This window comes from Schistocerca serialis, chromosome 4 (genome assembly GCF_023864345.2).
Source record: "Schistocerca serialis cubense isolate TAMUIC-IGC-003099 chromosome 4, iqSchSeri2.2, whole genome shotgun sequence".
Taxonomy (NCBI): Eukaryota; Metazoa; Arthropoda; class Insecta; order Orthoptera; family Acrididae; genus Schistocerca; species Schistocerca serialis.
This window is the reverse complement of record NC_064641.1, coordinates 684,514,023-684,586,111: the sequence shown is the minus strand read 5'-3', so window position 1 is coordinate 684,586,111 and position 72,089 is coordinate 684,514,023. Positions and strand designations below refer to the sequence as shown.

Sequence of the window (72,089 nt, the reverse complement as noted above, 5' to 3'; positions counted from 1 at the left end):
GCACCATCATGGAGGACATCAAACAGAGTAACTGCCTCACAGAACCTCAAGTCCTCGCCATGAGTTTACCGGCTGGGGGTACGGCTTTGAACTTTTTCCTCGGAGGAGAGGTGGTGTGGCCATCCTTCGTGGACTGTGGTTTTTTCCGTTTTGAAGGGATGAAGCCACGTTACACCGCCTACAACGATATTCGAGAAAAAAGTGTCAATATCAGTCTCGTAATGAGCGAGCAGTTCCGGCCAGATGGGTCTTCATCACTATCAACAAAGACATCCATTTGAGCAACAAAGTGTCCGATTGTAATCCATCGATCACCTCGAATGAGAGTGTTCGCACATTCCAACATTGCAGGAGCCACAACTGTGTGCGGCGGCTGACACGCAGGAAATCGGACAGGTTTGCAGGACGTTGTTGCGATGATGACAGACACCTCGCCCAACGACTAACCGTGTTTTTGTTCACTGCCAGCTCCGTAAAAATTCTGCAATGGCCTATGAATAACTGCGACTCTCTGGTTTTCCGCCAAAAGCATCTCACAAGGGAACCTCCCCATCGCACCCCCCTCAGATTTCGTTATAAGTTGGCACAGTAGATAGGCCTTGAAAAACTGAACACAGATCAATCGAGAAAACAGGAAGAAGTTGTGCGGAACCGTGAAAAAAATTAGTAAAATATACAAACTAAGTAGTCCATATGCAAGATAAGCAACATCAAGGAGAATGCGAGCTCAGCAGTGCCGTGGTCTCGTCGTTAGCGTGTGTAGCTACATGAACGAGAGGTCCTTGGTTCAAGTCTTCCCTCGACTGAAAATTTCACTTTCTTTATTTTCGCAAATTTCGTTCATTGACGTTTCTGTTCACTGCAATAAGTTTAGTGTTTGTGTTTTGCGACCGCACCGCCAAACCGTGCGATTAGTAGACGAAAGGACGTGCCTCTCCAATGGGAACCGAAAACATTTGATCGCAAGGTCATAGGTCAACCGATTACTCCACGGGAAAACACGTCTGATATGCGATGCGCTGGCGACGGCATGTGCGTCACGTGACAGAAATATGTTGTCGACCCACCTAACTTGTACACTTAGCGAATGGGTAAAAAGATTCTTCTATCTTGCTCGATTTAGGTTTTCTTGTGGATATGATAATCACTCCCAAAATAGTGATGAAAACACAAGAGTTTGTCACATAAACTGAAAATAAAAAATTAAACTCTTCACTCGAGGGAAGACTTGAACCTACGACCTCTCGTTCCGTAGCTGCTCTCGCTAATCACGGGACCACGGCGCTCCTTGACTCCCAGTGTCCTTGATGTTGCCTATCTTCGCATGGACTACTCAGTTTGTATATTTTACTAATTTTTTCATAGTTCCATACAACTTCTTCCTGTTTTCTCGATTGATCTGTGTTCAGTTTTTCAAGGTCTATCCACTGTGCCAACTTATAACTAAATCGGGGGGGGGGGGAGGGGGGGGTGCGATGGGGAGGTTCCCTTGTCAGTGACAGCTCTCTGCTTGGAAACACCTCCATCACAGACTCCATTTTGAAGGCTACATTAGCGCCGCCGCCAAACGGAATTTCATGAAGCTATAGGAGCTGATGCGGGAATATTCAACGATGTCCCGCAACAAAATCCGCATTTTTCAACAGAAATTGGCAGAGAAAAGAAACATGTTGCATTACTTACTGAACAGCCCTCGTATTTGTAACTCGCCGCGTGCGAAGCTGGCTAGCGCCGTGACGTCACAGCATACGAACCTTCAGTGGCTCAGCGGTAGGCATGGCCGACTGGTCAACCCCTTAGAACACTGGGAACTGTGTATCGCAAGTATTTATATTCGCCACCTGACAATTATGGGTAAAGTACGTCATGGGATTCAGCAATCTGGGCAACTTCTTCTAAGGAGGGATCAGACAAGACCAATGTCCAGTTCGTAACTCGGTGATCAGGTGCTAACTGGAGACTTACATCCCTAATTAGCGAACCCGCATACGAGGAAGCACACAGGTGACTGCCAAACTGACACTTGCGTGAGAGACGTCGCAGGTCGGCGATCAAGGACGCGTACGACAGCCTGGTGCACTTGCGGTGCTGGTTAAACTGCAACCGTTCCGCCACCGTATGAGTTTTATGTCCGGCATACTGTGTGTTCAACTGACAGATTTCTTCAAAGCTACGTTTCTCGAGCTCGATGGAGAGGTTCAAATTGTCCGCGACTTCATACAACCCCGCACTCCTGGACAATAAGAAGATGGCTTTATTAACTGAAGCGTCTCTACGCCTTACCTGGCACTGCAGCAAGAATCGGCACACGTAATTTTCCCACCTTCACTCTGACTAGTCGAAGCCGGCAGCAGGATTCGGGGGCGGTGGGGGAGAAGACTACTACGTAGCGCCTGGCCCGCCATCACTGCGGCGTGAGAGCGGATCAATTCTGCATTCAGTTTGGCGAGTTCGTGTATCTGTTCCTGCTGAAGCTTTTGTTGCTGCTCCTGGGGGCGCAGCACAGGGCATGACAACGCCGCAAACCGCTACTGTTGGCACAAATACATAGCTATACTAGCCGACGGTAGTACTTCTGAAAGCCTGGGGAGCTGAACCCCGGAAGAGGGAACGAAACGCGGCTTACGAGTATATCTACGGTGGAAGGGGGTGGGGGGGGGGAGCAGTCCGAATCACCACATAGAGACGAGCGTGGAGATAAACACTAAACTCCCTACTGCTATCTACTGCTTGCGCCCCACGTTTTGTATTTTAAATTTCACAAGTATTGTCACAGCAATTAAAAATTCACGAGAACAAATTTTCTGAACTATTTTTGCGGAGTTAGGAATCTGCATGAGGCTAGGGCAGGTTATTTTTTAGTACGTTTTAAAAATAATTGTTTTCTGCTTTTTAGTCTTGTGTGTACGAAATATTTCAATCGATTTCAAAGAAACATTTTGATGAAATTGCGACAGAGACACATGGTAAACTTCATGTTTGTTTGTTTTTCTTCAGCTGAGTTAACCAATACATTGATTCCTCCTAAGTATTTCCCTCGAAAAGATTGTGAAGATAATCGAGCTCATACAAAGTCTTTATATTGTATTTGTATTGTACTGCACCGGGGATCTAAAAACGACGGAGAGGCTTCGTCCCCGCCGTACCCCTCACTGTTTCACAACCCCACAACAGGCCACAGCAGTCCACTCACCCCACCGCCGCCCCACACCGAACCCAGGGCGATTGCGCAGTTCGGGCCCTGGTGGACCCCCCGGGAACGTGTCACACCAGACGAGTGTAACCGCAATGTTTGCGTGGAAGTGTAACGGTGGTGTACACGTACGTGTAGAAAGTGTTTGCGCAACAATCGCCGACATAGTGTAACTGAGGCGGAATAAGGGGAACCAGCCCGCATTCGCTGAAGCAGATGGAAAACCGCCTTAAAAACCATCCACAGAATGGTCGGCACACCGGAGCGCGACACTAATCCGCCGGGTGGATTCGTGCCGGAGACCGGTATGCCTTCCCGCCCGGAAAGCAGTGCGTTAGACGACACGGCTAACCGGGCGGGCATAAAAAGCCTTACCAGCAATCACTCTCATCGCGAAAAATTCTCAAATGGAGTAGGACTGCGGTGGGATACCATCCTGACTGTCTTCCGCCATACGAACTGACAGCCAGGAGGAATGGTCTGGGGAACCATTTCATTTGTCATCCGCCTCATCGTTACAGCACAGCGGAAAGCCGACGATGTCTTACACTCCATTTTGTTGCCCTTCGTGGCAACCCATTCTGGGCTTACAGTTCAGCAAGATAATGGAGAGAGTCTCTACTGCTTGCCTTCACGCTTCCCAAAAACTACTTTGGCCAGAAAGATCACCAGATCTCTCCCAAATTGAAAATGTTGCGGGCGTTTTAAGCAGGACTCTCCAACTAACTCGGAATTTTGACGATCTAACTTGCAAGTTGGACAGAACTTGGAACGATATCCCTCAAGAGAACATCCAACAACTTTGTCAATCAATGCCAAGCCGAATAACTGTTTGCATAAGGGACAGAGGTGGACCAGCGCGTTATTGACTTGCTCAATTTGTGAAGTTCTTTCTCTTGAATCAATCATCCAATTTCTCTGAAATTCTAATTATCCGTCTGTCTGTACAATTACATCACATCTAGCGATATCTGCTCTATTAGAATAATTACTTAGTGGTGCATCCATTTTGTACAGTACCTCTATTACTCAGCTTGTCGATTCGTGCATTTTGTAATTCCTACAAAACGTCTAGGGAGTCTGTAAGTATCAATATGAACTTTAAATGACTGTTTTCTGTAATTAATGTCCTCCCTTATGGCCAGTATCTCTGTTACTCTGCTGTACAGTTGTATATTTCGGGTGGAATTGCAGCCATGTGACAAGTTCGAATACAAAGGTTTTTATGTGTAGATACAAGCGAACTGTGGTCAATATCGCCGGCCACTGTGGCCGAGCGGTTCTAGGCGCTTCAGTCCGGAACCGCGTTGCTGCTCCGGTCGCAGGTTCGTATCCTGCCTCGGGCATGCATGTGTGTGATGCCCTTAGGTTAGTTCGGTTTAAGTAGTTCTAAGTCTAGGGGACTGATGACCTCATATGTTAAGTCCCATAGTACTTAGAGCCATTTGAACCGTTTTTTGTCAATTTCGTGCAATAAATTGCTATAACAGACAACTGGTGACCTTTCCGTTTCTTAAGTCGTGTGGAAAGTACGGCACCTGGCCTGTATTAAAAAAGGTGATAAAAGGATATCGAAAGTAAGGCAATTTCGTGTCCTGTAGGATTTTAATAAGATATTTCACAGTTTCTCCTATGTTCTTAATACCACAAGAGTTCGGTTAGCTTTCTTTCCTGTGAGATGTTTGTGTTAGCCCCTAGAATTTGGAAGTTTCCTTTGAGGAGTTACGATTTGATATCGAGAAACGACTCAAGAGAAATGTAGCTGACAACTGTCTTCTTATTTTTAGTGTCATTTTGGAAGCTTCTGCTAACAGCTCATTGGTGGGATGTGATTTCATTACTACAAGGGTTATGAGGATCACCCTGAAATGCAGAATACCTAGTTTCTGCAAAGTAGATTTTGATCTGTTGCGTATATTATCCTCCATAGTCGAAGACGGAACGGATCAAGACCTTATTGTCGTGGAAGTCAAAACTAGTGTTGGGTGTGCTTTCCATCAGACACTAACACCTCTTCTAATTATATTAGTACATTTCTTCCACATTTTGTATTATGTACTTAGTACGATGATTCCATGTTAGTTTTCATTAAAAGTAGACTCCACATAGTTTAGGATGCGACAGCGTGAGAAATTTGTAAGGGCCAAGCAGTATTTCTGTTGAAGCTGATTGCGCCTATTCCTTTTTAATAAAACCACTAAGGACTTTCGGGCCAACAGACTGAGGCCATTTCCAAACTCCCAGTTGTCAAGCAGTTCACAGGCTTCGTTTGGTCATAATTTTGTCACCCAGAAACGTGGTGAATGGGCATATACACAAATGCCGTTGGATACTGAAGGACTTTGCTATTGGGACACAATATACTGTCTACATCTACGATGTACAGCGCATACAGTAAGCACTTAGTATCGCACCCTGTGAAAGGCCATTTGTCACTATGGGGGGCATATATGTATGACGATCACTTACGAATGACGACGGCGCTATACACAGCCGCATATACAGTATTTAACGTCTGGCCGTTCGCTAGTAAATTTCTAAAGATGCTTGCGTCTGTCGGGTGTAATATGGCAATAAATGAAAGTTGTATACAATTTTTGGTGCAAAAAATGTTCAAATGTGTGTGAAATCTTGTGGGACTTAACTGCTAAGGTCATCAGTCCCTAAGCTTACACTACTTAACGTAAAGTATCCTAAGGACACACACACACACACGCCCGAGGAAGGACTCGAACCTCCGCCGGGACCAGCCTCGTAGTCCACGACTGCTGCGGCTCAGACCACTCGGCTAATCCCGCGTGGCAATTTTTGGTTTCTGCACAATGTTAACCATAATATTATTCCATTAGCTGATAAACTACGATGATGACTTTGACGATAACTACGACATCTGTCAGGTCACTAGAGATCAGCTTGCAGTAGATGTCACCATACAGATGAGGGGTGGGGGGTGGGGGGGGGGGGGAATGATGTCGGTTTGGGTAGTGGAGTGTGTAAATAGAAGCTGGAAAGAGAAGGAGCAAAGATGGGTAGATGGTCAGGACAGATTCCTTGACTAGGAAGAGGGAGCGCGCTGAAGTCTTGGGATAGAATATGGATGTGTGAATTTCGAGGTTGGGAGCGCTGGATTGAAGAGGTGTGGGTAGACGAGTGTGTTAAGATCTTCGAGTTTCCGGCATGTGTAGGATTTGCGAAAATATCTTATAAATTTAAGGAGAGGGGAAATAACATCAATTGTTGGACGATACGTGCAGAAGAGGGAAGGCGGATACTGAAGGTGATGCGGAATATATGGTGTCCTAGCACTGGTAAGGAGTGGTAAAATGTGAGGAGGCGGGGAACAGATAACATATTAGTCTCTTACGACCTTTCTGCTGGATGGTAAGAACGTGGGAACACCATGCTAGCTGCCAGTCGAAGGTTAGTCAAATATATCTTAATGTGTTAGTAAGACGGATAGGATGGTTAGATCAGACTGTTTCCTCTTACGATTTTTTTAAGTTGTGGAGGAAAAGTGGAGAACGCGAGGCTTAAAAACATCTCGCGGAGGATGTCGGAATAAGACGCCACAGGTGATTACGAAAGCGGCCGCGTGTTGTAAACACTGGACAGTGCAGTTATCTGCGGGCGGCGAGCACGCGCCGGACACGAGCCGGGGTCAGAGGGGCTGAGGACCGCCGCCGGATCAAACCGGACACCGGCCGGCCGCCCGTTCACGGAAAGCTCCCAGCCGCTTGTTTTGGTTTGGACGACTACGACGGCCTCGATCTGTGACGCCGTAGACGTAGTCGGGGCTAATCACCTCTACAGGACGTCCCAGGAAGAATGGTCAATATTCAGGGATATGACACATACGCTTATTTGAAGCAAAAAGCTTCATACGGACATATGCTCTCCGAATGGTTTCCCATGTAGAACACATTTAATTTACCTTTTTTGTGCTAGTAGCACACACATCTGTATCTTACCCACCCAGCCTCTTTCAACTTCTTTGCTCGTAACGTATTTCTGCCATAGGAATAGGAGTGGATCTAAATCGAACGCTGTAGGACACCCTTTCCGATTTCTCCCCAGTCGTTAAAATTTTCTTCCTTTCCAGCACTGATTGAATCATTCAGCACAATTTTTTGCGTTCTGTTTGTTAAATGTGATTGACATGGATTGTGTGTAAAGCAGTACGTCCGATAAATAACAATGTACATTAAATGCATTCTACCTCGGAAACCATTCGGCTTATGGCATATCCATATGACGCTTTTTGTTTCAAATGAGGATTCCTGACGTATCTCTTCATTTCAGGATATATATGCAGTCCGTCAGTAAATGGCGAAACGTCAGAGTTTGAGGCCAATGAGCACTTAACAAATGGCGATGGCTAAAAAGGCAGTGCCCAGTATGCAACCGGGCTAAAAGCTCTCCTTGCGGTTAGAGGTCCGAGAGGAGGTCATCCAAGCCTATGGGAGAGGCTTATTTCTCGGAAGCTTGTTTCCATGCAGGGTGGACTAGTGATCTGACACCACCCGCCGACAGACGGTAACACAAATATCATCGGAGGGAGTGAAAGAAATAACGGGCCGAGATGTGAAGACTGCAGCCTTGGCAGCAGCTTCAGCGGCCTCGTTTCCCGTCAGACCGACGTGACCAGAAACCCACATAAACATCACAGTGCCCCATGAAGAGTGAGCAAGTGACAGCTTTCCTGGACCAGTTGCACTAAGGGACGGACGGTGTACAGCACAGTGGGGCTCTGAAGGGCACTGAGAGAGTCGGAGCAGATGGAGCAAATGAAAAGCTTGTGTCACTGGATATACTGCGTTGCCTGATACAGGACGAAGAGCTCTGCTGTAAATACTGAGCAGTGTTCCGAAAGACGACACCGAGAAACCTCGGTGCCAATGACGAAGGCACACCCGACACCACGGTCAGTCCGAGAGGCATCAGTGTACACAAAGGTAGTGCCGGACTGGGACTCGAACCCGGATTTCCTGCTCACCATTACGCTATCCGAGCGTGACTCACGGCCATACCTAAACTTCCATATGTCGTCAGCCATATGTCTACAACCTTCACTCGTACATTCATTATGTAAGTCTTTTACTTGAAAGTCTCTTGCCCCGTGTCGCCGGATAAATACGACAACGCAGTGTCTGTGTTGTTCAGAAGTAGGATGCAATGTTCCATCGGACATATCCACGCATCATGTTTTATGATGATGATCATGATGATAATTGGTTTGTGGGACGCTCAACTGCGCACTCACCAGCCCTAGCACAAAATCCCAATTTTTACAAAGTCCAATTTTTGTTCACAGTCCAATCTAGCGACTGTCTCGAATGATGAAGATGAGATGAAATGATGAGGACAACACAAACACCCAGTCCCCGGGCAACCCGGCAGGGAATCGAACCCAGGACCCCATGATTCAGAGGCAGCAATGCTAGTCACTAGACCACGAGCTGCGGACGAGCAAGCATGATGATATTTGGTAGCGTTCACACACTTGGAAAGTTTTAATTGAAGACACTAAATTAAATTTGTTTATGTGTAAACTTGAAGTGTTTTTTATGTGGCTTCCATCTATTTACCTGATTCCGAATCAAAAATGGTTCAAATGGCTCTGAGCACTATGGGACTTAACATCTAAGGTCATCAGTCCCCTAGAACTTAGAACTACTTAAACGCAACTAACCTAAGGGCATCACACACATCCATGCCCGAGGCAGGATTCGAACCTGCGACCGTAGCGGTCGCGCGGTTCCAGACTGAAGCGCCTAGAACCGCTCGGCCACACCGGCCGGCGATGCAGAATCATTTCCTGTTTTGCTGTAGTGGGGTATATTCTCAGAAGCCGCTAGGAAGCAGTTGGAGTTGGTCAATGAACTGCCAGCAGTGGCATTTTTCAGTCTATCGGATCTCGGAATCTTTCTGAAGGTGGTTAGATAGCCCCGGAGATTTAAACACTGAGAAGTCAACCCCGTATCGCAAATGGAAGCAAGGTTCAAATGGTTCAAATGGCTCTGAGCACTATGGGACTTAACATCTATGGTCATCAGTCCCCTAGAATTTAGAACTACTTAAACGCAACTAACCTAAGGACAGCACACACATCCATGCCCGAGGCAGGATTCGAACCTGCGACCGTAGCAGTCACGCGGCTCCGGATTGTGGAAGCAAGGACATCGACTCTTAACCATGGTGGTTTAGCAGATTTGATGCGATTTATCTTCACGGATGGAACCAAATGGACGTTCAGCTATATTTCATTAATATACTGTTGCTGGATATTCCATTAAGCTGTTTTATTAACGAAATTTAATTCCCACGATCGGTTTAGAAATATTACAGTTTCATCCAAGGAATTGCTTATGGCCATCCTAGTCAACCGAAACACTGAAGTACATGAAACGATAGGAAATGTAAACACATCGAAAATCGAAAGTGCTGCTGTAAGCATAAAGTATATCTTGTACGTACCCAAAATGAAGGTCACAAGTACAGTAAACGAAGTTTAATACCTGACTACACTAAGAGTGCATGTATTCTGGCCGCAAACACGACTGGGACTTCGCGCGATACCTCGAAAACTCCGAGGACGGACCAATGGAAAGTTTCAGTCCCCTTCCTCACCCTCCCCCCCCCCCCCCCCCCCCAATGCCCCCTTCAACGCCATTAGGATTTCAATCAGCAAATCAACAAACATTAATACATTGCGGTTTTTCTCAAGGTGACGAGTGTAGTAAGTATTCAGAGACGTTATGAGTAGAAGAATATAGCGACAGATTATGGATGACAGCGAATCAGTTCAAGAACTAAATGCCCGGAAGAAGAAAAGATGAGAATCACGTGTCCGTTTTGTTCGCAGGTCGCAGGCGGTATTTTTTGCATACAGGGTGTCCCAGGAGGAATCTCCACACAAACACACATATGGCTGATTCAAATGGCTCTGAGCACTATGGGACTTAACATATATGGTCATCAGTCCCCTAGAACTTAGAACTACTTAAACCTAACTAACCTAAGGACAGCACACAACACCCAGTCATCACGAGGCAGAGAAAATCCCTGACCCCGCCGGGAATCGAACCCGGGAACCCGGGCGTGGGAAGCGAGAACGCTACCGCACGGCCACGAGCAAACATATATAGGGTGTCCCATTGCCGGCCACGGTGGCCGAGCAGTTCTAGGCGCTTCAGTCCGGAACCGCGCTGCTGCTACGGTCGCAAGTTCGAATCCTGCCTTGGGCATGGATGTGTGTGATGTCCTTAGGTTAGTTAGGTTTAAGTAGTTCTAAGTTCTAGGGAACTGATGACCTCACATGCTGTCCCATAGTGCTCAGAGCCATTTTAGCCATTTTTTGGTGTCCTATTTATCTTGACCACCCTAAATAACTGTTTCTCCATATGCAAATTACAAAATGTTTCAAGCAAATGTTCTTTAGCCGTCAGGAGGACATCACTCAGCATGACTGCTTTCGTTGTAGCTTTGTTTTTTACAAAGATATGAACAGTGGTATGACTTTTTTAAATTGCATCCCGTATTTTTTTATTCGGTAATTCATTTACTCTCCTAAAGACCTATTCAAAAAGTATCACAGTGTACCATTCACTAAAACACAACGTTATTAATTATATAACACTACATTGACGTTGACACTCCCACTGCTTAGTGCAGGCACTCGGGGTAATGGAACACATCCACGTGCTGACGTTGACTGAGGAAAAACGTAAACATAAGTAGAATGCACACCCGTCATTCCGTCAACCATCGTCAGTTGAAGAGTTGTGTGAGTAGAATGTACACCAACGGAGAGGAGGTAGAAATGCTACTCCTCTATGGTGAATGTAAGTTAGTAGAATAGTAATTGCAATAATGTCTTCTTATGTACGTGTACATTTAACACAGTAGTTTAGTCCTTTTAATTACTGTTCTGTAGAGAAGGCATACAGTAAAGGCTGTCCATCCTACAAACTGCAGGCAGCGGAACTGTACAGAGAGCGAGACCCTGACAAGAACCCACCTTCCCGACGGATGTTTTCTCGTCCTGTTGCGACGCTTCAGGAAACGGGAAGTTTCAACCCACGACAACGTAACCGTCGTAGCACTCGCACAGACGAAGCTGCCGAAGTTACTGTTCTCGCTTCTGTTGCTATGAATCCACACGTGAGCACACGACAGCTTGAACACGAGATTGGCATTGCTAAAACCGGTATACATCGTATTCTTACACGTCACCGGTTCCATCCTTACCATGTACACCTACATCACGAATTGAATGCGAATGATTTCCAGAATCGTGTACAGTTCTGTCAGTGGGCACAGCAGCAAATCCTCGCCAACCCGAACATCTTCTCCAATGTTCCATTTACCGATGAATGTTCCTTCTCAAACAAAAAAAGACAGGTAAATACAAGCAACATGCATTATTGGTCCAGCGACAACCCACGATGGCTTAGACAGGTGGAACATCAGCGTCAATGGAGAGTTAACGTCTGGTGTGGGATGCTTGGTACTACATTTGCCGGCCGCGGTGCCGAGCAGTTCTAGGCGCTACAGTCTGGAACCGCGCGACCGCTACGGTCACAGGTTCGAATCCTGCCTCGGGCATGGATGTATGTGATGTCCTTAGGTTAGTTAGGTTTATGTAGTTCTAAGTTCTAGGGGACTGATGACCTCAGAAGTTAAGTCCCATAGTGCTCAGGAGGCATTTTTTACTACATTTATTGGCCCTTATTTCATCAATGGTAGTCTAAACGGCACAGCGTATGCCAACTTCCTCAGGCGAATTCTTGGCCCCTCTTCTGGATGAAGTGCCGCTAAGAACCAGAATGCTTATGTGGTATCAACATGATGGATGTCCAGCATATAATGCCTTGCGTACACCTCGTGTTCTGAACCGAAGGTATCCTACCAGATGGATTGGTCGAAGAGGAGCAGTTACTTGCTCTGCTAGGGTCTCCTGATTTAGATGCTCTGAACTTTTTTTCTTTGGTGATGCATTAAAGATATTGTCTACCGCAATATTCCAACAACTCCAGAGGACATGCAGGAAAGTATCATGCTTGCTTTTAATTCTCTTCAGCAGGTAACACAGAAGCAGTAAATAATTCTTTCATTCAACGAGTGCACCAGTGTATTGGCGTCCAGGTCACTACTTTGAGCACCTTTGAATGTTCTATCCCCGGGACATTGGTATAGGAGAGTCAAAGTCAATGTCTTTTCTGACTACTCCAGCAAGTGGACGAGTTTTTTGATCCCGGGTTCAAAGTCAATGTTGTGTTACGTAATTAATAACGATGTGTTTCAGTAATGGTACACTGTGATACATGTTTGAATAGGTCTTTAGGAGAGCAAATGAATTATCGAACGAAAAATACATGGTGCCATTTGAAAAAAGTCATACCGCTGTTCATATCTTTGTAAAAAAACAAAGCTACAACGAAGACAATCATGCTGATTGATGTCCCCCCTGACGGCTAAAGAACATTTGCTTGAAACATTTTGTAATTTCCATCTCGACAAACAGTTATTTGGGGTGGTCAGGATAGATGGGACATCCTGTATATGTATGTATATGTCGTTTCCTGACGGACTGCCCTTTTTTAACCTCTTAAATTCTCATTTATGTTTACCGCCTGAGTAATCAGCTGTTTTAGCGAACGATGCGTGGGCTGTCGACTGTGTTTTAGTTTTTATCCACCGTAGCAATATGGCGAAGGACATTTAACTTTCAGTTCAGTACCTCCGTTTCTCTATGGCGTATTTATCTCCAAGTTCCTGATTTCAGTTTTCTTTTCTTCCGTCGCTTGGGCTTAACTTGTAGTCGTTTTTAATTGCTTTTTGTTTTGTTACTGTTCCACGATTCTGACATGAATTCGCTCATTGACTTTCCTTAAGACTACAACTTTTACAATTTTCCGATAGGGTTTCCGCATGATCTGGCTTTGAAAGCTCCTCAAGGCTTCGCTTACGGCTTCCGTACCCAAACAAGAGTTCCCATTAGGTTTTCTGTATCAGTTTGCCTGTGTTCTACGTCATAACGAGAGTATAATAATCTTGTTTTTCATAATTCTCTAAATGATACCGTTGAACTAAAATGTGGCTCTTAGAGACCTTTTTTATTTTACTTGGTCCATATTTGTCTAGAAAGCGAATATCATGCATTTTTCTGCTTGTCTGTTCCGCTTATTGGCGAAAACTTCGCGTTTACACATTTTTCTCCCATCAGTCTTGTGACTGCCTTGATGCGATCCGCCACTCTCTTGTTCCAATCTCTTCACCCTATAGTAGCGCTTGTACTAACTGTCCTCTGATATTTGTGGGATATATTCCAATCCCTTTCTTCCCTTACATTTTTTGCTCTCTATAGTTCCCTTTTGTACCGTAAAAGTTATTCCCTAATGTCTTAACACATGTTACCTTAATGTTTTCCCTATAGTTATTTCCCCTTCGATTCTGCGAAGAACCGTCTCGTTTCCTGCCTTGCCAATCCACTTAGTTTTCAGTGTTCCTTTCTAACGACACACCTTAGGCACTGCGATTCTCTTCATTTCCAGTTTTACTGCAGTCTGTGATTCAAATGGTTCAAATGGCTCTGAGCACTATGGGACTTAACTTCTAAGGTCATCAGTCCCCTAGAACTTAGAACTACTTAAACCTAACTAACCTAACGACATCACACACATCCATGCCCGAGGCAGGATTCGAACCTGCGACCGTAGCGGTCGCGCGGTTCCAGACTGTAGCGCCTAGAACCGCTCGGCTACCCCGGCCGGCAGTCTGAGATTCACTTCCACTCAGTGTTGTGCTCGGGACTTACATTCTCTGGAATTTTTTCCTCGAATTAAGTCCTATGTTTGATACGGCAGTTAACAACTAATATCTTAACATTCTCCGAACGTTAGCGGTCCTATCACACTTTCTTGGTGAACAACCAATGAAACAAACATTTCTATTGAGCATTCACCATTCAGTATAACATGTTGGGTCGACTATTAAGAAGAATTAGTAGAAGAGACAAGGAAAATCCGAAGAAGAGCAGTGCGCAAGAACGTTACGGAGATGCAGGTGAAAAAGTGAACCCACTATGTGTACAGCAGGCGCAGATCCATGTGTAATGGGGGGGGGGGGGGAGGGGGGGGGCGGCTCAAGCGATCATGAAACCCACTCACAGTAAAAGAAAGATATTTTAGTAAAAGTGTTCGTATTTTTATGCATACCGATTTCCAAATTTTTTCAGAATAAAATAACATGAAAATTAAATCTCGAAAACGGCTAGGAGATAGAGACAGTTACAAGCTGTCTTTAACATAGGATACTTCTCTGTTGTTATCCCATGACGATGGGCTTGCCTTCTGAGCACTTGTAATGTGGAGAACATGCCAGCCAGGTAAATGTATCCATTCACAGGCTAAATGCAACCGTTGCCTAGAGCAAACCCAACACGGTTCATGGGTCCAGAAGTAGGTCCATTAAACCATAGAAAACTGAGTTAGTCAGGATGGAATTTCTTCACTAATTATAAAAAAATTGAAGAATGTTTTACTACCAAAACGTCGGCGGTACTGAATGTAAGAAACAGCCTCCCCTTTGTTTGTATCCGCATGTGGCCATAGTCTACAGATCTGTGTCCTCAGTCGTAGTGCTGAGCGAAATTGATGGAGCCTACGGTTCCCCCTGGCAGATACATTACTTCCCACATCGCGGCGTTCCGGGTTGCCTGCTCCGCAGGCGAGGCAGTGACCAGCACATGTCTCGGCAGCTGTTCAACAGAGGTCGCTTTCAACGAAGGAACTACTTCGCTACACCTCCCGCAGCACCAACCTGGGACAACGATGGTATCATCCATCCACGAGAACCAACAGTCGACGAGTTCGTAATCTTTGGCAGCAACAGCCAGTCACGCATATCCAATGTAGTCACCTGCAGGGTGAGAGACAGTTGCAGTCGCATTCTAGAGTTGCGTCCTGCGGACAATAGTCATGCCCTACACTCGACAGTCGCAGGTTTGTCTCAGGAGAACATTACTGCTGGTGAAAACTTTGTACGGACTATTTTTCTGTTGCGTGGAATATTTGTGCAGCAGAGCTCACATCAAGGTATTCTGTGAGTTATTTTACTTGGGCTAATGTATTGTAGTAACAGTTTCAGAACGCTACCTTGGCACAGGCGTTAAAAGTGGCATAGCTCAAGAAAAGTAGAGAGCAAGTTACAATTGAAATAATGTTAAAGGTAAATGCACACTTCGGTTATGTATTGTCTAAATTTTGATAGTGTCATAATACTGCGGATTTGTTGTTACTTTAGTTCTTAAATCACTTGCAGGACACACGCTAGTTTTCGGTGAAATGATTTTCAAATGCTCTTTGCCTCTGAATTGCAATTTCTTGAAAGTTATGCTAAAGCGACGTACTATTCGCTGATGTAAACATACTGTTATCGTAATAAAACACATAAGTGTAGAATAAATCATAGACCCAAAACACATCTTACAAATTAAGAAAATCATAATCTTGAAATATGTGGGAACATTTGTAGATATTAAAAAGCTAGATAACAAAAAAACAGAAACAGTTAAAGCAACTTTATCCAACACAACATCAAATCCAAAATTTATGGGATAACTATCAGAAAATTTTGAAATAAAAATCAGGAGTAATACAAGAAGATGGCTCGTCGAACCTTACTTCTTAACTGTGCATTAGAGGAAGAGGTTATAGAATGGAGATAGGGCATAAATACTAAGGATATAGAGCTGGGAAGAAAATCAACCAAGATCACTGTGCATTGTCTAGTGTTTGTACTTGACATTGCACAGAATGACTTGAAAGTGTACAACAACGAACCACAGAATTACAGCGACAGGCAGCAAAATTAGCAATATAAACAACATCTGCAAAAACGTACTTCATGAGAAAGATCAGTAATGCACCTCAGAAGTTTAAAATAAATAACAACAAAATATCTAATGCAGACTGTTTTAAATATCTAAGAAAATGGATATCGAACACCACGAAGGAAAAGACTGCAATAAAGACTGGAATATATGTAATGGAGAGGGTCATACAAACAACAACAACAAAATATATATTCCAAAGGTCTTTAACTTGGAAGACAAAACTGAAAGACTTTTAAAAAGTGGTCAGAGCAGAAATACAAAAATACTCAGTGTAGTGGAAACTCTTAAAGTGATTACGATGGAAGAGCTCAAAAAATCAGAAAAATTGAAGGAAGAATCCTAAGTAAGATATTAGGAACCAGAACCAGCAGTGAATCATAATTCAGATTAAGGTTTAATACAGAACAGTATATGGAAGTTGAAAAGTTGACATATGGTGTGAATAGCAGCAATCGAAGATAACGAAAACTTCCAAAGGAGTTCTATGCTATCGTGTCGGAAGACAAATGGGACTATCATCCAAGGCTTCGTTTGTCTAGGTTGCTAGTGAGCCACTCTAATAGGGCAAATGCTGTTCGTAAGCTTTTCGTTACTTCTGGGGGGTACGACTTGTAGATTCAAGGGCATCATTTTTAAACATGTCAGCCACTTAACGTATTAACAAATAAACCAAATTCATCAATTTAACGTTAAAATAAAGTAATTAGAGATGCACCAATTTTTATTTGGAAAAAAGATTAAAAACCACATTTCATTCAATATTTCTAGATTTTGTATTGAAAAACTTTTCTGTACGAAAGAACTTTTATCTTATTCTTCTAGATCGAAAACATATTTTCACATGTCTGCAGGGTGAAGAGAAAGACCAAGATTTTATTTTGTATGTTATAAAAACATGAGACAGGTCCCAAATCTAATTGCAATTTTAAATTACTCACAAGACCTGTACTCGTTTTGATTTTAATATCTCTTTTTAAACTTACTTTTTTTTATTTTGGAGTTCAAAATTGTTTCTATGCTCCCCGTCTTACGATAATAAAAAGAGGGAGTTTAAAATTTCATGGAAATATGTGCAATTAAACAGATCTTCGACTTACTAAACAATAACAAATCCACAATCACGTGGGAGAAAGAAATGGGAAGAGGTATCGAAGATGTGAAACTCGATATGGACGCAATAAGAAACAGAACAATTTTTAAAGATGCATTTAAAAAAAGGACAGGGAAAAAATCAAGAAATGGAGGAAGGCGGCCACAAGAAGAGAAGGAACGACATTCTCGAATAGTGAAAAGAGGTGTGGGCCCAAAGGAAACTGCAATTGGAAACAAAGAAGGAGAAACAATGTTGATTTATCGCACCACCTGAAAGAATTATTCGAAATAAAAAACATATTTTATTATTATTATTATTAGAGTAGGCACCAGTGGCACAATGCAAGTGGTGGTGACGTAAAGTTAAATTGTGACGGGGAGGCGGGGGGGAGGGGGGGGGCGGGGGGAGGACTCGGGAGAGACCCTAATACTCTGTGACCCCTTTACCATAATTCGAACGCAGGACGGCGTCTGTTATACAATAGCCAGTGGCAGGATGTGTTTGATGACACTGAGCAGACGCGCTGCGGAAAGCGTGGCTGATGACGTGTAAGCTCGATTAAGGGCGGGCACGCGCCTACAGCCTAGGGTCAGTAGATAGCGGCAGGCCTTATATAGAGACGTGCCTGCCAGGAGCCGCTACCAGAAGCGCACTGCGTCCGCCGACATGGACACCCAGACAGCCTTCACTCAGCTCAACGACCTCTGCGCCGAGAGGGTAAGTTACGTGGCCCGCATTGGCACGCCACGCTCTTGGACTCGAAAACGCAAACAAACCTCCTAGCTTTCGTTTTCGAAACACTCTCACGTATTTCAACTGAGGCAAGTGCTCTACCGTCTGAGCTACCTAAGCACGACTCACATGGAAGAGCACTTGCCCGCGAAAGGTAAAGGTCACAAATTCGAGTCTCGGTCCGGCACACATTTTTAATCTTCCAGGAAGTTTCATATCAGCGCACACTTCGCTGCAGAGTGAAAATTTCATTTTAGGACGGTTGTTGTTTATAAAGACAGAAGACCCGTCAGGCTGTTCGCAGACGATGAAGTTGTTTATAAGAAGGTAGCAACGCCAGAAGTCTTAACGAACTGCAAGAAGACTTGCAGAGGATTAATGATTTGTGCAGGGAATGGCGGATGAAACATAAAAAAATGTAAGGCATTCAGCACAAGAAGGAGAACGAATCCATTACTGTACGACCACACTGCTGGCAATACATTTCTGGAAACGATAATTAGTGTACAATATCTAGGAGTACCGTAAAATGGGGTGAATAGAAAAAGTTTTGAAAAAGAAAAAATAATTGTTAATTTTAGAAAGACATAATTAATCAAACTAAACTAAACTCCGCCCGAACAGGCCATGAGGGCCCAACGGCACCGACCGGCCGCCGTGTCATCCTCAGACCACAGGCGTCATCAGATGCGGATATGTGGCCAGCACACGGCTCTCCCGGCCGTATATCAGTTTCCGAGACCGGAGCCGCTACTTCTCAGTCAAGTAGCTCCTCGGTTTGCCTCACAAGGGCTGCACCCCGCTTGCCAACAGCGCTCGGCAGACCGGATGGTCACCCATCCAAGTGCTAGCCCAGCCCGACAGCGCTTAACTTCGGTGATCTGATGGCAAATGGTGTTATCACTGCGGCAAGGCCGTTGGCATTAGCACTAAACATGAAAATCAGAATTATATTGAATAACAGAGCTTGTATCGAACTTTAACTATATAATGTTTTGGGAGCTAGCTAATGTTTTTATAACATAAAAAAATAAAAATTTAGTGTTCATATTCATCTCGCAGAGAGCGATTTTTGAAAATCTGTTTTCCAAATAGAAGTTGTTATAACCCTAATTACTTTATTGTAACATTAAATTGATGAGCTTTGTTGTTAATATATTAAGTCACGGACGTCATGTATAAAAATGATGTCTTTGACTTGACTCACTACCAGTTAATATAGCAAAAACCTTTGCCATCTAAAATTAATAACAAATGTTACATGCATACAATCTAAATGACTGCTTACTTTGTCACATACTGTAATCACAGCATAATCTCTTGAGCTAACAACAGTGCCGGATGGTTTTCCATTTCCGTCAAATTTTTCGTCTTCTTCCGTAGAAAGACAATATTACTGTTTCTATTCATCTCGCAAATTCCGGAAACACAACCCTAACTTTCCGAAACATATGACAAATTACGGTATATTTTAAAACTGAATTTTTCGTTAATGAAACGGGACTTCAACTTTGCTTACCACGTACTTAAAACAACGTAATTTAGATTCGAAGTAAGCAAATACAGAGCCACATATGATATTTGTCATAGAGTGAACAGCCATCAATTGGCAGTGTCACCAACTTAGAAATTCATGCTTTCCCTGCTAGACTGGTTCGCTACCAGCCTAAACAAACAAACCCTTAAATGACATTCCCACTTGTCTTCCGCCGCGATAGCACTTAATTATTTTGGAAGTGTCCTTTCTGTTCACTCCATTGCTCCTATTCAGTTCATTTTACGGTAATCGTTCAGAGCGATCTAAAGAAGAATGATAGCGTAAAACAAATTGTAGGAAAAGCTGATTCCGGGCTGAGAGTCATTGGAAGAATTTGAAGGAAATTAGGGCCTAATTGTTCCACGAAAGAAGGGGCTGACAATGAGCGATTCTTCACTGTTACCGATCAGTCTGTGACTTTTACCAGATTCGATTGTGAAGAACATAGAGAAGATCCAACGAAAATCGGTGGTTTTCATTACGGGATTGCTTACTTGGCGCGAGTGAGTTATGGAGATGCTCAATAAATTCATTTGTCAGACGCTGCAAGAGAGGCGCTGTGCATCACGGAGAGCTCTACTAATGAAATTTCGAGAGGCGAACAACATAATGTTTCCTCCCACGTACGTATCGTGAATTGACCACAAACTTCAGTGAAATTAGTGTTGATACGGAGTTTTACCGACATTCTTCGCGAATGGAACAGGGAAAGGGGGATCAGATAGTTGTCCCGGAATAACCCTCCACCTCACACTGTAAGGTGGCTTGCAGAATACAGATTTATATACAGATGTTAGACGTTTGCCATTCCCAGGCAACGCCATTACCATCTGAGCAATCCGAGCACGTCTCGCGTCCTGTTCTCCAAACTCAGCGCGTTGACCGCGACGGAATAAATCCGGACTGGCGCTTAGGTTTGAAGTCCGGAAAAATCACCACTACAGCGTATACATCTAATGCAGAGCCAATGTCCCTGTATGGAATTTTTCTTCTCAGACATGAGTACAGCAGACAATAGTTTCAATATTTACGTTTACCAGCCAATATCCTGCTGGAAGAGTGTAAGTAGGTTGTTTAGGTTTTTATATTGGTAACGCCATGTAGCGCTCTGTATGAAAATCACTGGCTGCGCTGTGTGCAGTCAGTGGCTGGTTGGCATTGTTGTAATACTCGCCATTGTAGTGTTGGGCAGCTGGATGTTAACAGCGCGTAGCGTTGCGCAGTTGGAGGTGAGCCGCCAGCAGTGGTGGATGTGGGGAGAGAAATGGCGGAGTTTGGAAATTTATAAGACTGGATGTCATGAACTGCTATGTATATTATGATTTTTCAACACTATTAAGGTAAATACATTGTTTGTTCTCTATTAAAATCTTTCATTTGCTAACTATGCCTACCAGTAGTTAGTGCCTTCCGTAGTTTGAATCTTTTATTTAGCTGGCAGTGGTGGCGCTCGATGTATTGCAGTAGTTCGAGTAACCAAGATTTTTGTGAGGTAAGTGATTTGTGAAACGTATAGGTTAATGTTAGTCAGGGCCATTCTTTTGTAGGGATTTTTGAAAGTCAGATTGGGTTGCGCTAAAAAATATTGTGTGTCAGTTTAAGCACAGTCATTGATAATTGTTCAAAGGGGACGTTTTATAAGAGGTACATTATTGCGTTCTGGAACCAGACAAGCAGATACTTACAGGGAAATTGCAATTCAACGTGGAACCCAAATCCAAGTGCGACTGCACATTTTTGCGCGCAAAAGCGTTATCAGCGATGAAAGTCGCAGAGAATGACAGATATGTAAAATTGTCAGGATGTTATTGTTATGAAGACGAACATACCATTAACCTTGGCCTAACCATTACTACTGGACAACGACTCATCATTCATTGGCACAGCCAAACGTACGAGGGCTGCCTTTTTAGCTTTTACAAAAGCAATGAAATAAAAACATTTTACTGTTACTGTTACAAATCTGTTTATTGTTTCCACAGATACTCTCTCGTAAAATCTGTACATTTTTCCATTGTGATGTTCGTATATCAAAAGCATTGTGTTGGAAGGTATCAACAACTTCTTGAGGAGTTGAAAACTGCTGTCCACGCATATTTGTTTGGCATAAGGGGAAGAAATTGTTATGTGATAAATCTAAATACTGGCAACGAGACACTTTTCGACGTGTTTTTTTTCTTTTTTTTTCAACAACTGAGGTTCTTAAATATGAGAAAATTTCGTTAAATAATACAGTTCCCATACTCAGTAAGCGGTTGGTAACAAACTGGCAAGAAGAATTGTTAAGAAGCTCTCAAATCAAAGGTATCCATGATGCGTTAATTCGTCCAACAATTCCAGCAGTGCCATGGTTTCATAGGACAGGCGTCAAGAAGTTTCAAACAGCTATTACAAGACTGAAGTCAATCACTGGAAAAACAAACATCGTCTTCATATAATCAACATCGGTGCCATACCGTTTCCGTTGTGTAGCGAGACAGATGATCCGAATCACATTATTTTTTACAATGTGTGAGGAACAGGAGCGCTAAAAAAGACTGAAAAGTAAATTTAAAGAATTTGGTCATCGTTTTCCAAGTAGTCGTCAAACCTTGTTAGCATCCACCTACATACCAACGTACAGACTGTTATACAAGTTTTCAGTGCGAACAACTCACCATTGGAAACTGAGATACCGAGCTAAAATAAGTTATATACTACGTACAACATTTGTAACATATTTAGTAGGATAACCAAATTCTTGTTTTCTGTAGTTTTAGGCAGGGTGATACTCTGTTTTAACGTAGACAGCTGGAATGAACCCATGTTATAACATAAAAGAAGCATTTATCATGTTAACTGATTCTTCCGACGCTTCTTGGTAAAAAATCTTCGTAATTATAAACTAAAAGCACGAAACTGGAGAAGTCCTACAGAATTAATTTATTTTCCATATGTAACACCTCCTCAAGTTATTCTTCAATACTTTTATCTTCAATTTGTTTTATTGTGATTGGTAATTCAATTCAAATCGAAAGACTATTAAATGTTTTAGCTCGAGTACATCTACTTTTCTATCGAGTATCGTTCTTTGAAAGTGTTGTCCTCTTCCTCTTCTACCTCATCGTCGCACACGCGTGCAAGCGCACCTACAAACACAGCCACACACATACACACACACACACACACACACACACACACACACACACATCGTAAATAAGTGCGCGAACGCAAGAACAGAATATTGCTTTTTCCGATGTTTGAGGCTAATGGTTTTGTGGTTTGTTCCCTTTATATTTATTTACTGTTTAACATTTTGAATTACATTACCACGACACTGTTTGCACCTCACTCTCCATATGTGTAATATATTTTGTGATGTTGTTCGCCAGTATTATATCCTCTCTGAAGACGGTAGATAGTTAAAGAATTTATCACTTCATACTGCACCTGTTGGACAGACTATTTATTGTAGTCTATGTCATATTTATTACCTTATACACTCTGACCTTAAACATTGTATGTGAAAATTAGGACTCCGATAAAATTATGTAACCTGGCTCCTGAATGTCCATTGTAATATTGCATAATTTTGAAGTCACAAAAACAAAAGAATAACAAAACCAATAACAAGGTAGATGTTTGGACAAATTTCGAAAGCCAATAAAAAATGTAAAAGGATTATAAAAACTAATCTATTAAGGGTCGAATTCAATTTCTTTTCTATATCGCATATTTTTCCACCACGGTTAAGAGCTATTTTCTCGCTGAACTTGTCAGGTTTCATTTAACGGACTGTCACTTCACAAACTATATTTGCTCGTGCTACAGTTCGCAGAGAAATATTAAGTTATGGACTTTGATGGGCTGTGATGATCAACATGTTCCGTTTGCTAATGATACTGCAGTGACAACGCTTTTCGTCTTTTACAGAACGGTGGGCAGGTACTGTTCGCAACTGATGACTGGTTTGCTGTGGCCGAGAACCTCATAAAGGTGAGTGGACTGGCAAGTCATGTTTTATTAAAGCATTCCGCAGGAAGAGTAGGAATTCCACGAATCGTCTTGGTACTATACACATGTAGGTTATCAGCAGTAGCACTGAGAAGCGCAGTAGGAAACGAAATGAAACTTCATGGGTTAACGCTGCGGGATGACTCTGAAAGTTGGAGGAAGCCCGTTACTCGTTCTCGGATGGCAGGCACAGATCAGAAGAGGTCATCACGTGCTTGGTGCATAGATCAGCCATCCTCCACGTGGTGAACAGAACCTTGACGACGAGTATTCACATTCTCATGCAGTCTAACATCGCACCCCAGTCACATGCGAATGTCCTACAAATCTGGATATTGCACAATTACAGCAGTCAGCCAAATGGTGGCCCACAATGAAGCTCCTTTCAAAATCTGTCAGGTACTGATAACGCTGCCTCGCACCAGTACCTGGCGTCTCTGTGCCCTTCATAGTCAAAAAAACATCTAAACTGTTGGTTGGTTGATTTGAGGTAGGGGACCAAACAGCGAGGTCATCGGTCCCATCGGATGAGGGAGGGAAATCGGCCGTGCCCTTTCAGAGGAACCATCCCGGCACTTGCCTGAAGCGATTTAGAGAAATCACGGAAAACCTAAATCAGGATGGCCGGACGCGGGTTTGAACCGTCGTCCTCCCAAATGCGAGTCCAGTGTCTGACGTTGTTCACGACCCTTATACTTGTATACCCTCGCAGATTTGGTGGCAACACTAAAGGTGAACAACACTACCGCATCTGCTGGCCGCTCTGTCAGAGACTGGTAACTGTAATCATTTACACAACCGCCGCTGATGGCGTGTTCGTGTACGAAGTTACATTGACATCCGACGTTGTTTTCTGGTTTCTTCAGTGGTTTTTTTTTTCACGCAGCTAGCAGTATCATTATTTAGCTAACATCACAGCAGCCAATGCTGCTAAAGCAGACCTGCGCTCCGGCGCTCTATTCAAAGGTAGCCTGTTCGAATACAGATGATGAAAAAATTTTCGTCATCAGTCTTTAACAGCAAAAGCAGAAGAGGTGGTCTGGTCACCAGATTTTGCGCCATGTCGTGAATTCCGAACCTGACCGCACTGTTTCAATGAGTGCGGGCACGTGACACTGTTGATGGCTACGTTCTCACTCTTTTCTCGTCATCATACAACATAAACATGTCATCACACTATCCATACATTCATTGCAGTCACTTACACGGAAGAGATGCACTTAAGATACAACTCTCTTACACCGCTAGTAAGGAAGCTCTCTTGCTCATAGAAACCTCCTCTTGAGGTCTTGTAGCCACGAGACTCTATTTTCTACACTTTTGAAGAGTGCTCCGATACCGTTGGTAAATCATGTATGTACGTCAAGGACAGTACTGGGTCAAACATTAAACTCTGTGGGATACTTTATTTATTGTTTTCCCTTCCATATTTACACTGAGGAGTCAAAGAAACTGGTGCACCTGCCTGACATCGTGTAGGACCCCCGCGAGCAGGCAGAAGTGCCGCAATACGGCGGGGCATAGACTCGACTAATGTCTGAAGCAGTGCTGGAGGGAACTGACACCATGAATCCTGTAAACTGTTCATAAATCCGTAAGAGTAAGAGAGGGTGTAGATCTCTTCTGAACAGCACGTTGCAAGGCATCTCAAATATGCTCAATAATGTTCTTGTCTGGGGAGTCTGATGTCCAGAGGAAGTGTTTAAACTCAGAAGAATATTCCTGGCGCCACTCTGTAGCAATTCTGGACGTGTGGGTTGTTGCATTGTCCTGCTGGAATTGCTCAAGTCCGTAAGAATGCACAGTGGACATGAATGGATGCAGGTGACCAACAGGATACTTACGTACGTGTCACCTAGACGTATTAGGGGTCCCATCTCACCCCATCTGCACACGCCCCGCACCATTGCAGAGCCTCCATCAGCTTGAAGTCCCCTGCTGACATCCAGGGCCCGTGGAATCATGAGGTTGTCTCCATACAGGTACACGTCCATCCGCTCGGTACAATTTGAAACGAGACTCGTCCGACCAGGTAACATGTTTCCAGTCATCAACAGTCCAATGTCGGTGTTGACAGGCCCAGGCGAGGAGTAAAGCTTTGTGTCATACAGTCATGAAGGGTACACGAGTGGGCCTTCGGAACCGAAACCCCATACCCTTGATGTTTCGTTGAATGGTTCACACGCTGACACTTGTTGATGGCCCAGCACTGAAATCTGCAACAATTTGCGGAAGGATTGCACTTATGTCACTTTGCAGGGTCTTTTTCCGGCCGCAGCGATGTCGGAGGTTTGATGTTTTACCGGATTCCTGATATTCACGATACACTCTTGAAATGGTCCCACTGGAAAATCCCCACTTCATCGCGATTCAGAGTTGATGTATCCCATCGCTCGTGCCCAACTATAACCCCACGTTCAAACTCAATTAAATCTTGATAAGCCGGCATTTTAGCAGCAATAACCGATGTAACAACTGCGCCAGACACTTGTTGTCTTATATAGGCGTTACCGACTGCAGCGCCGTATTCTGCCTGTTTACGTATTCCTGTATTTGAATACACATGCCTGTATCAGTTTCTTTGGCCCTTCAATGTAGTATTATTCCTGTGGTCTGAAGTATGTGTTCACAACACTACCTGTTTGCGACAGCTAGATTTTTCCTAAGGAAGGCAGAACGTATTCGTAACACGGAAGTGACTGGAGACATTGTTGATTTCAGGAGGACCCTCCAGAGTGGCGGGAGGGCGAGTTCACCGAGTGTGGCAAGTGGATGGACGGCTGGGAGACGAGGCGCCGACGCACCCCCGGTCACGACTGGGCCATCCTCAGGCTCGGTACGTAGGCCAGCAGAAGCGAAGGGCTTGCTTGACAAATCGTACTTCTCTGTTAGCAACGATATTTTCTCGGCCATCTAGGTGGACCTGAAGTTATATTTTGCGCGATTACCGCGGCGAAATGCAAATAGTACATGTCTTTTCCGCGCTGCATCATCGCTTAAAACACTGAGAATTCAGTGTTGAAGACTTGCTCAAGTTGGCCATTCTCTTGGTGCAGGTGTTCCTGGAGTCCTGAGAGGCGTCACCGTGGACACGGCGTACTTCACAGGAAATTTCGCGCCGCGCTTCTCTCTGCAGGCTGCCAACCTGTCGCGCAAAGGTAAGCGAAACATTCCACGGAGCTACTCACGAGGAGAGCACTACAAGTGGCACAGACTGATTTCCCAGAAACATCTTCCAGTGGAAGAGGAGTCAAAATAAACGTGTCCTGTCTCATCCATAGATACCCGATCATTTCTTAGAAAACGGAGGTCACAGTTTTAGGCGTACTTCAGATGCATTTTAGCGCGCGATATTCTCAGCTAGCACAATGGCTAGTGTTGAGACTTCTTAATTTTGGGTCCAGTTTCTGTTTTTATTCATTTTATTTTATTTGTATCTATTTTTTTGTTTTATGTACCCATGTCCGGAGAAAGTTACCACAAGAATGTTTCTTATCAAGAAGGGGGATACAAGGGCGTTATCTTAGTAATAAATTTACAGCTAGATTTCACATCGTAGAAACATTCGAAACATAGAAATTCCGAATGCCACGAACATTGCGTGAAGGAGGGTTTGCACAGTGAAATTTCTTCGTATGAATCTTTCACGGTAAAGAAACATTGTCCATATTGCTAAAGATTTCACGTGTTGGCAATAGTGACCGAGCGGTCCTAGGCGCTTCAGTCTAGAACCGCGCGACCGCTACGGTCGCAGGTTCGAATCCTGCTCGGGAATGGATGTGTGTGATGTCCTTAGGTTAGTTAGGTTTAAGTAGTTCTAAGTTCTGGGGGACTGATGACCTCAGATGTTAAGTCCCATAGTGCTCAGAGCCATTCGAACCATTTTGTTGGCAATAATTTCGCACCAGTCCGAGCATAACGGAACATATTACAAGAAACTGGCGCTTGCAAGTAATTATGGATGAAGATAGGCTACAGGAATTCCACCGAAAACAATTTCAAGTGACTTTATCATTCATTCTTTTTTTTTTTTAATTCATTCACCAGACACAATTCGTAGACGAACAAGGACAACGTTATTTCAGTATACATTGGGAAACATTCGTGTAGTTTTCTTTTACGGACATGGGTAGGTAAGAGGAAAACAAAAATAAAAATGATCATCATGTTTCGAACACGCGGCGCAAAAGCGTGAGGCCGCGGCGCTAGTCGCTGTGCCACGCTTTAGCTGAACTTTTTTCTCTCTCAAAGGCACATAAAGAGAACTTGTACCGTCGTTTTCTCAGAAACAGGCGAGTGCCTACGAATAAATTGAGATAAATGTTCGCTTATTTTTACTCCTCTTCCACTGAGCGAAGTTTCTGGGAAATCGGTTCAAAAAAAATGGTTCAAGTGGCTCTGAGCACTATGGGACTTAACAGCTGTGGTCATCAGTCCCGTAGAACTTAGAACTACTTAAACCTAACTAGCCTAAGGACATCACACACATCCATGCCCGAGGCAGGATTCGAACCTGCGACCGTAGCAGTCGCGCGGTTCCGGACTGCGCGCCTAGAACCGCGAGACCACCGCGGCCGGCGGGAAATTGGGCTGTGGTATTTCACGTGTTCCGCTTCTCAGCATATCAATATATGGCCAATGCGAAACGGCTGCAGCGACAGGAACATCAAACACTGCATAAAAACTCGTCACTTTGCAACAGCCATCAAAACTACGGGTCTTATTTGCTTTGGAATATCTGTAGACCCTCTACTCTTTTAACAAGTCCACTGCTGAACCTTTCCACAACCTTCTCAACTCCGACTGGTGCTCCAGTTGCAATCGTGTCTCTGTCCTCATCTTCATTACTTCGTGCCACAATGTGAATAACAAGTATTGTACGAATGTGTTGGAACACTTTCTTCTCAGAATTCCACTAATCCAACTGGATCTATGCCACAATCGTTATTCCATCTTCCTGTCTGAGAAATCATCACTTCTCAATCCAAGAAGACATGACGACATTGGAACTCTCTACCTGTTTACAAGATTTGTATCCACTAGTTTATAAATCATCTCCACAAAAGCGAATTCATGTATGTAACACTCAAAGTTCATCACAACTGTAGAGATATTCTGAAGGGATTAAATGACCAACTGTGCAACATTACATAGAAAACTTTTCTTAAGCCAAACATGTTTTGGAAATACGAACAGCGACTAGGGAGGGTGCTCTACGATTTCCATTTCTATAACCTACACAGGGGACTTATTACGTAAAGTTTTACTCGGGAACATATGTCTGGAAACCGTTCGTTTTCATGTTACATGTTACAAGGCAACATGTTACCACGCGTGCGAATCCCTCCAAAACTGACAAAATAAAGTGAAATAAAGTTCTATCGGACCCCGTAACCTTCTAACCATTCACTGGCATTCTTTTTGTGACTTTAAGCGTTATTTATTGTATCTCCAATATTCTCAACGAAGTCAGGTCTGAAGCTGTGAGTTACGGATAACAGAGGTTTTCTATTTAGATTCTTGAAAAGGAACAGTCTTAGCAAGATTAAGTTTTGGGATTGATTAAACTTTTTTAATATTTTCTTCTTGATATGTTCGGGCAATGTTGTGTGTTTAATTTAACAAACCCATGCTCTCTTTCTCCTTCTCTGTGTGTGTGTTTTTTTTTAATATTCTCTCTCTCTCTCTCTCTCTCTCTCTCTCTCTCTCCCTCTCTCTCTCCATCCCTCCCCCTCTCCCTCCCTCCATCCCTACCTCCCTCCCTCCCTACCTACCTACCTCTCCTCACTCTCTCTCTGCCTCTCTCCCCCTTTTCCCTTTCTCTCTCTCTCTCTTTTCGTCTTTTTTGCGCTCTCATTTCAAAAGATGTTATAGAACACAACTACAAGGATATCATCTGTTCCTATTTCAGATGAGGCTTGCATCCCCAACAGAGATTCTCATATCGGGAATGCTGCGACACCAGAGATGATGAAAGAAATACAGCAGCTCGACTCGCAGGTGAGTTCTGTTTTTTTTTTTTTTTTTAAAATTACGAAAATCACCAACTGGCTCGTAGAGTAACAGTGTTTTGTGAATCTCTATTTCGCCATTTTCTATGAGAGAAGCTCAATTGTCACGTGAACTAGCCACATAATAGCTGTGCAGAGAACTTCATGATGCCGATAAACAGACTAAAACAGAGGTTTCTTTGTCACATGTTGCAGTCATGACAATTCCACTTTTCTGTGTAAACATTCAAATTCAGCACTATGACAGGCTGCTATGTTGTAAAATTTCCTTATGTTTCGCGAGATAAATAAAATCGTTTGAAAATAAAAGTAAAGTACAAGTAAATAAACAAAAAGCAGATTCAGTAAATTTGAGCTCTAGGGGTTAGCAGGTTGTCTGTCGTGATTTATAATAAAGAAGAAGTGATAAAGGAGTAACACTCCTTTTTTATTAAAAACAGTCTTTCGTTCAGTTTGCCTGGCTGAGAGCGCCGGGTAAGGAGCCTTTACCAGGGATATGGTGAGGACATCAGCGACAACGAAGGCGGAGAAGACGAAATGCGTCTCTGGTTACACTGGGTTCAACAGTGTCCGTTGCTCTAAATCTATTTACACATCGTTGATTGTTTAGCGTAATCTACAGATGCTCGATTTCTGTGACTGCTGAAGTGACCTACGTGAAATGTAAATGCTTTAATTAATTGTAACAGCTAGAACACTGTTAAAACTCTCAGTGAAAACCGATTCTCTAAATTTTCTGCATAACTTTTCGAGGAATAATAGGCGTTTTACTTCAAGCGGGACGTAAGCATTTCTGTTTCTTTTTAGAAGCCCTATACCTTTTCTCACAAATCAAGCTAACTTGCTGTGGTACTTAAAATTCCCTTCTTATTATTTGCCAGGTGTTTCTAATAGTCAGCCTAATATGCAGGCGTTTTGTTAGAGAACTTACACCAACACAAAATGTGGTTTCCCAGTATCCACAGTTATATATTCTGTGAGTACTTTTAAATGCTTCGCGAAGGATAGGGCCTACTCTTTATTTTGCCATATATTAGTTTTCTGTCCGTTCCGTTCGCGGATGCAACATGGTAAGAATAACTGCCTTTACGCCATTGTGTTAACTGCTATTTGTTTTAGTTTGCCTTACCTTTATGGGAAACATATATATGAAGTTTCTGACCTCTAAAATGGTAATTGTTGTTTCTTACGCAGGTTCACGCGAACTATAACGTACAAGTGTTTTGTATTCAATCTCTTTTGCAGACAAACTGCAGTTTTTAAGTGTCCTACCATTAAATCGAAGATTGCCGTTAGCTTCATCTACAAATGAGTCTCAGTCCTTAATCCACAGATACGTTGTTACACCCAACTATTTGCATGATAGGACTAACTCTAGTTGTGACTCATTAATACTATAGGTAAATTATACCACGATTTTACTTTTCATGAACTGCACAACTTCCCATTTCTTTGCATTAATGATTAGTTGTCAGTATTTGCAGCAAAACGATATTCTACAAAGAGCTAACTGATTATTATTACGATTTTTACCGTATAGAATTTCCGCATAATTTGCTAAAGGCCTGACATCCAACTAATATTATGAGCTAAGTATTTAATATATAACATTAACAGGAATGATCATATCACACTCCTCAGGACACGCCACATGTTACTTCAGTATCAGCATTCAAGACGACAGGAAAATTTCGATCCAGTTACAGACCTGGCTAGTTATCCCAAAGGAACAACTTTTCTTTAGAAGGCGTTTATGTACTAAAAAACTTTTGCAAAGCCTAGAAACACTGAATCAGTCTGGTTTCCTTTATCCATGTAACTAAGGATACGAAAAAATTATATTTCAGTACCGCCAAAGGCTTCTGATAATAAATTTCTTTATTAAATACTGATTTCGGTCGTTTGATGATCTACAGGTATGATATAAGTAGATATATACAACAGTCAACATGACAAAGCTCTTATTCTGACACCAAATAAAGTAAAAGCCATCCTGCGTTACATGCTGTCAGAAGAAAAATACATCAAACGCTCAATAGTATGATATTACTTTATCTGCCGACACCATAAGAACGTTGCTACCTATGCTGTTGTAAATAACTTTTATATTCTGAAGATGAGAAGTAGACCGAAAACTACACTCCTGGAAATGGAAAAAAGAACACATTGACACCGGTGTGTCAGACCCACCATACTTGCTCCGGACACTGCGAGAGGGCTGTACAAGCAATGATCACATGCACGGCACAGCGGACACACCAGGAACCGCGGTGTTGGCCGTCGAATGGCGCTAGCTGCGCAGCATTTGTGCACCGCCACCGTCAGTGTCAGCCAGTTAGCCGTGGCATACGGAGCTCCATCGCAGTCTTTAACACTGGTAGCATGCCGCGACAGCGTGGACGTGAACCGTATGTGCAGTTGACGGACTTTGAGCGAGGGCGTATAGTGGGCATGCGGGAGGCCGGGTGGACGTACCGCCGAATTGCTCAACACGTGGGGCGTGAGGTCTCCACCGTACATCGATGTTGTCGCCAGTGGTCGGCGGAAGGTGCACGTGCCCGTCGACCTGGGACCGGACCGCAGCGACGCACGGATGCACGCCAAGACCGTAGGATCCTACGCAGTGCCGTAGGGGACCGCACCGCCACTTCCCAGCAAATTAGGGACACTGTTGCTCCTGGGGTATCGGCGAGGACCATTCGCAACCGTCTCCATGAAGCTGGGCTACGGTCCCGCACACCGTTAGGGCGTCTTCCGCTCACGTCCCAACATCGTGCAGCCCGCCTCCAGTGGTGTCGCGACAGGCGTGAATGGAGGGACGAATGGAGATGTGTCGTCTTCAGCGATGAGAGTCGCTTCTGCCTTGGTGCCAATGATGGTCGTATGCGTGTTTGGCGCCGTGCAGGTGAGCGCCACAATCAGGACTGCATACGACCGAGGCACACAGGGCCAACACCCGGCATCATGGTGTGGGGAGCGATCTCCTACACTGGCCGTACACCACTGGTGATCGTCGAGGGGACACTGATAGTGCACGGTACATCCAAACCGTCATCGAACCCATCGTTCTACCATTCCTAGACCGGCAAGGGAACTTGCTGTTCCAACAGGACAATGCACGTCCGCATGTATCCCGTGCCACCCAACGTGCTCTAGAAGGTGTAAGTCAACTACCCTGGCCAGCAAGATCTCCGGATCTGTCCCCCATTGAGCATGTTTGGGACTGGATGAAGCGTCGTCTCACGCGGTCTGCACGTCCAGCACGAACGCTGGTCCAACTGAGGCGCCAGGTGGAAATGGCATGGCAAGCCGTTCCGCAGGACTACATCCAGCATCTCTACGATCGTCTCCATGGGAGAATAGCAACCTGCATTGCTGCGAAAGGTGGATATACACTGTACTAGTGCCGACATTGTGCATGCTCTGTTGCCTGTGTCTATGTGCCTGTGGTTCTGTCAGTGTGATCATGTGATGTATCTGACCCCAGGAATGTGTCAATAAAGTTTCCCCTTCCTGGGACAATGAATTCACGGTGTTCTTATTTCAATTTCCAGGAGTGTATATTAAATAAAGAATTATTTTATCAGCAGATCTTGGCTCTTCCCAAATTGCTTTTTTCCAAATATTTACGAGCAGTTGGGCGCCACCTACAAATACTGTGAGGATATTTTATGTGAAGAGTGGGAGTTACGTTTCACATCGAACTATGTTTTTGGAACCCATCCTACTTACACCACCACGGAACCAAAGGCTGCAGCTCATTATGCTGATCATAATTCACTTTTTCTTACCGCAGCACTGGACGGAGATCGTACCAATGACAGCCCTGAGGCCGGGCTACCCAGAGACCCGCTATAACCACCTCACCATCAACAGCGACGAGACGTGGACACACGTGAGGCTCAACATGTTCCCTGACGGCGGAATCGCCCGGCTACACCTTTACGGGGAGGCCAGGCCCGACTGGAAGAGGTTCAACATCAATAAGGTACATAAAAACCGCCATTGACGTTTTGCACACCGAACAAAAATCCTAGGGGGCATTACGCTAATAACGTATAACATCACCTCTGAACTTGACAAGGGCCCAGGGCCGCTTCGAGAACATTTTTCCGCACAAGCGACTTATTATTTGGCGTCCTTCACCTCGTCGCTTTCCCTCAGTATAATTTCACCCTTGTCAGTTCCCTTAGTTTCCGCTACTAATTGTGAAACTCATTGTAAACAAAATCTTGTACTTGGACAACTCTGGAGCCCAACTCGGCTCGGGTCCCCAAGCGACAGCTTGTGTTGCTTGGACCTTAAACAGGTCATGTAAGGGCCTCATTTCGGCGAGGGGAAGATCCCATAAGTTTCTTCAAGTATGACTATTCAGTTCACTGATGATTAGAACCCAAAGAGCTACCAAACAGACGTGATGTTGATTGCTACTTTTCACCCACTGTTCCTAATACTCATACCCTATATGGGTCTTAAGATTGGGTAATTCACTATACCAGTCGATCACCATCCATTGTTCAGTGTTCTTCAAGTGTGACTGTATGGCTCCAGCCCACTGATTGCAGTTGTTGTCATCTTGAAAGTTAGTGTCCACACCATACTCTTCACGATAATGTACCAGAAATGACCACCAAGAATGTTGAAATAAACATCCTGCTTCATGTACACGAAGACCTGAATGACTACAAAAAACAAATGCAATACATCACAGAATCTCATCTGCCCTCAACAACATCTTGCACACACTGCATGTTAAAGGTCTCATTGGGCCTTGCATTATTTGATAAGAGACAAAATCGTTATCTGTCAGACTACACAGAATACTTCGTCAGATACTGTCCAGTGTCTATGTTGTTTGTCCAATTGAAGATCTGCAGCTATATGTACCACTTTGACCAGTGACCTTTTGCAATGTACTCGCTCCAAATGTACACTTAGCGCCGATCCCTTCACAATGATGAGTCAGAAATTGTTTGAAATTTACCTGCAGCTATTTCTGCCAAGTTTGAAACCTACTGTTATTGAAAAGGTGTAACACAGGTGTCTGGTTCTTGTCGGTTAGGATTTTTCTTAGACCAATTTACATGGTTGCAAGTGTTACACCACTCCTTGTAGACATGATGGACAGTCTGTGTGTGGCCATGGACATGACTAAACACAACAGCTTATTTATACCATTGTATCTTATCTCCCTACTGACCCATCTTACAACGTTGATACCAACTGATACATGCATGTCACTTCACTGGCATGACTCCATTATGATCGCAACAGTTCTACACTATCTAAACCATTCCAAAGTGCTCAATGCAGTATTTCAAATGAGGTGGCTAAAACTTTGTCTGCTGAGCTTTCAGTGTGTAATTAACACTAAGACAAAGGTATATATAGTCATCAAATTTGCTTGGCCTTCTATACAGAAGCCCCATTACTTTTCCACTCCACTTTATTATTATTTTTTCAAGCTTTTGGTGACAGGGAGTGCAGATGGTGGATTTTCAACATGCCAGTGCCTATGGCACACACACCCTGCTGCCCTCTTCCTTGACAAATCACAAGGCATTGTTCACCTCCTGAACACATGCAAAATCTTTTCCAGCTGTTTCTGCCTTGTAATGGTGATATAAAAATACTTGATTGAAAAGTTTGACTTCCTTGTGCTTGCTATGGAACTAAACATTACCATGCAGCAAAAGTATTTCCTTCAACACTCACCTTAGCCTCTTGTTTTGATGGGTTTTGTAGAACCTTTGACATTTTTGATTGGCTTGGAATCAAAAATCAATCAGAAGGATCATTTGTCCACCACAGAAGCACATTGCCACAACTTTTTTTCACCATCTGTTGCACTTTTAGTTCTTCCCATTTTAATTATTTTCCTTTTGAAATAGGAAAAATTATTATAGCCACAACAGTTAAAGATTATCTTTATGTGATGTCTATATCTTCTATTTGCTGTGAGGAGAGAACATGCCTCACAATGCTTACCCATGATAGGATTGACTTATAATAACCCTAAAATGTTTCATGCAACTAAACGAGTTTTTAGTATAAATAAATACACAAAAAGTATGTAAATATTATTACATAAATTTCAGACTTCATAAAAATCCTAAACAGAAACATTGAACCACAGTGCTGTGTTTGCTTGAGCACTTGAGTATTGTTTCACTGTAAAGGTTGGCAGCTGGTGACACAGAAATGCAGTTTGTCCCAGTTCATTTGATTTTATTTTATTTTTTCATCCAGGTATCACTTCACATTTTTATAAGGTTTGTTACCACAATACAGTTCAAGTAAACATCTCAAAATATCCAATCTCTATTGACTGAAGACTTGGTAATTGATGTATGAAGAAAATATGCACATATAATAGTAGATTGAAAAAATTGAAAAAGGATATAGTAACTAATGTTTTGGGGAGCAGGAATGTGTTAATAAGAATAATGTTCATTAAGTTCATTTCTCTTGGTTACACAAGATCCTATTTGTTCTATATTCCCACAGCAAAGAAAGTTATATAAAACTCTGACTGATAGTAGTTTACAGTAGAGATAACTTCTCCATTGCTTATTCATAACTACAAAGCCTAGCTTATGCACTTTTGGTAATAAATGTGTACTTTCTTTTGCAGCTGGTAGATCTTTTGTTGATGAAAAATGGTGGTGTTTGCCTTGGGTATTCAGATGCTCACTTTGGTCACCCAAGGAACATAATTCGCCCTGGTCCGGGTATCAACATGGGAGATGGTTGGGAAACTGCCAGGCGACTGGACCGACCTCCTGTACTAGAAGGTAAGCAAGTTTATTGAAGTGGTCCTGAAAATTATTTTCGTGGTTCAGTGATTCATTGCCATATCATGCTTCATCAATAGGGAGAATCCAGGAAATACAGACTGAGTCAAAACATTAACAGCGGCTGTTATGATATGAAGAAAGGGATTTATTTGTCAGCTGCTGTTATCAAACTCCATTAACAGTTAGAAGATTGCAAATTAGTGTCTTATCTACTCAGCAGAAAATTTATAATTACAAAAATGTTATATTTCTAGCTATACTATGTACCCTTTCTGCATCTACTAGAAAAAACTCTTGACCAGTCAAGTGTCAGACTTTCTTGATCTTAAACTGTTCTTTGAAATTTTCATGGTTTATTAATATCTACAAATAATTTGTATATTCTGCATCTTCGAATTTTATCCATGGTGTAGAATTATTTCTCATAGTAGTCATCATCAAGATACTGGAAAGTTCTGGGTGAATACAAAAAACTGAAGGAACAAAGATAACCACTAACAATATAGTTGAGGTGACAGCAGGCTGTGTGTGTGTGTGTGTGTGTGTGTGTGTGTGTGTGTGTGTGTGTGTGTGTGTGTTTTCTGTTTGTTGTGGCTCTGTTATCACCAAGAAATGACACTGTCCAAAAGCTTAGTGACAGTTTCTCCTGGTGTATTTGCATGTTGACAGATCAGTACCTCAACTATATGGTGGGTGGTTACCTTCAGTACTTCCATTACACAGTAATTACACTGAACAGATGAAATTATATCTCAATTGTAGCAGTTGTTTTTTGCCTCGTTGACTGATAATCGCTAATTATGATCGTGTTTCTTAAGTTCCCTATTCACGTAGTCAGTATAAATCCTATGATGTATTACTCATCAGTATCTTTAATCTACAGTCAACGGTATAGATTCCATGGCCTATTTATCAAACTATTGTTTCATGATATTTCACTTTATTGCTGCTTGATATACTGCTACTATCACTGTAAGTGTTTCTCCAAAATATTGCGCTCCTCTTGAAAGATTTGAATGTTATTGCCTTCTTACAACAGCTAATCAGCTATTATACATCAGTTGTTTGGATACACATCTTAGTGATCATTTCTAAAAATTTTCTTTTGAGAGTCTCCCTTAATCATTTACAGTTTATTATGGATATGTATTATTTTTGTGTTTCAGAGGATACTCAAGGAATACTTCAAGTACCAGGATGTGAATGGGCCATTTTTCGCATGGGCCATCCTGGAACTATTGGTGTGGTTGAAGTTGACACAGCTCACTTCAAAGGCAATTACCCAGATTCAATAAGGATAGAAGGGGTATATTTTGATCATCAAGTGGGAGATACTGTTATGTGTGATAACAACAATGTACCATGGAAGACACTCCTTCCACCTCAAAAGGTAAATACTTTACTATGCTTTTATCATTGTCTTCATGATCAACATCATTATCATCAGCCATTTGGCATTTCATGCTGTTTTTTTTAGAAAGAGCCAAACTTTTGAGATTGATAAAATAACAAATTCAGGCAGACCTTGTCATCCATTCCTGTTTTCCTGTCTATTTGAGTATTCCTTTTTTTTCTACATGTTTAATACAGGTAAAATTCATCTTATTAGAGGTACAATATTCTTACTGTTCTCAGTCCACTATAAATAACTAAGTAATTTACATACAGTTCTTCATAAATCTCACTTAGTGACAAACTTTCATATAATTTAACTAATGCCCTATGCATTCATATCCAATATCTTCTCAAATAGAATACATAACTCTTGATCAACAGACAGAAATTTAACTCATAAGTCCTACTTACCTTTTAGAAGTTAATGCTGAGAAATATACTACACTTCTTTGTCAATGACTTTAACCTTCTTACAGTTTTCTTGTAATGCCAAAATTCCTTTAATATGCTGTTGTTTATGATTCATTTACTTGATTCACTGTCTTTCACTTAATCTGAGTGCCAGCTCTTAACCATTCATGACAATCATACATCAAAAGAAAGATGGGGATGTAGAAGAATATCTCAGCTAGCTTCATGGATAGATTACTTATGTAAATAGAGTACATGCATCCATTATGCAATCCTTCACAGCTTCTCCCTTTACATTTTTTGAAATCCTGGTGTAATTTTCATGACTCATTTAACCTGAAAATCACTGCACACAAATCAGCTAACTCGCAATTCCAGCCACTACAATTTATGAATAGGTAGTTGAATTGGCCTGCACTGAGCTTAGTAAAAGTTCAAGTGAAGAACAGTCTGCACGCACTAGTATGTAACAAAATAAGAATATGGAGGAATATAGGGATGGATTTTTGGAAATATTACACAATTAAACATTTGTCTGTGTGGACAGTATGCAGCTGATGGGATGAGATCTGCTATATTCCCTAATTCCTTTACAAAAACATTTTGTGAATTTCAGGATGTGTAAATTAATTAATTTCTGCATTTTCCAATGAACTGACAACACTTCCACGTCCAAGCAAATTTTTAAAAGCAATTTCATTTTCAATCAAAATTAAGTTTTCTTTTAGTACTCATAAACAAAACATTGAGAAAAATACTACTGTTTTGATAAAACCTGTGGCAATCTGGATACAAAGTACATTCTCATTTTCATGAAGCTGGTCTGGATGTGCCTGATTTGTAACAATGACATCCAAAGAAGTTTATGTAGTATACCTCTATCATAAAAGTAAGTTTAGCAAGTATTTCCATTTGGTATGTTTTCTAAAGCAGCTGGAAACAGTTTTAATAAAGTTTGTAGAGTTAAGTGGAGCATAATTATCTGTGAGTGAATGTAATGTTGATTCTTTGTCAGATAGTACCAACTGAGGACACCTGAGTTGTCTAGCTTTGGATTACTTTCCCCAGTAAAACTCCCTACAAGAATAGAAAGCTGTAGTGAAAGAGTGATTTCTAGTACAGAGTACAGATTACATTTCTATGATTTTATTGTTTTCTTTAAGTATATCTCAACTTTTCTTATATCCTCATTCTTGATAGAATATAATAAATGACTGAATCACTACACTAGTACATTCATTTTCGTTTATATGTTACTGGTATTCTGTAGCTGTAATAACATTAGTAACATGACAAACACTTTTTTTCTTTCAGCTATTTCCACATAAACAACACTTGTTCTCAAAGGATCAACTGAGATCAAAAGGTCCGTTCACTCATGTTCGTGTCACCATAGCACCTGATGGAGGTATAAGCCGTCTTCGTCTGTGGGGCTACGTTGAGGTGTAGACCTGCAGATTAAAAAACTTCTAATTCTGAGACTGTGATACATACATCATTACATGAGGCTACACTAAATATTGAATAAGATTTCAATTACGAAAGTTTCTGTAGTTTCAACTGAGATATTCAGCTTATTTTTGTTGTTGTGATTGTTCATCTGTCTTAAAATTAAGAAAAGGGAAGAAAACTGATAAGTCTAGTAGAACCCAAGTGAGATTACCAATCTGCTCAGATAAAACAAGAATGTTTTGGCATGCTCCAATTATAAATGAAAGAGGCTTCAGACCAGAACATGGCTCTTCTTCACATGAATTTGAACTTCAGGAAGCCTTTACTGCTTCATTGTTACTATCTAGTCATAAATTGTAAATGGCTGTGTATAAAGATTTTATATTGTAAATTATAATTTATTACATGACTTTTTTAGTGAATGGTAATATTTAAGTAATTTAAACCTTGTAAATATGGAATGTAAATAAAAATTAAATTTATTGATAAATTAATGATTTTTTATTTTTTGCATATGGTATGCTTTTCCTTTCTCACTTAGTCAAACGTCTTTAAGTCACTATGGATTAAAATATTGCAGTGGTGCAAATATAATGAAACAAAAGTGAAATCCAGCTGTTATTCTGTGTAAACCTCCTCATATGTGCAGAGATTCTTATGAAAGAATTAACTAAATACTGCAATATATGAAAGTGAGTAGTTGTTTCATTCAATATAGGGTAGGAAAATGAGGTTGCTTAAGTAGTTCTCTACATGCTGTAATTAGACTGATCTTGCATTAATAGTCCATAAAGTTATGGTGCATAGGGAAGCTGTAGTCTATTTCTAGATTCTTCACTCAATACTGGTTCTTGAAACTTCATAAGTAGATTTTTGCAGGATACTTCACATCCGCCTTCCAGCATCTTCCAGTTCAGGTTTTTCAGCATACTCATGATGCTCAGCCATGAGTCAAACAGATCAGTGACCATTTGCACTGCCCTTCATTGTATATCAGTATCTACTGCTAGTCCTGTTTACAATGGATCCCACATACTTAAGTAATATTCTTAGCTGGATCACACAAGTGAATTGCAACCAATCTCCTTTGTAAACTGCTTTACCTACAACTGAGCTTATGCAAACATTCCACTCTATATCCCCACAAATTGTTACACCAGGCATTTGCAGCAGTTATCTGATTCCAATTACCACTCACTGATATTATAGTCATAGGAGACTACGTTCCTTCACTATATATGAAGGAGAGAATTTTATGTATCTGCAAGCTGCCAGTCTCTGACTGACATTGTAATTTTATCAAAATATACCATGGGCCTTGCCAGTGGTGGGGTCGCTTGCTTGCCTAAGTGATACAAATAGCTGTACCATAGATGCAACCACAACAGAGGGGTATCTGCTGAGAGGCCAGATAAACATTTGGTTCCTGAAGAGGGGCAGCAGCCTTTTCAGTAGTTGCAGGGGCAACAGTCTGGATTATTGACAGATCTGGCCTTGTAACATTAACCAAAATGGACTTGCTATGCTGGTACTGTGAACAGCTGAAAGAAAGGGGAAACTAATGCCATAATTTTTCCCGGGGGTATGCAGATTTACTGCGTGGTTAAATGATGATGACATCCTCTTGTGTAAAATATTCTGGAGGTAAAATAGTCCCTCATCTGGATCTCCAAGCGGGAACTACTCAGGAGGACATCATTATCAGGAGAAAGAAAAACTGGCATTCTACAGAATGGAGCGTGGAATGTCTAATCCCTTAACTGGGTAGGTAGATTAGAAAATTTAAAAAGGGAAATGGATACATTAGAGTTAGATATAGTGGGAATTACTGAAGTGAAACCTTAACTGGGTAGGTAGGTTAGAAAATTTAAAAAGGGTAATGGATACATTAAAGTTAAATATAGTGAGAACTAGTGAAGTTCGGTGGCAGGAGGAAGGAGAATTCTGGTCAGGTGAATACAGGGTTATAAATAAAAAATCAAATAGGGAATAGGGATAATGCAAAGTTGGTTTAGTAATGAATAAAAAAAATAGGAGTCCAGGTAAACTGCTACAAACAGTGTAGTGAATGCATTATTGTAGCCAAGATAGACAAGAAGCCCACACCTACCACAGTAGTACAAGTTTATGTGCTTACTAGCTCCGCAGACGATGAAGAGATTGAAGAAATGTATGATGAGATAAAAGAAATTATTCAGATAGTGAAGGGAGACAAAAATTTAACAGTCATGGGGGAATGGAATTCGATAGCAGGAAAAGGAAGAGAAGGAAAAGTTGTAGATGAATATGGAATGGGGCTAAGGAATGAAAGAGGAAGCCCCTGGTAGAATTTTGCACAGAGTGTGACTTCATCATAGCTAACACTTGGTTTAAAAATCATGAAAGAAGGTTGTATCTTTGGAAGGAACCCGGAGACACTGGAACGTTTCAGATAGATTATGTAATTGTAAGACAGAGATTTAGGAACCAGGTTTTAAATTGTAAATGATTAATGGAAAATCTCATATAAACATGTGAAACAAATACTAACAAAGAGATAGAGGGGCTGGCCAGTACTTACCTCAGCTCAGTGCAGCCGATAGATACACAAAACAGAACAGAAAATTTACATTCCTAGCTTTTGGAACTTTGTTCCTTCATCAGGGAAGAGAGAGGGGAGGTTAGCGAGGATGGAGGCATGGTTGTCAGGGGGAAGCCAAAGATATCTTACCTGTTTATCTTTCCCTGTTGCTTCATAACCTGGGTTGTGAGTAACTGAATTCACTTTCCCTTCTTCCCTTTTTTCCCCCCTCTCCTCCCTGATGAAGGAACAAAGTTCCGAAAGCCAGGAATGTAAATTTTCTGTTTTGTTTTGTGTATCTATCGGCTGTACTGAGCTAAGTACTGGCCAGCCCCTCTATCTCTTTGTTAGTATATGTTTTAAATTGTAAGACATTTTCAGTGGCAATAGATCACAATCTATTGATTGTGAACTGTAGATTAAAACTGAAGAAACTGTGAAAAGGTTGGAATTTAAGGAGATGGGATCTGGATAAACTGAAAGAACCAGAGGTTGCAGAAAGTTTGAGAGAGAGCATTAGGGAATGATTGACAAGAAAAGGGTAAATAAATACAGTAGAAGAAGAATGGGTAGCTTTGAGGGATGGAATTGTAAAGGCAGCAGAGGATCAAGTAGGTAAAAAGACAAGGGCTAGCAGAAATCCTTGGGTAACAGAAGAGATATTGAACTTAATTGATGAAAGGAGAAAATATACAAATACAATAAATGAAGTAGGCAGAAAGGTATACAAACATCTCAAAAGTGAATAAAAATCTCTCAGTGGACATGCCGCGTCAATTCAGGATAAAACTCCAAGCTTTCGACCACTACCTCCATGGTCGTCGTCAGGGCTAAAACTGACTGTCGTGAACTAGCGAGGCTCCCACTTTTATATGCAAAGGATGGCTTCTGATTGGCTGGAATACGTCATAGCAACAGCGATATGGCGCGTAGTGAAGTGGTGCCCTCTACTTCCATAGATGTAGTTTCTATCCCCCGTTGCTTGCAGTGCCATATCTTGAATCAGGAGCTAAAGTGCGGGAAGTTTTTCTCTGCAATTTATCTTTATCCAGTGCACTCTTCCAAGTGTTGCTAAGTGCATAGCCATTGTCTCTGTCAAAGTTATTATCGCTAAGTTTAATTTCGGCTGCTTCCCCGATCACAGAGTCCCAATAATTCGATGTGCACCAGCGCCACCTGAAATACAGGTATTTGGAAAAATCAGCGGTGGCTGAACATAGCCTGCTTAACAAGCATAAGATTTTATTTGAAGAAACCAGAGTAATAGCCCACGCATCGAGTTACTGGGACTCTGTGATCCGGGAAGCAGTCGAAATTAGACTTAGCGATAATAACTTTAACAGAGACAACGGCTATGCACTTAGCAACACTTGGAAGAGTGCTCTGGATAAAGAAAAATCACAGAGAAAAACTTCCTGCACTTTAGCTCCTGATTCAAGGTATGGTGCTGCAAGCAACGTGGGATAGAAACTACATCTATGGAAGTAGAGGGCACCACTTCACTACGCGCCATATCGCTGTTGCTATGACATATTCCAGCTAATCAGAAGCCGTCCTTTGCATATAAAATTGGGAGCCTCACTAGTTCACGACAGTCAGTTTTAGCGTTGACGACAACCATGGAGGTAGTGGTCGAAAGCTTGGAGTTTTATCCTGAATTGACGCGGCATGTACACCGAGAGATTTTTATTCAAGAAATATGCCACAAAATACTTCGTAGCCATTTCAAAAGTGAGATTGACAGGAAGTGCAAAGTGGCTTAGCAAGGATGGCTAGAGGACAAATGTAAGGATGTAGAGGCATATATCAGTAGGGGTAAGATAAATACTGTCTATAGGAAAATTAAAGAGACCTTTGGAGAAAAGAGAACCACCAGTATAAATATCAAGAGCTCAGATGCAAACCAGTTCTAAGCAAAGAAAGGAAAACAGAAAGGTGGAAGGGGTATATAGAGGGTCTATACAAGGGCAATGTACTTGAGGGCAATGTTATTGAAATGGAAGAGGATGTAGATAAAGATGAAATGGGAGATATGATTCTGTGTCAAGAATTTGAAAGAACACTGAACGACCTAAGTCGAAACAAGGCCCCAGGTGTAGACAACATTCCATTAGAACCACTGATAGCCTTGGGATAGCCAGCCCTGACAAAACTCTACCATTTCGTGAGCAAGATGTATGAGACAGGCGAAATACCCTCAGATTTCAAGAAGAATGTAATAATTCCAATCTCAAAGAAATCAGGTGTTGACAGATGTGAAAATTACCGAACTATCAGTTTAATAAGTGATGGCTGCAAAATACTGACACAAATTCTTTACAGGCTAATGCAAGAACTGGTAGAAGCTGACCTCAGGGAGAATCAGTTTGGATTCAGTAGAAATGTTGGAACACATGAGTTAATACAGTACCCTATGACTTACCTTAGAAGGTAGATTAAGGAAAGGCAAACCTACGTTTCTAGCATTTGTAGTCTTAGAGGGAGCTTTTGACAATGTTGACTGGAACACTCTCTTTCAAATTCTGAAGGTGGCAGGGGTAAAATACAGGGAACAAAAGGCTATTTACAATTTGTACAGAAACCAGATGGCATTTGTAAGAGTCAAGGGGCATGAAAGGGAAGCAGTGGTTGGGAAGGAAGTAAGACAGGGTTGTAGCCTATCCATGATGTTACTCAATCTCTATATTGAGCAAGCAGTAAAGGAAACAACAGAAAAATTTAGAGTAGGTATTTTCCATGGAGAAGAAATAGAAACTTTGAGGTTTGCCGACGACATTGTAATTCTGTCAGAGACATCAAAGAACCTGGAAGAGCAGTTGAACAGAATGGACAGTGCCTTGAAAGGAGGATATAACATGAACATCAACAAAAGCAAAATGAGGATAATTGAATGTAGTCAAATTAAATCAAGCGATGCTGAGGGAATTAGTTTAGAGAATGAGACACTTAAAGTAGTATTTTGGGAGCAAAATAACAGATGATGGTCAAAGGAGAGAGAATATAAAATGTAGACTGGAAATAGCAAGGAAAGTGTTTCTGAAGAAGAGAAATTTGTTAACATCGAGTATAGATTTCAGTGTCCGAAAGTCGTTTCTGAAAATATTTATATGGAGTGTAGCCACATATGGAAGTAAAATATGAATGATAACTAGTTTAGGCGGGAAGAGAATAATAGCTTTTGAAATGTGGTGTTACAGAATAATGCTGAAGATTTGATGGGTAGATCATGTAACTAATGAGGAGGTACTGAACAGAATCTTGGAGAATAGGAATTTGCGGCACAACTTGCCTAGAAGAAGGGATTGGTTGGTAGGACATGTTCTGAGGAATCTAGGGTTCACCAATTTAGTATTGGAGGGCAGTGGGGAGGGAAAAATCGTAGAGGGAGACCAAGAGATAAATACACAAAGCAGATTCAGAAGGATGTAGGTTGCAGTAGTTACTTGGAGATATAGAAGTTTGCACAGGATAGAGTAGCATGGAGAACTGTGTCAAACCACTCTCTGGACTAAAGACCACAGCAACACACCTGATATATTTTGGTGCTTATATCAAATAGCATAGTGTAATTTTGTTTCATCCTCATACAGCCATCAACAAAAAAAAGTGTACTTAAACAATTATTTTATTATTGTAAGCTACAAACATTTATGGTTACTTTTTGATGCAATCACCATAACAGTTGATGCATTGGTTGTACCTGTGGACAAGTTTCTCGACATACTTTTCATTAAATGTTGCTGCCAATGAATTAAAAAGAGTCTTGATGTTGTCTGGAAGTTTCTCATTAGTATGGAAGCACTATTCTCCTAGCCACTTCTCCAGTTCAGGGAGAGATGGTCACTCAGTACTAGGTCAAGACTGTAGTGTGGTGATCGAAAATGTTCCACTGCTCACAGAGCCATATGGCAAGGATCAGAACAATACCAGAAGTCAGCATGCCTCTATTTTGTTTTGAATGACTCATTTTTTAGTAAATTCCTCCTGCAGTGCTCACTTCTGCCTGGAAAACAAACAGGTGAATAATTGAGGCTGCCTTGTTTACAACTACTGTGCACACCACTTGCCAGCTGCTTGTCTGGAATATATGCTATGGAACTGGAGATTAAAGAAGGGAAGAAAACACCCTCAAAGTTAACTACTCCATCAGTAAAAAGTTTGAGTATCTTTTATACTCTCTTCCAAGCCAGTAATATATGAACAGCAAAATTCACAACACACTTCCCTGGAGCATGTCTTTAGTCATTTGTACACACGTCAATAACACTCCACTGAAGATAGCATGCCACATTGTCCCTACCAAGAACTATTCAATTGTGACCCACTTTGTTTGATACCTGATATGATCGTACTTTCATGGATAAGTGTTGGTGTGGAAATGAGTGGAACACTTCTTGGAAATCAAGAAATGCTTTCATCCATCTGATTACCTAATCCATAGCTTTCATTATATCACATAAGAAAAGTCAACAAATGTTTGTTTCTGTAGCCTTTGAACAAGGGCTGTAATTTACTGTTAAGCTTCAAAGCCCTATAAAATTGGATATTTTCAAATATGTCAAGTGTGTGACCAGGAAGCATGTTGTGATGTTGATTCCTAGTTTCATAAGCATGTGTAAAGGACTTAGCATAAAAAATTGTGAGTTTTTGTGAGTTTTTTAGCTCAAAGAGGAGTATTGCATATACAGATAAGGAATTATCATTAAGTCAAGGCTATTGAATAATGGTTTGCGTGACTGTCTATTGTTTGTTCCCAACATTGCTGTGACGATACCTTTTCTTCTGCAGCTTGAACACACCGAGGTGGTTTGCTTTTGCAGTGTCCCAAAATATTAGGCCATATCTAACAGCTGATATAAAATGCACATAATAAGCCAAATCCATTATTTACAACTCTCATTAACATATTATTGTTATTATTTTATTATTGTTATTTTATCTTTGTATTTTATATATACAATGATATGGAATTTGTCATGTGTGGATACAGAAAAAAAGAATAAACACATCTGCGCAATAGTATTTGTGAAGATTTCTTAGATCACATATATAAACCAAACACATTAAGATTTACATGATACAAATTTGCAACAATACAAAAGTAATTGAATACAATATTAAATCATATATACTGTTCACACAGTAACAAACAGAAAGAAGCAAAAACATTTAATTTAATACTCTATACTGGCAGATTAATTAATTTTCATGTGTACATAAAATTGAGTAAATTACACTTTTCATATCATATCACTGATACTGCCTTAAGCAGCACTTGATAACAACACTGCTAGTTATGAACTACAAACTCCTGTAGTAACTCAGTTCATCAGTTTTCTGACTGATTTGATGCAGCCCACCACATATTCTTCTCCTGTGCCAATCTTTTCATATCAGAGTAGCACTTGCAACCTACATCCTTAATTATTTCCTGGATGCATCCTGATCTCTGTCTTCCTCTACAGCCTTTTTTCCTCTTCAGCTCTCTCAAACACTATGGAAGTTGTTCCCTGGTGTCTTAACAGATGTCATGTCATCCTGTCCCTTCTTCTTATAAGTGTTTCCCACATATTCTTTTCATTGTTGATTCTGGGGAGAACCACCTTACTGCTTACCTTATCTGTCTACCAAATTTTCAACATTCATCTGCAGCACTACATCATAAATGTTTATGTTCTCTTCTGTTCCAGTTTTCCCACAGTCCTTGTCTCATTACCATATAGCACTGTGCTCCAAACATGCGTTCTCAGAAGTTTCTTCCTCAAATTAAGACCTATGTTTGATAGCAGAAGAATTCTCTTGGCCAGGAATGTCCTATTTGCTAGTGATAAGCTACTTTTATTGTTCTTGCTCTGACTATTGTGGGTTATTTAGCTGCATAGGTAGCAGAATTCAGTAACTTCATCTACTTCATGATCACTAATTATAATGTTAAGTTTCTCAGTGTTCTCATTTCTGCTACTTCTCTTTACTTTTGTGCCTCTTCAATTTACTCTCAGTTCATATACTGTACTCATTAGGCTTTTCAATCCATTCAACAGTTCCTATAATTCTTTTTCACTTTCACTTTCACTTAGAATAACGATGTCATCAGCAAATCTTAACATTGATATCCTTTCACCGTGAATTTTAATCCAACTCTTGAACATTTATTTCTGTCATTGCTTCTTCAACGTATTTATTGACCAGCAGAGATGGAAGATTAGATCCTTGCCTCTCACCCTTTAAAGCAGTGCACTTCATTCCTGGTCTTCCACTCTTATTGTTCCCTCTTGATTCTTGTACACATTGTATACTACCCACCTTTCCCTATATCTTACCCCTACTTTTCTCGGGATTTTGGATATCTTGAAACATTTTACATCATTGAATACCTTTTCCAGGCTGAAAAAATCCAATGAATGTGTCTTAGTTTTTCTTCAGTCTTGCTTCCATTACCAACCGCAACAACAGGACTGTCTCTCTGGTGCCTTTACTTTCATAAAACCAAACTGATCATCATCTATCCTCAGTTTTCTTCCCCATTCTTTTGCATATTGTTCTTGTCAGCAACTTGGATGCATGAGCTGTTAAGCTGATTGAGGGACAACTCTCACACTTGTCTGCTCTTGCTATCTTCAGAGATGTGTGGATGCTGTTTTTACAAAAGTCTGATGATATAGCGCCATTCTCATACATTCTCCACACTGACATTAATAGTAATTTTGTTGCCACTCCCCCCAAATATCTTCTCTGTCAACTACTGTTTCTTCTTCTATCATGTCATCAGATATGTTATCATTCTCATATAGACCCTCAAATTACTGTTTCCACCTACATGCTCTCTCTTCTGCACTTAACAGTGAAACATCTATTGCACACTTAATGTTACTCCCTTGCTTTTAATTACACCAAAGGGTGTTTTGACTTTTTTATACACTGAGTCAGTACTACTGACAATCATTTCTTTTACGATTTCTTGACATTTTTCATGTAGCCATTTTGCCTTAGCTTCCATGCACTTCCTATTTATTTCATTCCTAACTGATTTTTATTTCTGTATTCCTGAACTTCCCTGAACGTTATTGTACTTCCTTCTTTCGTCGACCTGCTGAAGTTTTTCTTCTGTTACCCATGGTTTCTTGGCACTTATCTTCTTTGTTTCTTGGTACTTACCTTCTTTGTATCTACATTTTTCTCTCCAGCTTCCAGAATTCCCATTTTTAGAGATGTCCATTCCTCTTCAACTAAACTGCCTACTGAGTTATTCATTATCACAGAATCTATAGCATCAGAGAGCTCCAAACATATCTCTTCCCTTAGTACTTTCATATTCCACTTCTTTGCATATTGATTCTTCCTGACTAGTTTCTTAAACATCAGCTTACTCTTCATTACCAAATTGTGATCTGAATCTATGCCTGACCCTGGGTATGCCTTACAGTCAAATATCTGATTTTGAACACTCTGCCTGACCATGATATAACCCAGCATTATATCCCATACCTCCTGGCATTTTCCAAATATGTCTACTCCTCTTTTGATTCTTCAAAGGATAATTCTCTATCACCACCTGAAATTTATTGCAGAACTCAATTAGACTTTCTCCTCTCTCATTCCTACTTCCAAGCCCATACTCCCCTGTAACCACTTCTTTCACCCCTTTCCCTACAACTGCTTTCCAATCCCCCATGACAATCAGATTTTCATTTCCCTTTACGTACTGAATTACCAGTTTAATATCCTCATATACTTTCTCTGTCTTTTCATCCTCTGCTTGTGACGTCAGCATGTGTATCTGAACTACAGTTGTCAGTATTGGTTTTCTGGCAATTCTGGTGAGAACAACCCTATCATGAACTGTTTACAACAACTCAGTCACTATCCTACCTTCCTATTCATAACAAATCCGGGACTGAGGAATTTTTATTACTAATCCAAAATGGTACCCCTAGACCATAGGTGCAAGCATGGCTACACGTAATGTGAATTATGAGGTAGGTGTAAGACTACTGAAGTCCTTGTCTTCTTTCCATTTCACTTCACTGACCCCACCTATATCTGGATTGTGCTTTAGCATTGCTCTTTCTAGATCTGTTAGCTTCCATGCCACATTCAAACTTCTGAAATTACATGCCCAAACTCAAAGAATGTTATCCTTTCATTGGTTATTAAATATTTTTCTCACTGTTACCTCCCCATTAGCAGTTCCCTCCCAAAGATCCAAATGGTGACTAATCTGGAATCATTTGCCAATGGTGAGACCATTCTGATACTTTTTCAATGTAGGCCACACATCCTGTGGGTACATATTATGTGCCCTTAAATTAGTGGTTTCCATGGCCTTCTTCATCGTCATGTCATTGATCACTGCTGATTCTTCCACCTTCAGGGGCAGTATCCCACCCCAAGGACAAGAGAGTGCCCTAAACCTCTGTCCACTCTTCTGCCCCTTTGACAAAGCTGTTGGCAGAATGACGGTAACTTCTTATGCCAGAAGTCTCCAGACATCATTGCTGATGATTTTTTTTTTCAAAACTTAAGCACTGGCAGGTTTTAAATCCGGGACTTAGGACATTTTTATTACTAATCCAAAATGCTACCCCTAGACCATAGGTGCAAGCATGGCTACACGTAATGTGAATTTTGAGGTAGGTGTAAGACTACTGATATTCTGAAAATTCATGTATTCACTAACACTGTGAAAACTTTCACTTATCAACATTTTTAAGCTCATTTTTAAAATTTCATGACACTGGTATCCTTTTAATCCTTAAGGGAAGAGCACTATAAAGAATTTTGGGATGATATACTGCTCTCATCTGATACTGACATAAATCATGCGCTTCTCTATGAAAGTCATTACTATGTTTTGTTGGATGGTTATGGAGCTCATTGTTTAAAGAATAATTATTTATCCCAGTTTTTAGTTCTTGAACAGCCTGTTTGGCATTCTGTGCTGGTTCTTTGTTGGTTTTATAGCAAACTAGTGCTGTTAAGTCTTTTGCAAATGGAAACATTCATGAGGTTATCTTACAATCCCTGGAATATGCTTGCTTTTACCTTCTTATGTCTAGAACAGACTCTCTCCCTTTTTGTTGTATAGCTACCCTGTTTTCCATTTTTGAGATAGGATGGACCCAGCTGAAAGATTTTTCTTAGAAATCATAAGCAGCCATATTATGAAGCAGCAGTTTATGCTTACCATGTCAAATGCTTTAGTGAGATCACAAATGATACTAGTTGTGCACAGCTTGTTATCAAGCCAATTGCTTATTTTAATAATTAGTTGACTAATAGTATCTACAGTACTTAACCACCTTCCTAAATCCATACTGATTACTGAGAATAATTTTTGTAACTTTTGTAATCTATTACACACAGTTCATTGAAATATTTTATAAAAAAGTGTTAACATTTATACTGAGTATAAACTGTCTGCCTGCTTTGTTGAGTGGTAATGTGTTTGCCTACCATGCAGCAGGCTCGAGTTTGATTCCTGGCCAGGTAGGAGATTTTCTCCACTCATGGACTGAGTGTTTGTTGTCCTCATCATCACCAACATGCAAGTTGCCCGATATGGTATCACCTGAAATTGGGGCCTCCTGGCCAACAATGCCACAGGATCATTTCATTTTTTTTTTTTTTTTTTTCTTTGTATGTGTAAATTTCCTATCTCATATTATCCACCCCTGTTACAGATAGGTTTAACTTCTGCATACTTCAGTCTTTTGGTAAAGCAACCCTCAGCAAATACTTGATTTATTTTGTGACAGAGTTGGGTGCACTAGTATGAAATCCTATCTGTATTATTTTTGCTGGAATTTCTTCCGAGCCCACAAATTTAGTATTTTTTAGGAATTTTATTATGCCAGCCATTTCATGACAAGATATAGAGTAAGTTTAAACTTTCAACAATATTATGAGAAGGATAGTCGCTACTGACCATACAGCAGAGATGCTGAGTCGCAGATAGGCACAACAAAAAGATTGTAGGAAAGTGAGCTTTCAGTAACCAAGGCCTTCATCAAAAATAGACAACATGCACACACTCCCACAAACATAGCTCACACACACAACTTGGCTGCTGAAGCCAGACTTCTTTTTATTATTGTTGTGCCTGTCTGCGACTCAGCATCTCCCCTATATGGTGAGTAGCAACTATCCTGTTTGTAATATTGTTACATTCCATCCTCAAATTTCCATTGTTTAAATTTAAACTTTCTAGATCTGTGTTGCATTATGATGGAATTTGTGTGATGAGGAGAGAAATCAGCCATTTTATTTGAAGTTATAAAGTACATGTTGAATATTTTACATACCTGTTTGAGTTTGTAACATTTTGCCCATCTGTTTTTAATTTGGGTGTAAAATGAGTACTCCCCAATCACCTACTTCAGTCTTGACCACCTGCCATACAGCATTTGGTTTATTTATAGTATCTGAGATAAATTTACTGTTTGTTCTGCCTGTTTAATGACTCAGTCAAACATCCTTCTGTAATTTTTTAACATAAGTGACAAACTTTGCATTATGGTTGTTCTTTGCTTCTATGTGCAGTTTCCTGTTTCTAATGGAAAGATGTTTCTGCCTTTGGTTATTCATGATTTGTTTTACTGGATTCGTCCCGTACTATTACAAAGTGAAACATTCATTGATGACAGACAAGCACAGTGGAAAAAGACTGTTAGATATTATTTAGCTATCAGACTAAGTCCTTCATCAGGCATAGACAAATTTTTGGATAGGCTTTAGACAAAAATGGCTCAACAGCCCCAAATCTAAAATGGACTTTTCTGCTGTATGACTACTCGTATTGCTTACACGATTATTTATACATGTGTAGGATGTTCTGTTACACTGGTGTATTCACTCAAATTTGTACTTTAATATGGAATTATTGAATAAGAGAAATGTAAGAAAGCTGCAACAAATGATTTTTGTTTTCTACTTTCACCAGTATCCTTATTTTTGTTTGTCAGTTATGCTATTTCTTGAGCTCTCTTCTCGTGATTTATTCTGTCCAAGTCACTCAGCATCTCATTCTAAAATTGATTCATTTAACCTTGGCAGGCTTCAATCTCTGTGTTATTTTCTATGCCATTTCACCTTTTCCTTATTAAATTGCTAGACCATTTCATCTCTCTCTTTTCTCCTTTTCGTTTCTCCGCCTCATCACCCTCATCCTACTACTCCTTCTCCACAACCACGACACCACTAACTTTTCTCATATTTCCTTCTTCATTCTCTCCTCCCTTTTCTTTTTGCCTGTTGTCTTCCTTATTTCTCCATTTTTATGTGTTAGAAGAATCATTCAAGTGATTATCTGTTGTACAATATTCTACTGTCTTTTCTCTATTGTTAGTTGCTCTCCACAAGTAGTTTTTAATATCAGTTCTTAGGTGGTATTGATCTTTCTTTGCTTTCTGGAATCTGTCACTTACCCTTAATGCTCAGTTTTTCACTTACCTATTTCATCCAGAGAAAATTCAGGTGTAATTTATAAATCTAGACTCCCCAAGTTATTCTGCCATACATTTTGCTTGTGACATAATAAGACCAGCCTCTGGTCAGCAGTAGTATCACTAGCATTATATAGCCTACTCGAGGTGATTCCGTTACAAACTTTCAGAGATGAAGGAGATTGGTAAATGTATTTCCATATTTTTGGAACAGGTAGTATGGACCAAAAGAAGAAAAAATCTCCAGTAAATATGGGCTCTAAAATGCGTATGTTAAGAGTTGTGGAAATTTTTTTCTGTAGCAGACATGAGTTTCACAATAGTGAAGATGACCAAGTGCTCATAGCACTTAAGATCTGCATTTTAGAGTCCCAATTTACTGCACTTCTTTTCTTGTTTTGGTCCATTCTATCTCCTCCAGAAATATGGAAACACAGTGCTTGTAGTAGAAGACCTGTGTGTCTCAATATCAATGATGAACAAGTACTCACAACTCTTTAAGTACGCATTTTAGAGCCATGTTCATGAGACATTTTTTGTTGTTTTGCTCCATACTACCATCTCTGAAACTAACCTACCCTACAGTCTTAGCAACAATGGTACTGATACATGTATTCCACTGTCAGAACTATCAGAACGATTTTGGCTATAACTTTCGACTCAATTGTTTCTGGACCAGGGTCTCTTATCTCATATCAATACATTTTCCCTTCTCCATCATCCCTGAAAGTTCATAACATCATCACCGAATCACCCTATACGATCATGCAGTAGTGTAGTTGCACCAGTCATTTGCTCAAAATCGAATCTTACCAGGTCCTAACTATTATCTCATGATTATCTCTGTATGTTTACATGTATACCCACATTCTGCAAACTACTGTGAAGTACATGGCAGCAGGTACCAATTGTATCCCATATTCTTCATTGTGCAGCATGCAGTCCATGCTACCAGTGGACACTGTCAGTGTTGTGCATGATAGGTGCAATACCAGCACTTATCATCAAATGTAGTGTTCATTCTTATGACCACGTGTGATCCAGTTACATCATTATAAGTTAAGAAAACACCTTACTGAAGTGATCTGTGCCAGTCTCATACACCCCTATACTTACAGGGACTTATAAAAGTTAACCTATACAGTACTCCAACAGTGATAGAAAACATGTTTAACAGTATCATGTTTTCATTTCTTAAATATAACCATGTTTATTCTTACTACAAAACTAACAGCAGAGATTATTTAAATTGCAAGAGAATTGGTTTCAAGCTTCAGGTGGTAACATATTACACTCTACAATTGTTCTTGACTGCATTAGGTCCACCAGTAGCACAGTATCTGTGCCTATCTGTGAATGATATCATCTGGCTTTGTGGAGATTCATTGTGCATGTATGGCATAGCAAGTAATTATCTCTGGAACTAATTCTTTGCAGATGTGTCACTGAATGCTGAAAAGTATGTCAACTGTCTCACACATTGTCAGTTTTCACTACAAACAAGTAGGAACTTTTGGTATCAATGAAATGGCTATCCTGCTCTGACTACAGGATATTTTAACCATGCCTTTGTACATTTTTCCTTATCTGGAAATCTGATTCCCCAATTTAAAAACAGCATTTCTTTTCTGTGGGGAAAGTTGAAAGATGCTGCTTGTAATGACGTGCCAACACCAGTGGTTGATATGGAATACCAGTTCAGATTGGAGGAGTCTACGTATTTTAGGATGTTCAGTGGCCGTTTTGTGCAAAACTAGAAGCAGATACTGTAGTTAATGGTCATAATTTTGTTTCTTAAACATGTTTTATGGAACATTCTCATAATACATTTTATACAATGAATACACTGTCTATGCCAGCACCATTACATTACAACATTGTGGCTGGAACTTGTATTACCACACTATAAGAAGTATGTACTGCATTTTAGTTAGTTTCCTGAGTGGTTAACATTTGGCTAAAGTTGATTTCAAATTATTTCCCCTACTGAACAGCCATGAATTTTATGAAAGGTGCTCAGCAACTTTATCATCTGCCTAGAATTCCAAAGACTGACATCTCGAATTGTTGCCATAAAATGTATGGTTGGCATGTACTCGTTAGCCTCTTCAATCCATTTTTGAAACACACACACACACACACACACACACACACACACACACACACACACAAACTGTAACGAATCAAGTGGAATATCTCATATTTGTATGAACTGATTCATTATCATGTTATAATAGAGTGCCTCATTGCCATGAAAGACAAATCCTGCGTCTCCCCGCAAGACTCACATTAAATGAAATTCACAAGCTTTTCAGGAACATTCTGTCATTCTTCAACCTAGAACTCTAGGGGGGGGGGGGGGAGGGGGGGAGCTGTTGGTATTTCTAAAGGGTTTTATAATGCCCATACAATGTTAGAACGTAATTTTGATCTCTCGTAGGGCATTGATATTATAATCCGGCAACTAACTCCATGCGGGTATAAATCACATTTGCTATCATGGTGTAAAACGCTCAAAAACACTGGAGAAAACTTATCTTCAGTTCTTCAGACATGTATGTGACAAATAATGGACCCCAAGTAATTGGTCCCATTAGAAAATTCGATGGTAACTGACCAAGAAGAGGACATCCAAATAACTGTGAAGATGAAGTAAGACTGATTATTGAACTTCAAATGTATGAAGGTATCCAATCAGCACAAGATATAGAATGGCTTATAGGGGCTGTGCACAGCACTTAAAACTGGCAGGTTGCTTTGAAGCTGCAATGGATCTGAAGCTGTTGGGGATTTGAACAATACCACTAACAAATGTAACAATGTACAGTATTAAAAAACATTTAAAATAATGAAGACGGAAAAATATGGATGATCATCATGAATTCATAACTTTGTCATGGACTTTTTGGTTTTAACCATTAGAGGGAAAGGGTGTGTGTTAAGAATAATAACATCCCATTCTGTACCCTTTATATGTTCCATCCCACATTTGTTGGCTGGTGAAGAGCAGCACTTTGATGAAACAATCCTCTAAATGAAAATGGTAACTGTTGTTGCTCAGACCATCTATACCTATACCTTTCTAATATAGCAGTTAACACATGAAATAAAAAATAGTAATGCTTCTAACAATATCTATCTAAAAAATATTAGATGGAGGTGTCTATCCCGAATGCTTAAAAATATCTGTAATCAGCCATGTTTACAAAAAAGGTTGACACAGAGTCACACAGTAATTATTGACTCATTTCATTTCTGTCAATAACATTTAAGTAGAGTATGTATGAACAGTTGAACTGCCACATTCAGTATAATAAAAATATCTGGTCTACAGAGCATGCCTTCAAATCTGGCTTCCCTACAGTGAAAGCAGTTGAGTACTCTTACAAAAATATATAACTTCTTTGAGAATAAGTTAATAAAGTATATGATTGTACTGAAGGAAAGTTTCGGAGACAATTTCCAAAAACTTAAAAAGGTAGAATACAGTGGAATAGAAAAGAATAATCTCCTCTTATCGTACTTGTTCCATATAAACAGGAAAATGTATATGTAAATCGTCAAAAATCTAAGATTTCTAGTCACCCTGAAAAGTGTACCAATGGGTTTCCATTCTTGGGTTTTATACATGTTTTCAGTATTTCCTGTTGATACAATGCGTTATACATATGATCTAGTATTAATTGCTCAAAATATCACCCTGAATGATTTACAGTGTAATTTAGTAATAGGAGTAGATAGGTGTACTATCTAGTTTCAGAGTTATTTGTTACAGATAAACAATGATAAAACAGATGGGATTATGTTTAATTTTAAATCCCTTAAGCAGTACAACAACTCAGTAGAGTTTTTTCCCCATATTGATCAAAGAGTTTTGTGAAATATGTACATAGATATATTATGTACCAGATTCTATTGTGTGATTTATCTGTTGCATAGGCTGACACAGATTAGATTAGCAGTGTTGTAGTGAAAAGCTCTAACTGTACTCATATTTTGCCTTCGTCAGTCCGTATCTGAAATTCTATGTGGGGAAACTACAGCAAATTAAAAACTGTGTTTCAGTGGTGAAAACAGCTATTAAGTTGATTATGGGACTCAGGCTACAAGAGCTGTGTAAATAGTGTTATGACAGTCCTTAGCTTGTCAATTTGTAGCTGCTGGCTACTCTGTAAACAACATCTTAACAACTTTGACATTACAAAGCCTATGTGCCAGCATAACACTAGAAATGGACATTCAATTGACATTTCATATTACAGAATAGCAAAGAAAGACCGAGACAGTGTTCTTGTTCCACACTACTGCTGCTCTATTGGTCTGGATCTCACGACAGTCAAATGAATATGAAATCGGTGGTTTCAAGAGGGCCAGACTCAATGGCACGCAGGATCTAAATAATACCATTGACTATAGTTGCAGGCACAAATGATGCCAGTTGAGTTTAGGCTTGATCTGCTCACCTACAGCGTGCATTCTCTGAAAGCCATAAAGCATTCAGCAGTTGTCTGATCACTCTGCTGTAAATTGTAGCACATGCATTAAAATGATTGTAGGTAGTTATTCAGTGATTCTTTTTCCATTTGTTGCAAATTGTTGTCGCTGATGGTGGTGGTAAGTAATAAATTTGACAAAAGCAAATGAGAGGTATAATTTGCAGGATTCATGCATTCTTCAAGCACAAACCAAGTGTTTGCACATACCACAACTGTCACTTGGAATCGGTAACAATGCAGTCCTCATCCATGCCTCGACTTATGCGACCCACCACCATTTGTGAATCAAGCTGTAGATTTGCTTGACAATGTAGGATCGTACAGCCACATCACACACCTTGAGTTAAGAAATGGGCTTGTCTGCAGCAAGACATATCTTCACAGACAATGGTATAGGAAAGTATAATCTCCTCTTATCATACTTGTACCATATAAACAGGAAAATGTATGTGTAAATCGTCAAAAATATGAGATTTTTAGTCACCATGAAAAGTGTACCAATGGGTTTCCACACACTATCAGCACACCAACCAATGTTGGGGTTTCCCTTGACACGGCAGTGGTGCAACCAGTGACGACAACTGACACAGAAGTTGTACCATGACATATTTCCTGATTAGTGCTTGTTCTGTGTACATTGTCACAATGGACATGTTCTTGTGTTGAGGAACTGAGGAGAACAAATGTTCCTAGATTTCTGTCATCATTATCATAAGGGCCAAGCACCTGGCGCCATTACATACATAACATGATCACTTCTGAGTCTCATTAATCCGGACAGCAGGTGTTACATTTCTTATGTGTTTATGTCTCCATGTGAAGGTCTCCCTGAAGTTATCTTTCAACAATACATTGCCAAAAAAAAATTCAGCATCCTCAAGGACTGTATTCAGTGGCACCGGAGGGGGCATACTCAGGGGTTGCAGTGTTGATGATTTATTTGTTAGGATCATCAGAGCTCAGATAGCGCTCAGGAAGCCTGCCTGTGCACTCTCTGTATTGACTCTGCAGGCGATAACTGTGCTCAGTTTAGAGGTGAACAGCGTGTGCAACATTCATTCTATGATGAAAACATGCCACACCGACGAGTACATCCTCCTGCTGAACAGCTTTAGCCATTTAAATGGGGTCGTATTGTGGGCCTGCAGGAAGCTGCATGCATGTATCAATGGATTGCTATACATATTCCGCATAATATATGAGTGGTGTGTGGAACATTCTACAGACCAGGTTCTGGACGTCTGCTGAACATCAGGACTGATGCACTGTGCGACCAGCAGTGGTTGGTAGAACATCATCCAATGACGAAATCCAGGAACATGCTGCACCTGCTGTATCATAAGGGACTGTCAGGAACTGCCTGCTTGCAACAGGATCAAGATCATGTGTGCCTCTGCCCAGGCTACCACTGAAACCATGACGCTGCCAAGCATGGCTACTCTGGAGTCATGGAAGAGTTGACTGGAGAGTGGAATGACGATCTGTTGTCTTTAGCGATTAGAGTAGGTTCTGTCTGTATCCGAGTGATAAGCATACACGTGTATGGCATACAGGTAGTGAGCAGCCTGATCCAGAGTGCATTCACCCACGACACACAGTTACTGTCCCAGGCTTCATGGTGCGGGGGCTTCTGTTTCTTCGACAGGACGATTATGTGCTTTTTCAGCAGGACACTTCACGCCCACATACGGCTGTTGCGACGCAGTATGCTGTTTGCGGGGAAAACAACTTCCCCAGCCAAGAAGATCACTAGATCTCTTCCCAATTGAACACGTATGGGACATGGTGAAGCGGGAGCTTACTCATTCTCCAGTACCTGCTAGAACCTTTGCCAAACTGCAATAAAAGGCGCAGTATGCCTGAAACAGCCTATCACATATCACAAGATACCTTTCGTCACTTATGATCGTTTACATGAGAGTATACACTGCATTGCCGCTAGAGGGGTATAACCTGTGTATTGAAACGACTGTTTGAGCACCTATTACAGTGACATGTGTGTTTCATTTGGTCTGAGTTTGTTATCATATACTCCTACAATGATGAACTACGTCTCACCTCACTGGCCAATAAAACAACCTTGTTCTTAAGTCTGTTGCAGTTCTTCCAGGTAGCGCATAAAGCAAGATCGCATGTTGCCCATGCTGTCACAACCTACATCGATACATAGGGTGTTCACTGTTGCCCTGGCCAGCACGTTCTCAGATCTCTCACCCACTGAAAACACCTGGTCATATGTTGCTGAGAGACTGGCATGCTGTCGCATTCGCCATCCACTCCGATTGAAGGCCTCTGGAATACAGTTGCAATAGCACGAAGAGACGTGTATCTGTCATCCAAATTCAGTTTCTAATCGATGTCCAGGCACGTTACAGTCATTGTTGAGGCCACACGTGGCAGCTTTGCATACTAAATTTGATACCCTACGTACATCCACATCACTACAAATTGAATGATTAATCTTCCTACTACACTGTATACTAACAATAAGTAAAATTCTGTTCTTTACTATCCTTTCTGATGTTTCAGTTTGAATGGCCAACAGTGCAAACACAGGAAGGAAAAGAGGTTAACACCCTCTGGACGAAGAAGATGGGAAACAAACTTGGAATACAGAAGGCTGAGGAAGTAAATAAAACTAATAACGATTCTACAAAGTTAGCACGATTTAAGTATTTTTAGAAAAAGTTAAGGTTTGGATAATGTGCAGGATATTTTTCAACAAATACTACTTCGTCTGAAAAAAAAAAAACCGACACGCGACGAACGAATTATCCGAATGGGTCTCAATCAGTAGATCTGATGTACAAGCACAGAGAGACAATATCACAATTTCAGAAATAAATGGATGACTTATTCAAGAGAAAGAGTTTCACAAATTGAGCAAGTCAATAACGAATTGGTGCACCTCTGTTCCTAATGCAAGCAGTTATTCGGTTTGCACTGATTGACAGAGTTGCTGGATGTTCTCCTGAAGGATATCGTGCCAAATTTTGCCCAACTGGCACATTAGATCGTCAAAATTCCTAGCTAGCTGGAGGGCCCTGCCCATAACACTCCAAACGTTCCAAGTTGGGGAAGAGATCCCGCGATCTTGTTGACCAAGCTAGGGTTTGGCAAGCACGGAAACAGCCAATAAAACTCTTGCCCTGTATGGGCGGGCCTTATCTTGCTGGAATACAAGTCCAGGATGGCTTGCCATGAAGGGCAACAAAAAGGGACGTAAACTGTAGTCGACATACCGCTGTGTTGTAAGAGTGATGCCGACGAGAGCCAAAGGAGTGCTGCTATAATAGAAATAGCCCCAGACTATCACTATTGGACATCGGGCCGTACGGCGGATGACAGTTAGGTCAGTGTTCTAAGCGGGGCCACCACTGAAGACAATTCTATTCCAGACAATGAGATTCCAGGACGAAATCGTGTCTGGAAAGGCCATGGACAGGGGTGGGATACCAACCTGACAGTCACCTGCCATACAGCCCGACAACCTGGAGGATGGTCTGGGGTGCCATTTCTTTTCATAGCAGAACTCCTGTGGTTGTCATCCGCAGCACCCTAACAGCACAACTGTACGTCGACGATATTCTACGCCTCATTTTGTTGCCCTTCATGTCGTATCAAGAGAACACCCGCCCGCATATGGCGAAAGTTTCTATTGCTTGTCTTCGTGCTTACCAAACCCTGCCTTGGCAAGATCGGCGGGTCTCTCCCCAGCTGAGAATGTTTGGAGCGTTACGGGTGGGGTCCTCCATCTCGGGATTTTGACGATCTAACACGGCAGTTATAATCATTTATTTGTGGGTACATGTACATCACACATCCGTTCCGTTCGGATGATTCCTTCGTGGTGGGTCCATTTTTTTTATCTAGTATATAAAATATATTTTCATGCAGGGAAATTATGCGATGGATGCCGTGTAATGAGGAAATGGAAAAGGAAAATAGGTACGTCACGAATGAAAAGTAATCAATGTTATAAATCTTATTTCACGTAGATATAATTACCGACAATCTCATACCGGTACTAATGAGCCAAAACTGATGAGCTCATTAGTATAGGTATGAAACCTACACTAATGAGCCGAAACATAACGCGCTCCTGCTTAATAGCGTGTTGATCCACCTACCTTTTCAAGGCGGTAAAGCATGATTTTGCATAGAATGGATTCAACAATTCCTTCATAGGTTTCTGGAGTTACGAGGAGACTTCAAAAAGTAAGTCACACCTTATTATGGCAGGCCAAGTCACCTTCATTGAATGCTGCGACACACTTCAGAGTGACACATGTACATTACTCTCTTCAGCATAGTTAGGATGTCTCTGTAAACAACAATCGGATCGTTACTGCAATCGCTCCATTCCTCGAATATAGAAATCCGCTCCTTGGTCGGCGAGCCATAGAACCACTGTGTGAATGTCCTCATTGTCGGAAAATCTCTCTCTCTTTCTCGCCTCATATGTTCTTTCTGTTCGCCAAAAAGATTAAAACGCGTGGTGCAACAAATGGTTCAAATGGCTCTGAGCACTATGGGACTTAACATCTGTGGTCATCAGTCCCCTAGAACTTAGAACTACTTAAACCTAACTAACCTAAGGACATCACACACATCCATGCCCGAGGCAGGATTCGAACCTGCGACCGTAGCGTGGTGCAACATCTTCCTTACTATCCGATCAGCATCACCTATGTGTGGATTTGTTCAAATTGTCGGCACCATTTCACTACGACTGCACGCGACATTGCATTCAGTCCGTATATTGCCGTAATTTCACGGTCAGTTTGTGTGCGATTTAACCATTTTGCCCACAAGAATCGTAGTGTCCCAGTACTTCAACTTTAAAACTTACGGTAAGAGTATTGTGACATCTGTTGACCTTATGGTGAACTAGCGTTATCTACATCAGTAGCCCCACTCTGTATTTTATTAACTTTCACGAAAAGCTGTCTCTCCGACTCTCGGATGTTCATTTCCATATGGGCCCAAAGCACAAAGCTTATCTGCGCTGCTCAATTGTTATTTAGTCTTGACAACATAATTTAGTCTCTACATCATGTACGCAGTAGTAATGCTTCATACCCTCAAGTCACAGAACGTGCCTGAAGAAAATGATGATAACGAGGACCACGAAGTGTTGGAATAGATCATAACTGTGTGCGTGGTGCAATTAGTACATTATGTGATCAAAAGTATCCGGACACCCCCAAAAACATCCGGTTTTCATATTAGGTGCGTTGTGCTGCCACCTACTGCCAGTTACTCCCTATAAGCAACCTCAGTAGTCATTAGACATCGTGAGAGAGCAGAATGGGGCGCTCCGCGGAACTCACAGACTTCGAACCTGGTCAGGTGACTGCGTGTCAGTACCTCTGTACGCGAGATTTCCACACGCCTAAACATGCATAGGTCCCCTGTTCCCGATGTAATAGTGAAGTGGGAACGTGGACACTGACAGCACAAAAGCGTACAGCCTGACCTCGTCTGTTGAGTGACAGAGACCGCCGACAGTTGAAGAGGGCCGTAAAGTTTAATAGGCAGACATCTATCCAGACCATTACACAGGAATTACAGACTGCATCAGGATCCACTGCAACTACTATGACAGTTAAGCGGGAGGTGACAACACTTGGATTTCATGGTCGAGCGGCTGCTCATAAGCCACACATCACACCGGTAAATACCAAACGACGCCTCGCTTGGTATAAGGAGCGTAAACATTGGACGATTGAACAGTGGAAAAACGTTGTGTGGAGCGACGAATCACGGTACACAATATGGCGATCCGATGGCAGGGCGTGGGTATGGCGAATGCCTGGTGAACGTCATCTGCCAGCGTGTGTAGTGCCAACAGTAAAATTCGGAGGCGCTGGTGTTATGGTGTGGTCGTGTTTTTCATGGAGGGGGCTTGCACCCATTGTTGTTTTGTGTGGGAATTATCACATCACAGGCCTACCTTGATATTTTAAGCACCTTCTTGCTTGTCACTGATTAAGAGCAATTTGGGGATGTCGATTGCATCTTTCAACACGATCGAGCACTTGTTCATAATGCACGGTCTGTGGCGGAGTGGTTACACGACAATAACATCCCTGTAATGGACTGGCCTGCACAGAGTCCTCACCTGATTCCTGTAGAACACATTTTTTGATGTTTTGGAACGCCGACTTCGTGCAGGCCTCACCAACCAACATCGATACCTCTCCTCAGTGCAGCACTCCGTGAAGAATGGGCTGTCATTCCCATAGAAACATTCTAGCACCTGACTGAGCGTATGCCTGCGAGAGTGGAAGCTGTCATCAAGGCTAAGAGTGGGCCAACACCATATTGAATTCCAGCGTTACCGATGGAGGGCGCCACGAACCTTTAAGTCATTTTCAGTCAGGTGTCCGGATACTTTTCATCACATAGTGTATCTGCTTTTTATGTTCTTATTCGAGTGCCACTTTAATTACAAACTTTACAGCAGTCATAAGACTCTATTGTCACTAGCTGGCATATAGAAATTTTGTGAATTAACATTAATAATTAGTATAATATTAAATATTAATTAATATTTTATAACATATGAGAGGCACCCACATGGCTTGCTCATACCGTGGCATCAAGCAGTCAGGCCTGCAAGATGAGTGGTCTGCCAAGCGAGTGGATTCATTCTTATTTATCAAGTAACATGAGCTCTAGTACTCACAATTAAGTTACAAATTATTCTCCTTTTTGAATATTACGCAACGGATATGAATAACGCACATCTGACTATTAAAAATTTACACAACTCTGATTGATCACTACGCTCTGGCAATACCACATCTTCTTTCTTATTCAACGGCTTCGATCTACATGTGGCCATCGCACTGAATATGAATGGCGCACACATTATAAATTCTGGGTGTACTATTCGAAGGAAAAGGCCACCAATCTTTTTCTTTTCACTATCTTATTTATTCCGATAAATTCTATAACCTAAACACACCATTACATTTTCTACAACAATTAACTCCGCCCAGTGGGCATGGCTTTACATTGGTGATTCTCTATCTTATGGTCTCGTAATTGTCTAACACTACAGTGCACTTTCTGGATAGGATGGTGGATCTTTTGCTATATCTCACACTTAGACTCTCACACCCATCATCACGAAAATTTCCTCCAGACCGAGCGGTACAAAAAGGAACATGCAAAACCCACTGCCTCTGAAACTATCTTGCTACTCTCCCATGCAAACCACACATACTTAAATTTCATGAAATACATCACACTGGAAACATACAATGCAAAGAATAGTCACAACGTTATAATCACATCACTTTCAGCTTCCCCACTTCAATTAGTATTCATCCCAGTTTCACACGACACTGCCCCACTTCGTAACTTTTCTTTCCTACTAAGAACTCTGGAGGATATATGCACGTCTTCCTGTGCAATGCAAGCCAAGTGGCGTTGCTGGATAGACAGCTGACTCACCTTGCTTCACTCTCAGAGTATTATAGTTTGAATCAAGCGTCACACGGAAACATAACACGCAAAGTAATATTAAGAACATATTCGTCACACACGCGAGTCCTCAACTGATACCATGGGCGAATACTTCTCTTTATCCTTTGTCTCACACACAGATTGAGACTCACACAGTACTCACCACATGGAAGTACTCGTCTCTAATTTCAAGTCCTGCACACGCTATTTCTTAAATATTTCCAACTTATAGTACACACGCCAGGAATTCAGCTTAACTTTAGCACTCGGAAGTATTTCAACTTATTGCTACACATGGTTTCATTGTGACCGTTGGTCACTTCCGAAGATTACTACGATCCCCTTAATATTACCAGCCTGACATTTAATTCTCCCCACAAAAGTTCCTGAAATAGAGAAATTATTATTCCAAACTACTCTTAAGTATTTCACGTGCATACCATGTCTCCACTCTTGTGTCTTTACGGAGCACACCTAAGACAGGTCTTACCAACACAAGATCCAGCGGCAGAGTGCTGTAAACATGGCCATTCTTCAGGTCAGCTCGCACCTCCGTCGAGGTGGGGGAAGACCATGCTACCCATTGGTCAGCCACATTTCAGGTGCTCAAAGCTCAGGTAAATTTCATCTCTTTGGTTCCACCAAAGGTGACCAAAGTACCGTCTCAAAGATGATCATATATTGCACATTCACTATCTGTGGTTAGCAGATGACCATACATTCATTCATTTTGCAGATCTCACCAAATTGGATATAGGGATTTATTTTGTGGGAGTACACATGTGATCAATTAAATAAATAAATTGTCCTTCTTTCCTACACTGGTATCCGGCTTCCATGTATTAATTGAAATTGAGTTATTATTACAAAAATGGTTCAAATGGCTCTGAGCACTATGGGACTTAACATCTGTGGTCATCAGTCCCATAGAACTTAGAACTACTTAAACCTAACTAACCTAAGGACATCACACACATCCATGCCCGAGGAAGGATTCAAACCTGCAACCGTAGCAGTCGCGCGGTTCCGGACTGAGCGCCTAGAACCGCTAGACCACCGCGGCCGGCTATTATTACAAAAAATATGTTGTTCTGACAAGAATAACGAAGAATGTTGTACCTATTTTCAATGTCGGGCGGTACTGTACCCTTTCACATAAACTGGGTACATCATTTTTTCATAAGAAGTGTATGATGTTGGGACTTGGTTAAAAAACAATTCAGACCTATGAAACTGATGGTTTGTCTATAAATTTGATTTTCACAAACATCTATTTTTTTTTTCAAAACTTTGTTTCTGTACTTTGGCCCCTTATAGTTCTCAGTGCTTCATTTGTTTGTTATGTGTTATTGAGTCACGCATCATTCATGCTGTAATGTGCCCTATTTTAATGCACTGCTCTACGACTTAAGCACCTGTCACGTGACTATAATTTTTTTTCCTCCCACCACATCCTTGTTTTCTATGTTAGTTTTACACAACTGTCGACAAACTGCACTTTGTGGTGTCAGGTATGTGTGTGAGTTCATACCATTCTCTTGTTATTTCCACAACCATGAGTCAAGTGTTTGTTATGCGACACCTCTGCAAAATTATTATTGTTGTTGCCTTTTTGTTCCAGCCTAGACCTGCAAATGATCTGAAACGCAGACTGAAATCGACAGTCGGCAAATAAAAAGCTGTGATCCAGATGTTTGTTTATTTATTTATTTATTTGGAGTACGTTTGCAGTTGCCATGTTATTTCACTCACTCGTGGTGATTCACTTGTAACCATACCACAGCAGGACTGTGTCTGCAGGAGACCCAGAACATGTACTCTCTTCTGATAATGTGCCACTCTTGTTGCGCAGTGGTCTTGTTGTGGGACGACGTGAAGTCGTTACATGCGTGGCACCAGTTTCCTACGCATAGGTCACGCAATTTCCGTCAACTACGGACCAGTGGTTTGTGGGGACATATCTGGAGCCTGGTAGTGTCCCAGATATGTTCCATCAGCTTCAGTAGAGCTCGCTGTCACACTCTTGTGCCATGGACCGTTATCCTTTTGGAAGATTGTCATTGGTGCCAGGGGAACCATCAAGCATGAAGGAATACAGGTATCCACAATAACGTTCAAGTGGCTGTAGCCGTCATGGTGCCTTTGAGTCCTACCAGCAGTCCCATGGAAACCCACGTGAGTGTCCTCCACAGCATACTACGGCTCCACTGGCGTGAGTCTGTGGCGCAGTGCATGTTTGTTGTAGCCGTTCGCTTGAACTACGATGTATGCGGACACAACCATTGGCCTGATTTGATAAGAAACGTAGTTCAACTTATAAGGCGACACATATACACATACCCATTGTCTAATCTCGATGATCCTCTGTCCACTGTAGTCATAGTTGAGAATGTCGTTAGATCAAGTGGAACTCATATGGGTAATGCTGCAGAGCGCTTTGTTCGACAATGTGCGCTGTGTGGTGTGCTTTGAACAGCTTATGTCTGCACAAACACTGCATTTGATCGTCGGATCTGCCATATACCCTGATTCACAGAGCGTTCAGTGATGAGGCGTGGACGCTCTATATCTACATCCGTATTCTGCAGACCACTGTGAAGTGCATAGGAGTGGGTACTTCCCACTGTCAGTAGAGCTTCTTCCCGTTCCATTCCTCGTATGGAGCGCAGGAAGATTGTTTTAATGCCTCTGTGCTCACTATAATTAATCTAATCTTGCTCTCGCGATCCCTGTGGGAACGATACGAGTTGCATTGTACTATATTCTTACGGTCATCATTTAAAGCTGCTTCTTGAAACTTTGTAAGTAGGCTTTCCCGGGATAGTTTGCATCTTTTTTCAAATGTCTGCTAGTTCAGCATCTCTGCGACAGTCTCCCACAGCTTAAAAAAATCTGTGACCATTCGTGCCGCCATTCTCTGTAAACGTTCAATATTCTCTGTTAGTCCTGTTTAGCACCAGTCCCACATACTTCAGCAATATTCTAGGCTGGGTCACACAGATGATCTGTAAGCACTCTCCTTTGCAGACTGACTAAACTTCCCCAATATTCTGCCAATAAACCGTGATCTGCCAACTATTTATTCTACAACTGAGCCTATGAGGTCGCTTCCAGGTATTTGAATGAGTTGACCATTCCAGTGACTGGTTGATAATGTAGCCATAAGACACTACCTTTTTTCTTGTAGTAAAGTGCACAATTTTACGTTTCTGAATGTCCAAAACAAAGTTGACTATATTTGCACCACTCTGAAATCTTGTCAAGATCCGGCTGAAAATATATTTGTGTAGTTCGTTTCAGACAGTACTTCAGTATAGATTGTATCAAACGCTAAAATTCTGAGGTTACTATTAATATTAACTTCAAAGCCATTAACATACAACACGAACAGCAACGGTCCGACCACACTTCCCTGGGGCACACCCGAAGTTACTTCTACATCTGTCGATGTCTCTCCATCTAAGGTAACATGCTGTGTCCTCACTACCAAAAAATCCTCAATCCAGTCACAAATTTCTCTTGATACCCCATACGATCGTGTTTCAGGTTCTTGTCACCTACTCGTGGTTTCCCCGCCTTCAACCGCTTTCCATAGATACGTATAACAGCCCGTAACAGCCGACCAGCTAAGCAGTTTCCGAGACATTCGTTCCCTGAGGCCAGGTCATAAACAATCTGTCCTTGGTCAAAGTCGCTTATATCAGTCTATTTTCCCATTTGCGTAGAATGATTTTCCAGTTCTCTGCTCCTTTTATATTCTTTACCTGCAGCTTCACAACACCGCAGCGCCACAGGTGGTATTCAATCTCGTTGGCTGACCAGCGTAATTATCTATATAGGTTACGTTGATTCAAAATACCCTCAGAATCACTAAGGACGATGTTATGTATTCAAGATGTGTATATGCAGACTGAAACGACGAATGAAAATGTGTACCAGGCCAGGATTCAAACCCGGGTCTCCTGCTCACTAGAGAGATGCGTCAACGACTACACCACCCGGGCACAGGGGTTATGCATAACTGCACGGACTAGCCTACCACGCCTCCCTCCTTAATTCAAAGTTCCGTACACGTCTCAGTCCACTTGGTATTTCCCCTAAGCTCGAGTTTCCTTTTCCAAATGATTTTAATCTGGCTGAAATTAGTGCCCAGCTAATGGTGTCATTTGTATGTCCACCGTTCGGATTTTACGTGCAGAAACAGTCAGCCTTAAATAACTCTAGACTGGAGCTAGACTGATGGTCCACCGGTGTGTCTCACCTTGGTTTAAGATAAGTTTAAACTGTGTGAAAAAAAAATCTTGCTCCATTTGAATTTTACGTGCAAAAAAACATATTTTACTGGTAGATAAGAAGCATGGCACTTCTCGTATAACTCTACGAATAGGTTCAAACTTTACAAGAAGGTAGATAAACGGATAAACTCAAAACGAAATATTTTTATCTAATAATCTTTATCCGATCTCGATATACGACGGTTTAAAGTCGAACTAAATGTAACACGAAAACTTTCTTCTTAAGTGAATTGAATAGACGGAATAGGTATAAAGTGAATCAGTAATAAACAAAAAAATACTTTCTTACGATGAAATTGAAAACTGCTTTCAAAAATCTAACTTCATTCGGATATTACATGCAAAAAAAAAACCCTTTTTATGAATTTTTGTACGCCTGCCACTTCCATGTTTCGCGCTTATGCGAATCGGTTCAAATTTTGTAAGACGATTGACAGCTACATGTAATTCATAGTCCTGTTATGTGAAAGCTTTATCCGTTGCGACGCAACATGGTTCAAAAGACAAGAAAGAAGCCTACATCGGGTCAGTCATCGCCCGAGTCAACAAAAACCTATATCGTTTGCCAAGCTATGGCGGCCTAATGTCAAAAGTTAGGAACCAGAAAGTGGGTGCCAACAGAATGTTTTCGCAATCGGAGAAGAAAACTGGTGGTTGAAATTTCATGAGATGATCGCGTCGCAACGAAAAACGCCTTTGTTTTAATGATTGTCGCTCCAAATCACGTATCACGTCTGTGGCACTATCTCCCCTATTTCGCGATAATACAAAACGAGCTGCCCTTCTCTGAACTTTTTCGATGTCATCCGTCAGTCCCACCTGATGCGGATCTCACACCGCACAGCAATACTCCAGAATAGGGCGGACAAGCGTAGTGTAAGCAGTCTCTTTAGTAGACCTGTTGCACCCTCTAAGTGTTCTGCCAATGAGTCGCAGTCTTTGTTTGGCTCTACCCACAGCATTATCTACGTGATCGTTCCAATTTAGGGTATTTGTAATTGTAATCGCTAAGTATTTAGTTGAATTTACAGTCTTCAGATTTGTGTGACTTACCGCGTAATCGAAATTTAGCTGATTTCTTTTAGTACTCATGTGAATAACTTCAGATTAGATTAGATTAGTTTTTCGTTCGATAGATCCGTGTTGAGGAGATCCTCGTGGATGTGGAACATGTCACTTTTTTTTTACTAACAGTATGAATATATACATCTTCTATTTCTATTAAAAAATTCGTCAATGGAGTAGAAGGAGTTCGCCACTAGTAAGTCTTTCAGGCTCCTTTTAAACTGATCTTTATTTGTAACTAAATTTTTTATGTCTGCTGGCAAATTATTGAAGATGAGTGTTCCTGAGTAGTGGACCCTTTTTGACCTAAAGTAAGTGCTTCTAAGTCCTTGTGCAGATCATTTTTGTTCCTGGTATTGTATGTATGAACTGAGCTGTTTGTTGGAAAAAGAGATAGATTATTTAGGACAAATTTCATTAAGGAGTAAATATACTGAGAGGCAGTAGTTAGTATACCCAGTTCTTTGAAGAGGTTTCTACATGACGTCCGTGAATTTACTCCACAAATAATACGTATTACACGCTTTTGGACTCTGAAAACTTTTGTTTGACTTGAAGAGTTACCCCCAAAATATTATACCATATGACATTATGGAATGAAAGTAGGCAAAGTATGCAAACTCTTTCATTTTTATGTCGCCTATGTCTGCTAACACTCGAATTGCAAATACATATTTGTTGAGGCGTTTCTGCAGTTCTGTAGTGTGCTCCTCCCAACTGAATTTATTATCAAGTTGTAATCCCAGGAATTTAAGACTGTCAACCTCTTCTATCTGTTCTTCTTCATACTTTATGCATATGCTGGGTGGAAACCTCTTACAGGTTCTGAATTGCTTGTGGTGAGTCTTTTCGAAGTTTAATGTCAGTGAGTTGGCTTTAAACCATTTATTCAAATAAATGGCTCTGAGCACTATGGGACTTAACAGCTGTGGTCATCAGTCCCCTAGAACTTAGAACTACTTAAACCTAACTAACCTAAGGACATCACACACATCCATGCCCGAGGCAGGATTCGAACCTGCGACCGTAGCAGTCGCGCGGTTCCGGACTGCGCGCCTAGAACCGCGAGACCACCGCGGCCGGCTAAACCATTTATTAATAGCCATGAAAATATCATTAGCAGATCTTTATAGAACTACACTCGACGTACTATTTATTGCAATACTTGTGTCATCTGCAAACAAAACCAACTCTGCTTCTGGCAGTGTAACTGATGAGAGATCATTAATGTACACAAGAAAAAGCAA

At 41.2% G+C, this 72,089-nt stretch overlaps 1 protein-coding gene across 1 annotated transcript; it reads left to right on the top strand.

Moving 5' to 3' along the window:
- Positions 1 to 17,814: 17,814 nt before the first annotated feature.
- LOC126473175 (allantoicase-like) lies at positions 17,815 to 40,003 on the top strand. Its single transcript, XM_050100063.1, has 9 exons — positions 17,815 to 17,898; positions 23,363 to 23,425; positions 26,165 to 26,279; positions 26,500 to 26,601; positions 29,355 to 29,443; positions 33,251 to 33,442; positions 36,089 to 36,248; positions 37,418 to 37,641; positions 39,372 to 40,003. The coding sequence occupies exons 1-9, from the start codon at positions 17,848 to 17,850 to the stop codon at positions 39,504 to 39,506; spliced, it is 1,131 nt and encodes a 376-aa protein (XP_049956020.1). The 5' UTR covers positions 17,815 to 17,847; the 3' UTR covers positions 39,507 to 40,003.
- Positions 40,004 to 72,089: the final 32,086 nt, after the last annotated feature.

What these genes read in the sequence shown, in the direction of transcription:
- LOC126473175 (XM_050100063.1), top strand. Translation starts at nt 17,848, where the DNA reads ATGGACACCCAGACAGCCTTCACTCAGCTCAACGACCTCTGCGCCGAG. An exon ending in TGGCCGAGAACCTCATAAAG is followed by an intron (nt 23,426 to 26,164) that starts GTGAGTGGACTG and finishes TGTTGATTTCAG; the next exon opens with GAGGACCCTCCAGAGTGGCG. An exon ending in CTGGGCCATCCTCAGGCTCG is followed by an intron (nt 26,280 to 26,499) that starts GTACGTAGGCCA and finishes CTCTTGGTGCAG; the next exon opens with GTGTTCCTGGAGTCCTGAGA.